Genomic DNA, 72089 nt, shown 5'->3' with positions numbered 1-72089 from the left:
GAGGTTATAAGGAAGAAATTGAAAAAACTATTAAGGAACTCCTGGAGATTGGATTCATAAGGCCTAGCTCTAGTCCATTTGCATCATCTATGGTACTTGTCAAGAAAAAGTATGGTACAATGAGAATGTGTATAGACTACAGGGCTCTAAACAAGAAGACCATAAAAAATAGGTATCCCATACCACGCATAGATGAACTCATTGATGAGTTGCATGGTGTTGTATACTTCTCAAAAATTGACTTAAGATTAGGGTACCATCAAATCCGAATGAGGAGTGAAGATGTGGAAAAGACTACTTTCAGATGTCACTATGGGCACTTTGAATTTCTTGTTATGCCATTTTGCCTCACTAATGCACCTGCAACATTCCAATCTTGTATGAATAAGGTATTCAACCAGCATCTTTGAAAATTTGTTTTGGTATTTTTTGATGATATCTTGATTTATAGTAAAACATGGGAAGAGCATCTAAAGCACATAGACACTGTTCTGGGAATCTTGGAGTAGCAATATTTCTATGCTAAGCTATCTAAATGTGAGTTTGGTTTGACAGAGATCCTATATTTGCAACATATTATAAGTTCTAAAGGAGTACAGGTTGATCAAAAAAAAATTTAGGCAATTTTGGATTGGCCTCCACCTACTAATCTTACACAGTTGAGAGGTTTCTTTGGGTTGTGTAGCTACTATAGGAGATTTGCAAAATGATTTTCTCAGCTTGCTGCCCCCTTAACTAATTTGACAAAGAAAGGAGCTTTTTTTTGGACAGAAGAGGCACAAAAAAAATTTGATAAGCTTAAGGAGGTAATGAGTTCATGCCCTGTGCTTGTAATTCAAGATTTCTCTTTACCTTTTGTTGTTGAATGTGATGCTTCTGGAGAAGGTATAGGGGCTGTCCTAACCCAAAGGGGATATCCAATAGCATTTAAGAGTAGAAAACTAAATCAATCAAAGAAAGGTTACTCCATCTATGATAAGGAAATATTGGCAATCATGCATGCACTTCATAAGTTTAGACAATATTTGGTATGTGGGAGATTCATTGTAAAGACAAACCATAATAGCCTCAGGTTCTTCTTGAGCCAAAGGGATTTTAATCATCGTCAACAAAAATGGGTAAACAAATTGCAAGCTTATGATTTTGATATTGAATATATGAAAGGAAATAATAATGTGGTTGCCGATGCTCTCTCAAGAAAGCCCACTCTATGTTCCTTAACATCTATCTCTGCTGATTGCAAAGTCTCCATAATTTTAGAGTATGCTAAAGATTCCTTTGCCACCAAGATTTTGGATAAGTTAGTGGATGATAATAGGTACAAGGTTGTTGATGAATTGGTTTATCACAAGAACAAGATCTTCGTAGTGCCAAGATAAAAAACTAAGGAGAGGATATTGAGGGCCTTTCATGACACACCTTTGGCTAGTCACCAGGGCTACTTCAAGACATATAGGAAAATTTGAGAGTTGTTTTCATGGAAGGGTATGAAGGAGGATGTCCTTAAACACATTAAGGAATGTATGGTATGCAAACAAAGCAAGAGTGAGCAAAATTTTCCTGCAGGGTTGTTGCAGCCACTTCCTATTCCTGAACAAAAATGGGAAAGTATTTCCATGGAATTCATCACCGAGTTGCCCAAGGTTCAAGGTAAGGATTGCATATATGTGGTGGTAGATAGACTAACTAAGAATGCACATTTATTTCCTATCACATCTAATTTCAAGGCATAACAAGTGGCCGAATCATTTTTCAAGGAAATTTTTTGATTACATGGCTTGCCTAGAAACATTGTCAGTGACCAGGACAGTAGATTCCTCAGCTCTTTTTGGAAGGAGCTCTTTCATTTGGTAGGAACTGAACTCACTCTCATTACTAGCTATCACCCTCAAATAGATGGACAAACAAAGATAGTTAATAAATGGATAGAAGGATATTTGAGGAACTATGTTTCAAATAAACAACATGCTTGGGTGAAATGGTTGCACCTAGGGGAGTATTGTTACAATACATCTCATCACATGTCTATTGGTATGCCTCCTTTTCATGCTCTTTATAGTTATGATGCCCTTTCCTTTGTTGATTTAGTACTTTCATATAGCAGGGTACCTACAGCAAGTGATTTCATCAAGCAAAGCCAAGACATAATAAGGTCCCTCAAGGATAATCTACAACATGCACAGAACCAACAAAATTTGCATGCTGATACGAAAAGGACTAAAAGATCTTTTGAGGTGGGAGATTTGGTATTTTTTAGGTTGCAACCATATAAGCAAAGCACCTTGAAGAGGAGTGGGGCAGAGAAACTCAAGCCAAGGTTCTATGGGCCTTATAAGATCACTAAGAAGGTAGGAGAGGTAGCTTATGAATTGGAGCTCCCACCAAACAACAAAATACATAATGTTTTCCATGTATCTTTCCTGAAGAAGGTTCTAGGCCAGCATACCATAGTATCTATAGAATTACCACCTCTTGATGATGAAGGGAAATTAGTTTTGATACCAAAAGAGATTTTGGATACAAGAGAGAAAAGATTGAGAAACAGGAGCGTCATAGAGCGTTCAGTCAAATGGAAAGGATTACCACTAGATGATGCAACTAGGGAAGGAGCACATATTCTTGAGAATTCCAAACTTCATTTCTTGAGGATGAGAAATATTTGGGAGGGGAGGACTTGTCATGTCCCCTTTTCAAATAATTAAAAATAATAAACTTTGCTAAGGCAGGCAGGCTCCAAAAAGGTGAAGTTTCAGAAAAAGGGGCTAATATTTGGAAACCAATGGACTAATAAATAAAAATTATTATGAAAATATTTTTTATTAACCCCTCTTGGATGTGAGTTAGGGTTATGCCCTATTTTAAGGGATTTGGAGGCATTTTGGGCTCATTCCAGAACTTGTTTTTAACTCATTGCTTTGTTGTTCTTCAGAGGCTGCCAAACCTGTGGACAAAGAGACCCAAAGATGGGATTTTTTAGGTTTTTAAGAAGGCTAAGGATGGGATTTTAAATCCATTTCATGTGCAAGCTCATGCAGAGTTTTCCCTTGTGCTGAACAGTGCAGATTTGTGGGTTTCAGGGTGTGTTTTTTTGTAAGAGTTTGGTGTTTCCAGTTGAGTATTTCATATCAGTTTGGGTTGCTGCTATATTTCAGACTTTTAAATGTTAAAATAGAGCTGAATATATTTATTGTATCATGGTTAAACTTCTGTGATATATTATTAGTGTTTTGTGGTGATTTCGAGCTATTTTGTGTTATTTTCGGGAGCCTGATGAGCATTATTTTTGTCCTCCATTTGGGAGCTGTTGTGTAAATGTTATACAGATCTAGAAATGTCATTTTTTTTGTCTTTTATGCTGCTGAAATTTCTATAAAAATTTCCACTTTCAGATTTATTAATAATATGTGAAGTTGTGAAGTTTTTGGCACTGTTTCTGGCATACCCGATTTGGGGTTTATTGAGAAATATGTGGATCTTTGTAATATTCGTGGTCTGATTTTTAAAATATGATTAGAGGCTTGAAATATTATATAAAATAAGAAAAGGGACATTTCAAAGGCAAGGTAGAGAATTTTTTTTGTCATTATTCTTTGTTGATGCATATGTTTTTTTTTAAGGGAGTAACATATTTTGGGAAGGAGATGAAATTAAATAGAGAAAAATATGCAAAAGCATGACCAATTTAGTTATGGATTGCAAGTATGACATGTGATGTAGAAAAAGATAGTTTTGTTATATTTTATAGGTAATTTGCTTCAAAATTAAGGTGCCTTTTATTAAGTGACAATCCCAGAGTGCCTAAGGCAATAGTAAGTCATATAAGGCCCATGGATAATCCTATTGGTTTGAAAGTATCACATAATTGGGGGGACATTATCCCATAATCTATTCCAAATATTGTTAGGATTTATGGTTTGTGAGGATCTCCACATGTATTGCCCTACTAGGTGCCATTAAAGGTGGGGATAGCTGAGTTGTTGTGGCAACTAGGAGGATTGGAGGAAACTTATTTGGTGAAAAGGAAAAGAGTGACAATTTTCCACACTTGTACTATAGCTCACCAATTTGTGATCACAAAAGGTGGTTTGCTATCCCTCTATAAAATACTAGGTTAGTATAAGATGGTTGTGTCTCATTCCCATTTTTGTGATACTGAGGGATTCTATGACTTGGCTTTTAGGAATATATCCAAGCTTGGTAAAATAAAGCATGAGCCATATTACGCTAAAGACATAATAAGAAACGAGTTCTCCTTGTAGGAGCAAGAAACCAAGAAAGAAAACTGGAGGCTTTTCTCTATGGTTTTGGAGTTTATAAATTTTTTTGGTGAAGATTATAGTCCTTTGGATAATGCCAACATAGAGGTAGATAGGATCAATAAACTCATGATTACACTTCATAAAATAATGGAAACTATGAATGAGAAAAATATTTTTTTATTAATATTTATCTAGATAAGGCCAAAGAAGTTATGAGGAGATTGGCATTCACTCCTAATGTAGGGGTAGTACAATTGATTATTTAGAAAAGGTCAGGATGTACTCTAATAAAAAATAAGAAGGCCACTGTGGATAAGGGTAAACAAGTCATAGAATCCACTAGTGTTGTCCTAGAAGAGAGACGTGATGAAACCTCCCCTAAGAGGAAAAAAATAATAAAAGATCAAGGTCCTCACATTGAGGAATATTTAACTACACAATCTCATTTGGGAATTGAAGAGGAACAACTTACTGGAGAGCAAGTTGAATAGCTAGGGTCCCAAGGAGGATTTTTTATTACCCAGGTAGAATTAGATGAGGGAAACCCCCAAGAGCCTTCTATGCCAAACCTAGAGTTAAAAATAGCATTTTTTAAAGGAAGGTAATTACACCCTATGATAGAGTAAGCTAGTTAACAATTTTTATCAGGTGATAGTTTTGTTAAGTCCAGATCTTTCCACTAGTTTGCATGGGGGACAAACATAGGAATGTATGAAGAAAGATGTAATAAGTTACGAATAGAGCATCTAGAACTAGAGAATGTAGCCTTGATAAATTAGGTAAAAGAAGAGATGATTTAGGAATTCCAATGTATAACCCCTAAAGAGGGGAGACATATAGTGAAAGCATCAAATATTTTATTGCTACCCAATTGGGATATAGTAGATGCTCTATGTTTCAATTCTGTTTCAAATAAATTGGAGCTATAGGATCAAAAGAAGAAATAATTCTAAGGTACTAAATTTAGTGAGGACTAGGCCACTTTGGTTATTTGGTCATTAAGGAAAGGATCAAGAACTTTTTCATCACAGCCAAATGACTCTAGATTAATGGGGAATATCATTGTAAAAAGAGTATAAGATACCACCCATGTAGAGGCAGCACACATGAATGTTGGAACATCTCACTTTGTCCTAGCTACTACAAAGAAAGAAGAGAAAGCAATATTTTAACTGTAGAGTAAGTATGAGAGAGTTTTGGAGGCTTATAATAAAAAAGTCTAGAAAAGAATTGAACTTGAAAATAAGGTGATAGGGAGATCTTCCAGGCCAAGGATTACATATCCTTGCCCTCTAGTGGAACCTTTTAAATCCACTCCTCTCATAGAAATGCTAGATACTTGACAAAGCCCACAATATTACACATCTGAAGATTTTGAAGAAGAAAAGAGAAAATTGTGGGCTTTACATATAAAGCTAAATGTGTAATATGAAGACAAATTGAGAAAGGCTCTCATGTATCTAGTTGATAAAATTGAATGTCCATTGTTTTATGATCAATTAGAAAAATTAATAAACATGTGGGATGAAATAAAATCAAGTGATGCAGCCTTAAAACCTATTGTTAATAAGTGGAGTAAGAGGAGAAAGGAAATTGCATTCTTGTGCTACTCTGTTATAAGGTCTTCGCTTGATTAGATTGAAATAATTTATGATCTTGCCCATGACCTCATAGAATTTGATTATAGGAGAGTGGAGCTACAAAGAAGAATTGTTAGCTATTTAGATAAGCATAAGAATAAGAAAACTATATTATTCCCACTTGCTTGGGATAAGAAAAATAAACTAAAAAGTAAGGATGAATGGGCTAAAGAATTATATGATCTATTATGTTTAAGAATGAATGAAGTCATAAATGAAAGAGGACATGGATGGTGGGCAGCCATAATAGAATAAATAATGAAAATCCAATTATTCTCTGATTCTTTAAAGAAATATTTTGTTAGTATTCATAAAGAAGTAGAATATGTGATAAAAAAGAAAAGATATATTCTATAGTTTAACTAGCCAGATGACACTCTCTATGACAAATGGATGGTTGATGTTGCTTCTAATGAGTAGTTGGAAAAAATTGATAGTGATGATGATGAAATGAATCCATATGAAGTACATATTACTAATACAGCCTCAGACGATCAGAAGAGAGAAGAAGACAAAGAAAGGAAACCATCTCATGTGGAATGTACCTTGGGCCATGTTATTTTTTGAAAATGCTATAGGTTTCAAAATATACTAATGAGAATATGACACATCTTGGGGTTGCTAACTCCCATCTTTAACATATCATTTTAGACACTGGGCCAACTGTAAGGCTTGATCCTTCTTCTACTTTAGGCTTTGGAAAACCTAGGTGGGTGGACCTTAGATTCAATCAATATGGTGCTAGTGCAAAAACATACTCTTGAATCTATCAAAGCATATTTAACCCTTATATCTCCTAATAACTTATGCAATAACATAGATCAACAATAGCTAAATGCAAATCTATGAAATTCATAAGCTGAGTGAGGGTTATACTTTTTAGCTCTTCAACATTAAAGGGGGGAAAACATTTGATTAATAATGTTGAATTTAGCAACACCCCAAATGTGAAACAGTAAGAAATAATCATCCTATAATTGATCAATGCCTTATCTATTGGGAAATTTCATGAATCAATCACATACATATGGATACTTGAGACATATTCATATATTTCGATATTTGATCTATCTATTTACATTGCAAATACACATTTGTGTTCAATCTAAATCTCATTCTTACCTAAAATCCTCATCAATAAAATTGCAACCCTGTTGATTTACCTGAACCATTTACATAACTCCTTGAATTATAAGTAGAAATGAAAAAACATATAGCCTTAAGGAACTACAACTATGAAATAGGCTCTTTGTTCAAAGATCATAAAACATTGAAGATTAATAATAAAGGAGAAAAGATTTAAGATGAAACTCAACACCTGTTGTTATTTGTATTGATTTTGTTGAAATAATACATTCATATGCATGAAATAAAAACATAGAAATACCTAATAAATCTAAACTTTCTATATTATCTTTCCTACTATTGTTCATACAAGAGAAATTGTTGAATAAAACTAGAACCAAAACACGGTATCACAGCAATGAGTAGTTTTTCTCCAAAACACTAGAACTCCTACAAAGGATGAGAGAAAGAAAGATATAGAAGAGGATGAATTCTAGGATCTAATCTAAAGAAGACATGTGTCCACTTGAATTTCCATCCCTTGCAATTGCAAAAATTCTTTCATCTCTCTACCCATTTGATCTAATATGATTTTCAACATTATTCTGTAATTGATTTGAAAATATCACTTCTTAAATGATAAAAACTTTTGTGTCACCAAAAATCTAAACTACATCATGAAATGTTGGTAAAAATTTGGGTTTAAATTGAATAATTATGACTAAAATCGACCCCAACTACATTCTTACCATGTTTTACGAACATTTAGCTCATTACCATGCTAGAAAATAGTTTTGAACTTTGATAGATCAAATACGGTTGCAAATTGGGAATCCAGAAGAAAAGCTTGACTAACCTGAATAAATTGGTTCCTATGCAAAAAAAAACTCTAGAATCAAAAAGTTTGTCTTCTCTTGATTCTAGTGATATATAATATTCCTATATTCACGTCTCAGAAACCCACTAAAAATTAGTTTGAAAAAAGTACCCCTGATGAAACTATCACATTTACACTTTTTAAATTTTTCAAAAATTTAAAAATTCTAAAATGTAAACAATAGAAAAAAATAGTTTTCAATTTAAAACTTGCACGTACCCCTTTTTTACTTGAAAAATTCTATATGTTCCCCCATTTTTGAAAAAAAACATTTTTAAAATTACAATTCAAATATTTTATTTTTTACCCACCCCTTCGGACCTAATGTGTGCAGTGTGGCACCATATTATTGGCCGCCCAACTACTCCATCACCACCTCACCATGAATCCCAAACCTATTGTCACATGGTGCTTGGGTGCATTCACACATTCTTTAATGGTCAAGCAACTTTCACAAGCGAGGAAACACCCACCATAGGATGCACCATGTGGCATGATCATGTGCATCCTACCTTTGCCACATCATCACATGTGCATATTTGTTTGAAATTAAGATGGTTGGATCTAGTTGTTAGTCTGTAGGCCCTACGTGCATGAGCACTACCTTTTCAAAAGGCATTGCCTTAACACACCATGCTATTAGAGTGGATTAGTATTTAAAGATTAAAAACTTTAACCCATAGTGAATGTGGGATTTATCCTATGAACTAACTTTCACTTGTGCTTTCATCTTTCTACACCACCTCTTCTTTCTTTCAATTTTGGTTTGGCATGAATGCTCCATTTAATGTGCCATGGCCTCCTTTCTATGCTTGATGACTAACATTTTCCTTCATAGTTTGATTGGCATTGTTTGTTGCAGGAGTCTAAGTTGCAACCTTAGCTTCAAGCCCAGTTTCTTAGGGGTCATCAATTCATTTTTTTCTTTTGACCCACCTTTTTTGGAGGTTACTATTGGGAAGATTAGGTATAAATTTTTCACTATTTTCACCTGTAGCAATCAAATTCATCACCACTCTTGGAAAAAGCCCATTGAAGTGTGCTCTTTATAAACATGTTTATCTTCCCCAAATTGTTAGCTGAGTCGAGCATTTCAATCTATTCATTGTACTCCCTTGGATGATGGTTGAAACAACACTATACACAGAGGTACATTTTTGGGAGAAAGGTCCATAGCCCATGGAAACAACTTTCCTGTGAAAGGATGTGATGTCATCAAGCCCGCTCTCTTCCTTTAGCTTTACCTTCAAGCTATACATGTCATTTCCCTTGAAGATGAAAGAAGGCCACTCATACCCATCTTTTATGTTTCCATTATCCTTACCAACAATATAATAGATAACACTTCCACTCTTGCTTTAACTCTGGCTTGTTAAACTCAAACTACTAGATAGTGATGTTCATGGAGATGGGTTTGACTCTACCAAAGAATCACTCTAAGAGATTGTGTGTATATATGTTACTTCAACCTCCCATAAAACTCAATACTATGTAATTGTTTTGTGAGGAACATCATGGGTTACTCTATTCTTCCAAGGATTAGTGAACCCATTTACATGTAAATAACTCCCATATTTTGTTCTAAGAAGTTTATGAGAATTTTTTTTATTGATCAGTTCCCATTGAATAGAAGAATCCAAGCTTGAGGCAAGCATAGTATATAAAACCTTCTTTCCCGTCCATCCCAGCAGAAATGATATCTTTGTTGCAGTCAAGTAATGGTTATAAGAGTTCTTCAATCTAATTTTAGATAGCCCTTCAACAAATTCAACCTCCCAATTTGCATTTCTGTCAGCTCCATTTCTGCTTTGATTTACAATGTTTTGATCATCTCCTGCACAGAGATATTTGTCATGATGGCTCTGAAGTCTCACATACTTTGCCCCATGAAATGAATCCATTACTACTTTCTACTTCAAAATAGGATTAAAACACATTGGCCTGTTGGTTATATGTGATTTAATAGAAGAATTAAGGTGAGAGTGAATAGAAGATTCTTTGCACAACATAATCATCATTAAAACTTTTTCTGAGATGCTCGACTGATATCTTTAATTGCGATAATATTTTTATGATCCATTTGGCATAAGAGCCTTTTTTTATGGAGAACCATTTTTTCATCTACTCTATTATCAACTGCATTTTAAAATGCTCTTGAAAGAAGCTTCCTCATTTTTAGGATCCATTATTTGGCAATTTACTTTTCATCTTATCAATTTGGCAGAATCAGTTGGGCCCCAAAGTGGGTCTGGCTAAAAAAAATTTGCATTTCAAATGACCAACTTCTTAAAATGCCCTGATGAATATCCAATAATGATCAATTATTTTTTAACTCAATTTACGACTTTCTTTTTTGCAAGTTGCCAACTTAGTGTGAGGAGGTCCTTTGACTAACTTTGAAAATTGATAAAACAACCTAACTAAGCTTTGAAATCAGACATGTTGATTCTTTGTTCTGTATACTCTTATCTTGTCAAATCTTTTCTCATGATGAATTCTTGGTCAAAAGATATTAACTGTCAAAGTTACCCTTTTAGAACTACCTGTAAGAAAACATGTTAAAAAACAACAAAATGCATTTGGAATTGGCCTAGAAAATTAGGTAAACTGACACTTGGGGAAACAAGAATAGGGGTATTGAGTCTATGTCATGAGGAAAATATAAATCTAGGATTTTGGATCATGACAAATAACTAGGTGCAAATGGTGAGTTGTCAAAGTGGGCTACTCAAGTTTGCAAATGGAATGGACTTGAGAAAATGTGTAGATGGATTCATCAAGATTTGAAATTTGGCACACTTGAAGTATTTTTAGAGTATAACATAGTGGTATAATCCATTCAATCTCACCTATCACATTTTTTAGGATATTACATCACCAATAGGGGTTCTAAGAAAATTGCATCCCATGACACTAGTAAAAAGTTAGAAATTGCATTGGGAATCGCATTTGAAAACTAATCAAAAAAATTCTTCATAAGATTAAAATTGACACATAGCAAGTCTTTGACCTATAAAATTCAATGCAAAAATAATTTCATCATTTTGGTCAACTGGTTCAATGTTATAACAAATCAAACAGGGCCTTCTAGAATTTCAAACATTTTGCATCAGCTTGACAACAATTAATGACCAACTTTAAGGGACTCAAAACCTAGCCAAAAAGATTCAAAACAACTCAAAATTTGAAACATAGGCTCTTTGCTATGGATGCTAAATACTCCCAAAGTGGTGAGTTGGTAATCATTACTATGTGTGAGATATTTAGTTGCAAACATAGGCTCCTGTCATTGTTTAACATAGGTGAAAATGCAAATCTGATAAATGCTCAAAACAAGACTTCACATGATAGCTTGAAATGTCAATTTAACTTCATGAAATGAGTGAATAGGTTGAATGGAAGGTGTTATAAATATTAAATACCTCTTAGGCCTCACAAGAATAGCCAGGTACAGATGCATTTAAAAGCATTTTTAGGGCTTCATTTTTCCAATGGTACTCAAAATCAAGGCTACAATTTCGAACGCCAAAAATGGCTCTATCTAGGGATGCATGTCCCTTGCAGGAATCACAAGGATTTAGATCTCTGGAAGAAGCAAACCACACACCTATGACATCAAAAACTTCTCTCTTGAACAAAATTATTGAAAGCAAAACAGTTAAAACTCCTATGTACAAATGATGACCTCGGGCCACCAAACTTCAACAAATATTTTTACCTCTATCATAAATCTGATTTTCATCTAAACTTTCATGAGGTAAACTGAAAATATTTCTTCTATTAGTTTCACCAGTCAAATTGACCTCTTGAATCAACTCACTTAGCAAAACTAAATCTACAACTTCACTTTAATAATGCATATAAAAACTAGATTCACTTTCGACAACTTGCTTGAATTATGAAAATTCTGATCAACATGCTCATAACTATCAATCTCAAACTAAAATTCCACTTCATTAAATGAATATTGCATACTATCAGTCTTGAATACAAAAGCTTCATATTCAACAATAGGAAAGGGATCATGCATACCTTGAAATTGTGTATTGTTATGCATAACCAAATGATACTCAAATGAGTAATTAGATTTGTACTCACATATATCATCAATGTCAGAACCTAAAACTAATCTAGAGTCCTTCAATGATTCTTCACAATTAGAAAATGGATTAGTCATCATATTAGAATATCCATCATAAAACTCACTACAAGGTGCACGTTGATCTTCAATAATTACTTGGTCAAACACCCTATCATCCATCTCATGAAATACAACATTATAATCTTCACTATAATACTTGCAACAAAAGTAATTTGACCTCTTATATTAGTAGGATAATGTATCATTATTAAAATAATTCTCAACTAAATCTGAATATTCAATGTCTTCTTCAAACAATGGATTGATAACTCCATGTAATGATCCTCTTTGAACAGCCTAGCAAAAAATGGAATGATCATCATCAGGATCTTCATCATATAAAGCATTAATATATACTATAAAACCATTACCCATTTTATCTTCATGGAGACTGTTAGGATGTGGAGAAGAATTAGAACTATCACCCAAAGACACACCATTAACTCCATCAACAAAGCATGTAGAATATAAATCAAAGTTACTTCCATTGTCTTCATGTGGATGATTAAAATGTCTTGCAAACTTATCATTATTTATCTTACCAATAGATGTTGATGCATTAACCTTAGAATCATTTGTCTAATGATTATCACTATACACATCCTCAAGACATTCATCTACACATTTAGGTAGTCCATCTTTATAAACAAACCCTTTATCTTCATATTGTGTAGACAACTCTTCTTCAAAACTTTCAACCTCAAGTTGATTTGCATAATTGTAAAATAGAACTTCACATTTAGATTTAGAAAAATAACTCATACTTCTACTAGCATAAGAGTATTCACTTCCATCATTACTTTATTCTTCCCAATCTGCACCTAATTCACATGAAGATGAACATATACTAGCACTTTCCTCTTCTTGAATCAAGTAACAACCCTCACCATTGTGTTCACATGATACTTCTTCACAATACATTGGATCAGCAAGTTCACCTTCATCACTTGATGCATAACTTTTAGCTTCTTTGTCCTCATATTGAGATGAATACCTTTCCTCTTCATGACTCATTATGTTTTCAACATAATGCTAATCATTAATGGGAGAAAGAATGATTGAACTTACATCTTACATGTATAATTTATCAAGTGGACTAACTTGATGTTATGTTGTTGTAATACTACAAACATGCACATTCAATTTAGAAAGAATGGAATCAATTTTTCTTTGCAACAAAGAGATTTTATCTTCAAATGTCTTTAATTCTAAATTTTCAACCAAATCATTGACAACAATAGTAGTATCTATTTTTTGATCTAAAATCAAATACTCTTTATGACATTGGCTTGTGCTTTGCACCTCATCTTGCCAACAAACATTCCTAGAGAAGTGACTCTGGGTTATTCGATACTTTATGTTATTCTTAATCTCTATTGCCATCATGAATGATTGATGCAAAGTCTTGGGCTCTTTATCTCTTAATAGGTAACTCGTCTTCTTATCAAATGCATCGAGATAAACCACTAGACGCACTTGATCATCTAGCTTATATATTTTAGGAATATGATTTAAAACCTTTGCAAATTTGATATTGAATTGGGGGACTAACTCACCATTCCTTATTTGGATTTTCAAGAACTTATCAAAATAATCAAAGATGCTTACTCTTTTCCCAAACTACTTCATGAAGGCTGCAAGTAATTCATCCCAAGATGAAATTAAGCATGCTCATAGAAAGGAAAACCAATCCTTAGCACCCCCTTCTAAAGTCTAAACAAACAACTTCATATAAATGTCTTCATCAGAAATTTCAAAATCACCAATCAAATCACTAAACAACTAAACATGATGACTAGCTGAATTTTCATGGTTCCCACTAAACTTAGGTAAATACTTTCTAAGATTATATAATACAAAGTTTTGTAGAAATAGATCTATAAATTTAATGACATGTATCTTTTGGTAGAAATAGATCTATAAATTTTATCAATGGACAACAAACTAGGTGAATGAAAATTTTCCACTTCTAAAAAACTTATAATTCATTCACCAAAGTTACCTTCAAAATTCATTACTTGCAGAAAATCTAAAATTCTTTCTACCAATTTCAACTCTAAACATACTTCAAAATATGAAAACACTTGATGAACCTATTCTTCACAAAGTCTACTAAAATGAATTAAACCTTTCTCCTACTTAGTGCTGAAATTACCACTTGATAGAGAAACTTTTGTGGAACTTTCTTTCATTGAAATGAAATCACATGAAAGTGGAAAATACCTTTAGTGTTCCTACATGAAAACATTGATCTACTGATTGGTATAGGTGCTAACCTCAATTCTTTCACACCACTAATCAAATCCTTATAGAGCTTCCATCTCCTTGAGGAGAACCAAAATGAAATCACTGTTGTGATTCATTCTTACATTCAAATTTCATATGACAACAGATCAACACAACGCTTTAAAACTCATCAGTCAAGAACTCATAGATTCTCTCTTCTTGCTTACAACTTATCAAAACTTTTGGATCTACACAACTCATTTGAAACCTCTTGAATAGAACCAATTTGCACTAGCATAAAGATCTTTTAGAAAGTCACCACTCACAATTGTCAAAAAATATTTAAAACATAATTTGTAGCATAAGAAATTCGAATTGGATTTTCAACTTGTAGAACTTTGCAAATCTTTAAACACTTAGAAGAGAGAAACCATCTTTATACAATTCTGACTCTAAATTTATAGTAGTACTATGAAAACAACATTAGGTTGAAATAATTGAAAAATGAAACTTAGTAGCAACACAATTTACATTTAACCTTGAAAGATACTACTGTCCTAAACAAAGCATTACTATGGTGCATGATATTTGAGTAAGAAAACTATAAAACACATTAGATAACTTAAAGCTGCATTTTTTTACACACTTCTCCTACTGTACTGAATCTCCTTTTTGTTAAATTCTCAAGGTTTTTCTACCATTTAGATTCAATACAGTCCCCAGTAGAGTCACCATTTTGTCAGTGTTTGAAAATGTTACAGGTTTCAAAATACACTGATGAGAATATGACACATCTAGGGGCTACTAACTCCCATATTTAACATATCATTTTAGACACTGGGCCAACTATAAGGCTTGACCCTTCTTCTACTCTAGGCTCTACAAAACCTAGGTGTGTGGACCTTAGATTCAATCAACATGGTTACCAATGCAAAAACATACTCTTGAATCTATCAAAGTAGATTTAACCCTTATATCTCCTAATAACTCATGTAATAACATAGATGTACAATAGCTAGATCCGTGTCTTATCTAGTTGGCAATTCCATTAATCAATCACATACATATGGATACCTGAGACATATTCATATCTTCAGATATTTGATCTGTGCATTGACCTTGTAAATAGACATATGTATTCAGTCTAAATCTCATCCTTACCTAATATCCTCATCAATAAACTTGCAACCCTATTGATTTCCCTGAAAAATTTACATAACTCCTTGAATTATAAGCAATAATGACACAACACACAGCCTTAAGGGACTATAACTATAACCTTGGCTATTTTCTCAAAGATAGTAAAATGTTGAAGATTACTGATAAAGGAGACAAGATTTAAGATGAAACTCAACATCTATTGTTCTTTGTATTGATTTCCTTGAAATAATACATTCATATGCATGAAATCAAAACATAGAAACACCTAATAAATCTGAACTTGCTATATTATCTTTCCTACTATTGTTCATACAAGAGAAATAGCTAAAGAAAATGTGGTATCACAGTATTGGGAATACATCAAAACTAGATGCAAAACATGGTATCAAAGTAGTAAGTAGTTTTTGTCCAAAAAACTAGAACCCCTACAATGGATGAGAGAAACAAAGATATGAAAGAGGATGAATTTTAGGATCTAATCTGAAGATGACATGTGTCCACTTGAAATTCCATCCCTTGTAGTTGCAAAACGTCTTTCATCTATCTACCCATTTGATCTAATATAATTTTCATCATTATTCTATAACTGATTTGAAAATATCTCTATTAAAATGATGAAAAATTTTGTGTCACCAAAAATTTGAACTACATCATGAAGTGCCAATAAAATTTGGGTTTAAATTAAATAATGGTGAACAAAATTCACCCCAACTACATTCTTACCATGTTTTACTAACATTTAGCTCATTACTATGCTAGAAAATAGTTTTGAACTTTGACACCTGAATATGGTTGTAAATTGGGAATTTAGAAGAAAACCTTGAATAACTTGAACAAACTACTTCTTGTGCAAAAACAAACACCGAAATCAAAAAGTTCATCTTCTCCTGATTCTGGCGATATATAATATTCCTATATTTACCTCTTAGAAACACCCTAAAAATTGGTTTGAAAAAGGTACCCTGGTTGAAACTATCTAGTTTGTACTTTTTAAAATTTTCAAAAATTAAAAAATTCTAAAGTGTAAACTTTAGAATGAACCAATTTTCAATTTAAAAATTGTAAGTACCCCTTTTTCACATAAATTTTTTTGTGTGTGCACCCATTTTTGAAAAAACATTTTTAAAATGACAATTAAAATATTTTATTTTTTACCCACTCCTTTGGCCCTGACAAGTGCCACATGGCACCATATTATTGGCTACCCAACTACTCCATCACCACTTACCTACTCTGACTTGATCACCACTTCACCATGCATCCTAGACCCATTGTCATGTGGCACCTAGGTGCATTCCCACATTCTCTAATGGTCAAGTAACTTCCCCAAGCAGGGAAGTGCCCACCATAGTATGTGCCACGTGGTGTGGTTGTGTGCATCCTACCTTTGATCTTTCCACATCATCACATGTGCATATTTGTTCAAAATTAAGCATGGTTGAATCTAGCTCTCAATTTGTAGGCCCCACGCACATGAGCCCTGCCTTTTCAAAAGTCATTTCCTTAACACACCATGCTATTAGAGTGGAGTAGTATTTAAAGATTAAAAACTTCAACCCACAGTGAATGTGGGATATATCCTATGAACTAACTTTCACCTGTGCTTTCATATTTCTATGCCACCTCTTCTTGCTTTCATTCTAGGTTTGGTGTGAGTGCTCCATTTCATGTGCCATGCCTTCCTCTCTATGGTTGATTAGTAGCATTTTTCTTCATATTTTGATTGGCATTATTTGTTGCAGGTGCCTCGACTACAGCCTTAGCTTTAGGCTTAGGGTCTTAGGAATCATCTATTCATTTTTTTGCTTTTGGCCCACCTTTTTTGGGCGTTACTACCAGGAAGATTAGGTACAAATTTTTCAGTATTTTCACCTATAGAAATCAAATTAATCATCACTCTTGGAAGAATCCCATTGAAATGTGTTCTTTATAAACATGTCTATCTTCCTAAATTTTTAGCTGAGACAAGAATTTTAATCTATTTCTTGTAGTCCCTCGGATGATGGTTGAAGCAACACTAGATGTAGAGGTACATTGTTGGGAGGAATGTCCAAAGCCAATGGAAACAACTTTCCTATGAAAGGATGATATGCACACATACAATATTGTCATCAAGCCCACTCACTTCCTCTAGCTTTACTTTCAAGCTATACATGTCATTTCCCTTGAAGATGAAACAAGGCTACTCATACCCATCTTTTATTTTTCCATTATCCTCACCAACTATATAATAGATAACTCTTCCACTCCTGCTTCCACTCTAGCTTGTTAAACTTGGCCTACTAGATAGTGATGTTAATGGAGATGGGCTTGACTCTACCAAAGAACCACTTTGAGAGATTGTGTGTATATATGTTACTTTAACCTACCAAAAAACACAATATTGTGTAATTGTTTTTCAAGCAACATCATGGGTTACTCTATTCTTCCAAGGACTAGTGAATCCATTTCCATGCAGATAACTACCATATTTTAGTTTAAGAAGTTTATGAGAATTATGTTCCTTGATCAGTTCCTATTCAATGAAAGAATCTGAGCTTGAGGTAGGTAGAGTCTATAAAACCCTCTTTCCCATCCATCCCAATATAAATGGCATCGTTGTTACCATCAATTAATGTTTATAGGAGCTCTTCAATCTGATCTTAGACTACCCTTTGATGAATTTGACCTCACAATTTGCATTTTTGTCAGCTCCATTTCTGGTATGATTTACAATGTTTTGATCATCTCCCGCACAAAGATATTTGTCATGGTGGCTTCGAAGTCTCACATACGTTGCTCTCTAAAATGAGTCCATTACTACTTTCTACTTCAAAACAGGAATAAAACATATTGGGCTACTAGTTATCTATGATTTAAAAGAAGAATTGAGATGGGAGTGAATAGAATATTCTCCACATAGCATAATCATCATTAAAACTTCTTCTGAGATGTTCAACTAATATCTTTAATTGTGACAATATTTTTATGATCCATGTGGCATAGGAGCTTTGTTTTCTGGAGAATAATTTTTACATCTACTCTATTATCAAGTGCATTTAAAAATTCTCTTGAAAGAAGCTTCCTCATTTTTAGGATCCATTATTTTACCATTTACTTTTCATCTTATCAATGTGGCAAAATTAGTTGGGCCCCAAAGTGTGTCTAGCTAAAAAAAAATTGCATTTCAAATGACTAACTTCTTAAAATGTCCTGATAAATATCCAATACTGATCAATTCTAAACTTAATCACTAAGCCATTATTTTTTAACTCAAGTTACAACTTTTTTTTTTGAAACCTCCCAACTTAGTGTCAAAAGGTCCTTTGACTGACTTTGAAAATTGACAAAAAAACTTGATCGGGCTCTAAAATCAGACACACTGATTCTTTTTTCCATATACTCTTACACTATTATATCTTGTCTCATGAAGAATTCTTAGTAAAAAGATATTGACTATTGAAGTTTCCCTTTCAGAACTGCCTGTAAGAAAACATGTCATAAAAGAACAAAATGCGTTCAGAATTGGCTTCAAAAACTAGGTAAATTGACACTTGGGGAAACAAAAATTGGGGCATTGATTCTCTATCATGAGGACAATATAAATTTGGTATTTGGGCTCATTATTAATAACTATGTGCAAATGGTGAGCGCTCAAAGTGGGCTACTCAAATTTGCAGATTGGAAACAATGGCAGAAATGTGGTTTCTACAAATGGATGGACCTAGGAAAGTGTGTAGATGGAATCCTCAAGATTTGAAAATTGGCACACTTTAAGTAGCTTTTAGAGTAAAACATAGTGGTACAATCCATTCAATCTCACCAATCATGGATTTCAAGATATGACATCACAAACAAGGGTTTTGACAAAATTGCATCTTATGACACTAGTAAAAAGTTAGAAATTGCGTTTGGAATCACATTTGAAAACTAATTAAACAGTCTTTTCATAAGCTCAAAGTTGAAACATAGCAAGTCTCTAACCTCCCAAATGCAACACAAAAGGAATTTCATCATTTGGGTCAACTAGGTCAAAGTTATAATAAGTCAAATAGGGCCTTCTAGAATTTTGAACATTTTGCATCAGGATGAAACAATTAATGACCAACTTTGAGGGATTCAAAACCTAGTCAAATAGATTTAAAATGACTTGGAATATGAAAAATAGGATCTTTGGTGTGGACACTAAACACTCCCAAATTGGTGAGTCGGGAAACATTATTGGGTGTGAGATATTCAATTGCAAACATAGGCTCCTATTGTTTGACATGGTGAAATGTAGATCTGATAAATGCTCAAAACAAGACTTCACAAGATAGCTCAGAATGTCAATTTATCTTCATGAAATGAGTGGTTAGGCTGAATGTAAGGGTTTAGAAACATTAAACACCTCTTAGGCTGCACAAGAATAGCGAGGTACATATGCATTTAAAAGTGTTTATAGGGCTTGATTTTTCCAATGGTACTCAAAATTAGGGCTACAATTTTGATTGCCATTAGGCCAAATGGATGATGTGGTAGAAATGAAAATAGATATAACTATCACCTTGGTAGTATGTGATGATGCAAGTGGAGATACTAGAGTAGAGGTGAATTTTTAGGAACCATAGCTTGACACACCATTGGAAAACTTGATAGCTACATATGTCGAAGACTCAGAATAACTAAAGACCAATCATGGGACTTGTAGCATTTACAAATGTAACAAAAGAGGGGCCTACCAAAAGAATAATTTGATTTATAAGTTTTTCTATTGGATAGTTTCTTGTCTTTTTGTGATAGCTAAATGTAAATATATTTTGTGTAAGTTGACACCTGTAAGTTTTCTATGCCTGAAGTTTGTTGCATCCCACTCTGTTTAAGTGAGATTCCAAGGCTAGTGAAGGGCCCAATTTCATTGTTGATTTTGGTCTATATTTAATATGGTTCATTCCAATTTATTAGTACAAAACTTATAATGTATTTTTTTTGCAAAATAATTGGGAATATATTGATGTTGTAGGGGTTTAATGCTTTTTCTAGAGTCATTCACAAGTCTATTACAACTATATACAATTTTCAAAGAAGATGAATACAAAGTTGAACTCTCCCCATATCTGTTCTTGCTGAATTTTGTCTCCATTGTTATTACGTAGTTATTCTAATATTTTTGAGCAAAGCTTCTCCAAGTGAATGGAATTCACTTAGATTGTATGCCAATTCATTATTGCTATTGATTTAATGAATTAAGTAAATGCTCTAGTGAATTAGATAGGGTTGCTAAGGTAATAGGAAGGATGTCTATAAGTATGAATTCCAATAATAATTTCTGATAGTATTGGATGTAATGTTATCAATCAGATCTATAAATTGAAGTAGACTCCAAATGCCAATGGATAAAGAACTGATCTAGTTAATTCAGTATGCAGATAGAGAAATCATGAAGAAGCTACAATTATAAATCCTAAATAAATTTTATTTTAGCATTTGTAGACTTTCAAAGAGGGTCAGCATTCATTTGCATTTGATTTTTGAGTCTTAGATAGTTACTTTGTTCAAAAATATTGGTAAACCTAAGAAGAATTGTAACCATATCTCCTTATAAAGGATGTATATCATTTGACAATGTCAAGAAATGTATAAACTATGTATATGCTAGAGATAGGAGATGAGAATTAGAATGAAACTAAAAGGATTCTTATACAATAGTATTCATTTGAATTATCCCCTAGGTATACCCACCTTGGTTTTGCAAAGCCTAGAGAGTAGAAAACTAGACTTGTTTTTGTTGAAGTTGGATCCAAATAATATGCATACATAATTTTTAATGGGAAGTAGCTAGTCCCTAGATTTGTGAGTATTATTATCTTGGTATTTAACTTTTGTTGTTTAGTAGTTTCAAAACACCAACAAAATAGTGGCTCTACTGGCAAGTTCTTCAACACATGTGTGACAAGTACTGTAGTTTCTTTTTTTGTGTTGTGTACATTTTTATCAGATTGTTTCAATATTGTTTTTGGTTATGGTGGACTTGCTTTAGAGACAAGCCTTGAGAACTTTTTTAAAAAAGGAAACCCAAATGCCACATGTGTACATTGTCGTATACAATGCTTTCAAGTGTCTTATCTATCAATCTAGTGTTGCAATCTTATGATTTTAGTGATTGGTTCCTTAGTGTGTCATATATATTTATATTATCTTGTGTTCTTTCCCCAAAGCCAAGAGTTATTTTATTGATAAATAGTAAATATGGTTGACAAAATGAAAAACACAAGAGCATACACAAGAGCCAATCCTAATGTACCAATGTATATTGACTTGCCTCAAGGTGGTAGGAAGAACCTGAATAAGAAAAAGTCAGACCCAACCACCACCTAGAAACCAAGGGGTAGTGTATCAATTAATTCTCAATGCTAGCTAGTATTAGGGAGAGAGTCTTCTACACTTAGCTTAAATCAGAAACCACAAGACTCTTAGGTGGAATATTTAGTACGCCAGTATCAGATTAAAGAATCTATCAGGACAAGAATATGTCACTAGTAGGGAATGCATCCCTAGGCTAGATCTGATAGTTGAGATGAATCAAAGGCTTGGATTCAGGAGTTCATTTCAAGATTCTTTTAATCTTAGAGCCATCCCATACATGGTAAGTAATCTTATAGATTTGGATGATCCTACTAATTCAAAAGCCACTTCTACATATCGTGAAGAAGTATGATTAGAAATAGGAGTTTTGAAGAAATGGGTTACTGAGGAAGAAGCTAAACGTGACCATTTAGAAAAGGAAAGAGAGAAGCCACACTAGATGCCATATTTGAAAGAGATAATCTACTTAGGAGGATGGCTGCCTTAAAAGAACAAAACATGAATTTTTAATAAAGAACTTCAATCCTTCATTTCAATGTCTTTGAAGATATGGACAGTTTATGAACCAAAGTTTAGGAACAAGAAAAGATTCTAAGATAAAGACAAGAACTTGTCATTTTCCAAGTTCAACCCTACAAACCTATCCAAAATAACCTAGTAGAACCTATTGTCAAATAGATAGATAAAGGAAAAGGCAAATTGTAGGAATCAAAATAAATGATCCTCAAATAGTAGCAAGTAAATCTGTAAATCACCCTATGTTAAAATTGGATCTAGATCTAGAAAAGGCCATGAAAGAGAAATAAAATCTTGCAAAAGATCTTTAAAAGGTTGAGAATGAAGCTCAAGCTGTAGAAACTAGAGAAAAATCTAGTTCATAAATTCTAATTCTGCATTGGCTTCATGGCCAAACTTGTCCACCCTCGCTGCAACTTCTGTAGGTTCTTGTGGACTAGTAATTTCAAATCAAGAAATATCTTAATTTTCCCCTGCATCCACCATTAGTACTCAAGTCCTTGTCATCCAGCCTCAACAATCTCAAAGTGTTATTCTCAACCAAGCCAATGTAGCAAGCACCTCAAATGTAGTTGGTTTTTAGAAGAAGCCCATCTACATGAAAAAATATAGACAAATATCATTTGTAGGTATTCCTAGATCTCCACACCTTATATCTTTTGATTTAAGAGACAAAGTTGTCAAGTTCTCTGAAAAATAATGCTATTACTGGTGAAGAGCACTTGAGAATTTTCATAGATATGCTAAATGACTTTGAAGTTGGACATGAAGATATTGTGATGACGTTAATTGTTCATTAACTAACTAAAGATGCAAGGGATTGTTTCAAAAGATTACCCGATGATAGCATTAGTTCATGGAGTGATTTGGAGAAATTGTTTAAAGAACAATATGTTGATAAAACTAATGCTAGGTTTATGTTGAATGATTCAAATAACATAAAGAAGATCCCTAATGCATCTAAATTTGATTTCAATGTGAGATTCCAAAAGGGGATGTCCAAATTGTTATAGGTTATGAGATTAAATGAGGATGTTTGTCTTACAACCTATTTTAATGCTTTTGATAGCAAGATGTCTTACTAGTTGAGGGATACGGATCTTAAAACTTTGAAAGATGCTTATAAGATTTGCAGTAAATATTGAAAATAATAGGAAAGCATCAAGCAATCTTGGTAGGAGAGATGACCCAAAGTTGTTCAATCTTAAGAATAACAATAAGAAGGAAGTTGATTAAACTCTTGTAGGTAAGAAACCTAAAGAACCCACTATAGGTCGGGTATTTGATTTGTTGAAAAAGATGAAGCCCACTACTTTAAATAAACATAAGCCTAATTTTGGTGAGAAAGTCCTAGTTAACAACAATAGTTTCAATAAACAACCTAGAATGGAGAACAATCCTTATACCACTCAATTGAAGGATGGTAAACCAATTCTTAACTAGGCCCAAAATGTTAAAGATAAAGTTACACCAGATCCTTTACAAAGAAGTTCTATCAATATGAATGATGATGTGCCATGGTGTATTATATGTGAATCACCTAACTCTTCAAATTATTGTGTAGTTTCTTAATCATTTTCTTCAGGTCAAAATGCACAAAATGAGAAGGAAGAAGACAAAGGACAATTGTATGGATTTTGATTTGGAAGGAACTAAAAGTGATCTTGCAAATAAGAAAGTTGCCTATTAGTTACATCATCAACAAGTGTTCTCAGATGATGAAGGTTGTTATGAAGATTAGGTATGTGTTACATCTTTTGAAAATCACCATGTAAAGTTGAGAATGCCATCTAAAGAGGAGATTGATAGGATTAGGGCATAGCAATTACAATTTGAGAATCAAACAATTAATAATGATGTTGGGAATCCTTCTGGTATATTCATAAAGGATATATTACACACAAGATGAAACATAAAAACAAGAATGCTAATGTAGAGATAGTTGAAGTTAAAGACATCAAAACCAAGAAGTGGGTACCCAAGAAGAAGGCTCAATTCCAAGCAAATGAGATAGCGAAAGAAATTGTGCAAGAAAAGAAATTAGGATCTGATATTGTCAAGAAAATAATATTGCCTTCTATTCAAAAGGCTTTAGCTTCAGGCATTCTTTTGAAACCCACTATATTTGAACCTATTGATATGATATCTATGTTGTCCCAAATAATGGTAAAGGTGCCTTCATCTAAACTATTTAGAATTGAAGAGCATAAAAGAAAAGCCTTCTCATGGTTGGGAGGGATAGGAATTAATGACAATATTATAGAACAAAATGTCATTCAACAAACTTGATTAGTGGTAGAAGATAGTGGTATTATGTCTCAAATTCCCCAAATGTTCTTGGATGATTCATTAGTAGCATATATAGAAGATATTGACCCCTTCTTTATCAGTCTAACTATAAAGGGAAAAACCCTAAAAAATTGCATGATAGACTCAGGAGCCTCTAGCACCATCATGCCCTTCAAAGTAATGGAAGCCTTATGGTTGAAAGTAGACATTGAGCAAGCTAGATGTAGAGGTATGGATGCTAGAAAATTTTTGGTTATAGGTACTATCAATGGTTTACCATTTAAGCTAGCTGCATACCTTGAGGTAGAATTGACTATATCAGTCCTTGTAGTTGATATTCCTCGACATTATGGAATTTTGCTCTCTAGAAAATGGAGTGCTGCTATCGGAGGTAGCATACAATGTGACCTAACTTATGCAACTTTTCACATAGGAGATAAGGTTGTTAAAGTAGATAGAGAGCCAAGGGTTAGTCATATTTTGGGAAAAGAAATTGACAAAGATTCTACTTGTTTCTTATACATGGGTGTGAATGCATTTAGAGCTAAGTTAATTATTCAAGAAGTTGAGAAGTTGCTTACTGTGATTGAGCATGAAGTTGAGTGTTGTATGGATTCACTAGTATTATGGACCATGTATTTTGATGGGGCCAGCTGTAAGGAAGGTTTGGGGGTAGGGGTGGTTTTTGATTCTCCTGAAAAGAATACTTTTAGATACTCCTTCACCCTAAATTTTTCATGCACTAACAATATAGTTGAATATGAATCTCTGGTATTAGGATTGAAAGTTGCTACCCACCATGGAATTAAAAAGTTGCATGCTATAGGTGATTCTAGATTGGCTATCTCATAGATAAGGGAAACATATGCCTCTAAAAATAAAAGATTGAAATAGTATAGAAATGTTGTCTAGGATCAAATATAATTCTTTGATGCATTTGGTATTTCATGGAGAGACAGAACTCAGAATAAGATGGACAACTTATTAGCAAACATAGCAATTAAACCAAAGGATGTATCATTTGTAGGAATTTCACAAATTGAGGTCCATAATAGACCCTCAATACCTGAAAATATTGAACATTGGCATCTATTTGAATATGACAAAGACATTGCAAATTTCTTGTTGAATGAAGATAAATACCATGGTCAAGAATTGGACTGTAGTGATTTAGATGAAACTATAAATGGTAAGGAAACAATTTTTAGTCAAGAGATCATATAATTAAAAACTAATAAAATACCTAAGGATTTGGTTGTTTTAGAAAACAAGTTTGAAAACCAAGTTAGGGTAAGACCTGGGGCTGTAGATTATAAACCTCAAGAGCTAGAAGAAATAAACCTTGGAACTAATGAGGCCCCCAAGAAGGTTTATATTGGTTAGAATTTGTTAGCTAAAATTAGAAATCCTTTAATTGATTTACTAAGGAAATATAGACATGTTTTTGCATAGTAGTATAATGATGTAAAGGATTATAAAGAAGATCTATTTCAATATGTCATACCATTAAAGGATTATGTAAAAGCTTTCAAACAGAAGTAGAAACTAGCAAATCCCCCTCTAGCCCCTAAAACGCAAGAAGAATTGATGAAACTAATAGATGGAGGGATAATTAAACCTATTAGACATTCCACTTGGGTCTCAAATCTAGTACCTATAAAAAAAGGAATGAAGATATCAAACTCTGTGTGGATTTTAGAAATCTATACATTGCTTCTCTAAAAGACAATTATGGGTTGCCAAATATGGAGGCTATGCTACAATAGGTAACTAGTTCTGAACTTATGTCCATGATGGATGGGTTCTTAGAGTATAACTAGGACTTGGTGAAAGAAGAAGAGCAGTTTAAGACAACATTTATAACTCCATGGGGAACTTATTTATATGTGAGAATGCCATTTGGATTGATTAATGCTAGTGCCACTTTTCAAAGGTCTATAGATGTAGTTTTCCATGAGTACATCTATAAGTTTATCATTATATACCAAGATGACCTTATAGCTTATTCCAAAATGGTTGAAGACCATTGTAGACATTTGGAGAAGATTATTATCAAAGCCTTGGAATATGGAGTGTCATTAAACCCAAAGAAATCCACATTTGGGGTAACTAAAGGAAAACTATTGGCACATATAGTATCAAAGGATGGAGTGAAAATAGATCTTGGAAGAGTGGCAGCTATTGATAAGGTGCTTAGGCAAAAAAAAGTAAAAGAGATACAATCTTTCCTTGGGAAAGTAAACTTCATAAGGAGACTTGTTACAAATTTTGTTGAGATTAGTAGGCTTATTTCAAAAATACTTAAGAAAGGAGCTACTATCAATTGGGATGGTGAACCTCCACAAGCATTTTAGGACATTAAGATCACCATAAAAATGCTCCAGTCCTTAGGACTCCTGACTACACAAAACCCATGCTCATATTTTCTTTTGCATCCTTTCATGTTGTAGCTACAGTTTTGTTATAGAGGAATGAGGAAGGGCATGAACAACCTATTTCCTTCTTTAGGAAATCATTGCAACCTACTGAACTAAAGTATGACATAAATGAGAAGCAAGCTTATACTTTGGTTAATGTTGTTAAGGTTTTTAGGTATTATTTGGTAGGAGCCACTATCATTGCATTTATACCTAGTGTAGCTATTAAGGATATATTTTCTTAGCAAGAGGTCTTAGGTAGGAGATGTAGGTGTATCAATAGGATCCAAGAGTTCAACATTGAAATTTAGATTATAAAATTGGTTAGAGGTCAAGGAGTAGCTAAGCTTATGGCTCAAACTAAATTAGATGCTAATCAAATTAATACAATGATAGATGACTTGAAATCAGATTTATGTGATATGGATCATTGTAAATGGTACACCAATGTCATTCATTATCTACAACATATGAAAAACCCTCCCTATTTGAATGAGAATTTAAAAAGAGGTACGAAGCTTCAAGCCATCAAATATATTATTATCCAAAATGATTTAAGCTTGATGAACTTTGAGGGAGTGCTGCTAAAATGTGTTGATTGAGAAAGATTAGGAGAAAGAATGAAAGAAATGTATTTTGGAGTCTGTAGAGGACATTACATGACCAAGATCACAGCACACAAGGTGATGAGAATTAGATTCTGGTGGCCATCCATTTTTAAAGATGCTCAAGTAATGGTTAGAAAGTGTTATGCCTATCAAAGGTTTGCAGGTAAATTAAAAAAATTTAGGGAATACTCCATTAAAATAGTGGAAGTTCAAGCACCATTCCAACAATGGGGAATGGATTTTATAGGTGAGATTTCTCCCAAGTCTAGTACTAGTTATTCCTGGATACTAGTTGCAACTGATTGCTTTACAAAATGGGTGGAGGCAATCCATACCATAAGTTCAACTAGTAAAGTTGTCAATAATTTCTTGCTAAACAACATTATTTCCAGATTTTGTTGTCCTTAGAAAATTATAATAGATAATGCAATGTGCTTTACATCTAAGGAATTCATAAAATTTTGTGATAAGTATGGGATAATAAGAGAAACATCCTCTCCTTACCATCCACAAGGAAATGGATAGGTTGAGTCCATAAATAAGAGTTTATTGAAAATAATAAAGAGAACACTGGATGATAATAAGAAAGCCTAGGATTCTAGACTATAATTAGCAATATGGGCTGACAAGGTGACTATGAAGAAAGCCATTAGTGTAGCACCCTTTGATATTGTTTATAGAATTTAGGCAAGGATGCCTTAGAATAACCTAGTAGGACTTTATAATTACATCTTGTTGTATGATGAAGATATTATTGATGATATGCAAGAAAGGTTGGATGAGCTTGTAGGACTAGTAGAAACTAGGAGTGAAGCATCTCTTAGGAACTAGAAGTTGCAATTACTATTCAAGACATTATATGACAAAAGAACAGTGAATAAGAAGTTTGAATTTGAAGATTTGGTCCTCATGTAGAATGCAAGAATTGAAGAAAAATGAAAACATGGTAAATTTAACCCTATATGGTTGTGTCCTTATCTAATTGAAGCTTCATGGGGAGAAGATTCTTATTTGCTAAAAGATTTATCAAGAAATATTCTTGAGCTACGAGTTCATGGATAGTTCTTGAAGAAGTATTTTTGCTTAAATGCTTATTTTATGCATGAACAATAGTTTTAGGTTTTCTGTACATTTTTATATCCTTTGATCTTTGTATAGTTTCCTATGCATAGTTTTGTCCTTGTTGTTGTTGCTCTCTTAGATTTGTCAGGTTTTAAGAAAAGTCAAGTATGTGGTCTACTTCTCCTAGGGATTCTAAGCTCTCATTTGAATGCAATATTTTCAATGTCCCTAGAAAGAGCCACTATTGGTCTAACTTTTACAAAATAAAATTTTCTTAGTTCTAGGTATAAAAAATTAGAATAATTTCTATGTCTTGTGTTCTAGGGTTTTGGTTTTCTATTGTTGCAATTTTAAATCATTAAAACTTATGAGAACCCTATTAAACCCTAAGCCTTGTGCCCAGTTGCACATGTTAGGTCTTTTACTTTTTAAATTTTATTAGGCACGAAGCTATTTAAATTTTGAATATTCCTTCAACATCCATATGAATTACTACTTTTCCAAGTATTGGTTACCGAAGTGGTTCACATCGTCTAATCTTTATCGGATCTTTGATAGTCATTATGTCGCATAGAGGAAATGCAAGATTTTTAATGCATGTGACATAGTGACTACCATGAAATGGAATGTTGATGTTGAAAAGTGGAGGGTTAGTGATGAAAATCTTCATTGTTTTGAAGCTTTGGAGACATGATTGATGTTTGAGTTGTCAGTGTTAGAGAAGGGACCAGTTGGAATGAGTTAAAAGTGGCATCACCGAAGTTTGTTTTTCCCAATGGGTCACTATGTTGTGACCAGAAAATCCTTGTGCCTTGCCAGTAGTGACATAGCACCTTACTATAGAATAAAAAGGATGAAATTTTTTGAAAATCAATGGTGACCATAAAGTTCTCAATTATTAATATGGATGTGTGCCTTTATTTCTTTGTCATAGGTATTAATTATGGTAATTATGACTAAAAAGTGGATATATTCCTAGTGCTAAATTCTCAAATAGTATTCATGAGGTCACTATGTCATGACTAGAAAAATAATGAATCCTAGCGAATTGATAGAAATTGGGTTTACAACAATGATTTAAAAGGTGGGTCCCAATAATCTTCTTATTAAAAAATGAGCCATATAATATTCATTAACATGTTGGCATCCTACAAAAAAATGTGCATGTACCAAAAAATTTTAAGAACATGGGAGGTTGTTATGTCAAAACTAAAAAATCCTTACACCTTGGTGGTAGCTACACAGTGACTTGCCTGAAAATATGGAACACAGTGGGGCCAAATCCTATGATACCACAAAAAGGATTAAAATATTGAATTCCTTGCCAACTTGTCAAGACATTTCCAAGTCATACATGACATGGACCCACACTTGAAAGGAAAGGGTAGATGTAAGTTTGTAATCGTCAGATCAAACTCAGATCAATGATCATCACTTCATCACTATGGAGAATTGCTTTCTTTTTACTCAACAAAACATGGCAACTAAGGTAAAGGACATGGAGACCCACCAAATTTAAATGAAAATTTATGCAAATTCCACACCATTAGATGAAGCTCAAATCAATGGTTTTTACTTCATCACTATCAGGAGTTTCTCACTCTTTAAGGGTAGTGACATAGCAACCAAAGGGAGCAAAGGAGGGACTCACCATAGTTTTATTGAACCATAAATAAAATGCTCATCATTAGATTGAAATTAAATTAGGGGATGTAGCTATGTCACATAGAAAACATGCTCACTTTTTATGCATAGAAAAGTAGCAACTGGGTGACACGTATCCTCAAGAACTAGAAGGTCTAGTTTATAGTGCTAGTAGTGAAGGAAAAGCTCATGTGGAGGATTTTTGTTAGATTGACTTCTAGCATGGTGAGTGGAAAATGGGTCTTTCCTATTTTCACTCCTAGATTGTTGAATCTTTTAGGATCGGTGATGTAGTTATAAAATCTAAATGTGGTGCGGCTTTGTTTCCCTTACAGTTCATTAATGAGGAATGAAAGCTTCTCATGTGAGTAGAAAAAAAAGTATATTGTAAAATGATTTGCCATTTTTCATTTTACATGAACAAAATTTCAAGTTTGCAAGGAAGAAGTCATTGAGAATTTGTGTTCTGCGTGATCAAATGTGAAACAATTTTCCTTTGTTCAAAAGATATTGCAAAATTATAGAGAAAGATAATCAGAGAGTCAAGTAAGTTCCTATGCACCATACTCTTTGAAGTAGTCTAGTTCTCTATAAATTGTATTTAATATGCCTCCAAAGATGGTTTTCTCTAGTTAGGAAGAATATTTTCCTAGGAATATCCATGATGATCTTCCTGAGTTACTACCCAAATCCACAAATGATATTTCCAAAGTGAAAAAGTTAATATCATTAAACCCTAGACTTAAAATTGCAAATGGGTTATATGATAAGGGGAATTGGGTTAGGGATGCCAAAAATTCCCAAAATGGATTTTCTATGTTAAAAAAATGGTTTTTGGAAAGGAACTTATTTTTGCCTCATGCATATATCTGGAACTTTAATTTGGTAAAGCTAGTGGTTCCTAGTATCTTTATGGATTATGACCTCTTAGAGGCAGCTGCAAACAATTATGATCCCACAATTATAGTTGTGAGAAGAATCAATGGCAAGATTCTCATCACAATCAGCCCAGAGAAATTTGAGAGGTATTTGGCCTAGAGACATTGATAGAATATCATGTACCCATTGACCTACAATAGTTAGGAAAAGAATATTTATCAAAGAAGGATGAAATTAGGTAGGGTGCACTGAGGGCATATATAGACACAATTGGAACTTTGCTAACAAATACAATAGCCTTAAGGTAACCTTTCAAAAATGGGTATTTCAATATCTGGGTTGTGGAGACATACAGGACTCTGTGTAGAGTTTTTGGTGAAGATGAACAGGATTTTAAGCCCATAAGATTTATGTATATGATTTTTTAGATTTCTTCTTTTGGTGTTGATGTTATTTTTTATTTTGCCTCCTACTTAGTAGAAAAAATTCATACAAGCCTAGTTGGGATTGCAAAAGGCAAGGTAGAGAAAACTTTTTGTCATTATTCTTTCTTGATGCATATGTTTTTTTTTAAGGGAGTAACATATTTTGGTAAGGAGATGAATTTGAATAGAGAACAATATGGAGAAGCACTTCCAGTTTAGTTATAGAATGTAGATATGAAATGGGATGTAGGAAAAGCTAGTTTTGTCAGATTTGATAGGTACTTCACTTAAAACTTGAGGACCCTTTTATTAAGTTACAATCCTAGAGTGCCTAAGGAACTGGTAAGTCTTATCAGGCCCATGGATAATCGTATTGGTTTGAAAGTATCACATAATTATGGGGACATTATCCCATACTCTATTTTAACTATTTTTAAGATTTATGGTTCAAAAGGAACTCCACATGTATTGCCCTACCAAGTACCATTAAAGGTAGGGGTAGCTAAGTTTTTGTGTCAACTAAGAGGATTGGAGGAAACTTATTTGGTGAAAAGGAAAGGCGGGTCAATTTTCCCAAATTGTACCATAGCTCACCAATTTGTGATCACAAAAGGTGGTTGCCTATCCCTCTATAAAATACTAGATCAATATAAGATGGTTTTGTCTCATTCCCATTTTTGTGACACTGAGGGATTCTATGACTTTGCTTTTAGGCATAGAGCCAAGCTTGGTAAAATAAAGCATGAGCCATATTACCCTAAAGATATAATAAGAAATGAGTTCTCATTGGAAGAGCAAGAAACCAAGAAAGAAAAGCAGAGGGTTTTCTCTAGGGTTTTGGAGTTTATAAATTATTTTGATTAAGATTATAGTCCTCTGGATAATGTTAGCATAGAGGCAAATAGGATCAATAAACTCATGATTACTTTTCCTTAAATAAAAAAAACTATGAATAAGAATTTTTTTAAAATTATTAATACTTATCTAGGTAAGGCCAAAGTAGTTATGAGGAGATTGGCATTCATTCCTAATGTAGGGGCGGGACAATTGATTATTCAGAAAAGGTTAGGATATACTCTAATATAAAATAAGAAGGCCATTGTGGATAAAGATAAACACGTAATAGAATCTAGTAGTGTTGTCCTAGAAGAGAGGCCTAATGAACCCTCCCCTAAAAGGAAAAAAATAATAAAAGATCAAGGTCCTCACATTGAGGAATATTCACCTACACAATCCTCTTTGAGCATTGAGGAGGAACAACTTACCAGAGATCAAGTTGAACAATTGGGGTCTCAAGGAGGAGTTTTTATTACCTAGGTAGAATTAGATGAGGGAAACTACTAGGAGCCTCCTATGCCAAGCCTAAAGTTGATAGTAGTAGATTTTAAAGGAAGGTAACTAGACCCTATGATAGAGAAAGCTAGTCAACAATTTTTGTTAGATGATAGTTTTTTTAAGTCTAGAGCTTTCAACTAGTTTGCATGGAGGAAAAACATAGGAAAGTATGAAGAAAGATGTAATAAGTTAAGAGTAGAGCATCTAGAACTAGAGGAGGTAGCCTTGCTAAATCAAGTAAAAGAAGAGATGATGTAGGAATTCTAAAGTATAATCACTGAATAGGGGAGGCAGATGGTGAAAGCATCAAATATTTTACTACTACCCAATTGGGATATAACAGATGCTATCATTTTTAATTATGTTCTTAATAAATTGGATGTATAGGATCAAAACAAGAAAGAATTCCAAGATACTACATTCAATGAGGACTAGGCCACTTTGGTTGTTTGGTCATTAACAAAAGGATCAAGGGCTTTTTCATCACAACTAGATGACTCTGGATTAATGAGGAATATCATTGTAAAAAGAGTAGCAGATACCACCCATGTAGAGGCAACACACATGAATGTTGGGACATCTCACTTCATCCTATCTATTGCAGAGAAAGAAAAGAAGGTAATGTTTTAACTGTAGAGTAAGTATGAGAGAGTTTTGGAGGCTTATTATAAAGTAGTTTAGAAAAGAATTGAACTTGAAAATAAGGTAATGGGGAGATCTTCCAAGTGAAGGATGACATATCCTTGCCCTCCAGTGGAACCTTTTAAATTCACTCCTCTCATAGAAATGCCAGATACTCCACAAAGGCAACAATATTACACAACTAAATATTTTGAAGAAGAAAAGAGAAAATTGTGGGATTTACATGTATAGCTAAATGCGCAATATGAAAACAATTTGAGAAATGCTCTCATGTATCTGGTTGATAAAATTGAATGGCCATTGTTTTATGATCAATTAGTAAAAGTAATAAACATGTGGGATGAAATAAAAGAAAGTGATGAAGCCTTAAGACCTATTGTTAATAAGTGGAGTAAGAGGAGAAAAGAAATTACATTCTTGTGCTACTTTTTTATAAGGTCTTTGCATGATTAGATTGAATTAACTTATGATCTTGCTCATGATCTCACATAATTTGATGATAGGAGAGTGGAGCTACAAAGAAGAATTTTTATCTATTTGGATAATTACAAGAGTAAGAAAAATAAAAAATATTCCCGCTTTCTTTGGATAAGAAAAATAAATTGAAAAGTATAGATGAATGGGCTAAAGAATTAGATGATCTATTATATTTAAGAAAGAATGAAGTCATAAATGAAAGAGGAAATGCATGGTGGGAAGCAAAAATAGAAGAAATAGTGAAAGCCCAATTATTCTTTGAATCTTTAAAGCAAGATTTTGTTAGTATTGATAAAGAGGAAAAATATGTGATGAAAAGAAAAGGGATATTTTGTAGTTTAACTAGCCAAATGACACTGTCTTTGACAAATGGATGGCTGATGTTACTTCTGATGAGTAGTTGGAAGAAGTTGAGGGTGATGATGATGAAATGAATTGAGATGAAGTATAGATTATTGATACACCCTCAAAAAATTAGAAGAGAGAAGAAGAAAAAAAAGGGCAACCATCTCTTGTGGAAAGTACCTTGGGTCAGATGGATGATGTGGTAGAAATGAGAACAAATATAAATGTCACCTTGGTAGTACATGATGATGCAAGTGGAGATGCAAGAGTAGAGGTGAATTTGCAGCAATCAGTGCTTGACACGTCATTGGAAATCTTGATAGCTACATATTCTAAAGACTTAGGATAACTAAAGGCCAATCATGGGACTTGTAGCATTTAAAAATGTAACAGAAGAGGGTCCTACCAAAAGAATAATTTTATGTATAAGTTTTTTTGTTGCATAGTTTGTTGTCTTTTTGTGACAACTAAATTTAGATATCTTTTGTGGAAGTTGACACTTATCAGTTCTCTATGCTTGAAGCTTGTTGCATCTCATTCTATTTAAGTGAGATTCCAAGTCTAGAGTAGGGCCTAATTTCATTGGTTATTTTTGTCTATATTGAATATGGTTTAGTCCAATTTATTAGCGCAAAACTTATAATGTATTTTTTTTGCAAAATACTTGGAAATTTATTGATGTTATAGGGGTCTAATGTGTTTTCTAGAGTCATTCTAAAGTCTATTACAATTGTATACATTTTCAAAGAAGATGAATCTAAAGTTGAACTATCCCCATATCTGTTCTTGCTCAATTTTCTCTCCATTGTTATTACTTGGTTATTCTGATGTTGTGTGAGAAAACGTTGTCCAATTGTATGCAATTCACTTAGATTGTATGTCAATTCATTATTGCTATTGATTCAATGAATTAAGTAAATTCTCTAGTGAATTATATAGGGTTACTAAGGTAATAGGAAGGATGTCTATAAGTATGAATTCCAATAAGAATTGTTGATAGTATTGATTTTAATGCGATCAATTAGATCTATAAATTGAAGTAGACTCTGAATCCCAATGGATAAAGCACTAATCTTGTTAATCCAATTTCAAAATACAGAAATCATGAAGAAGCACCAATTTTAAAATCAAAATCAAATTTATTTTACCATTTAAAGAGTTTCAAAGAGGGTTAGCACTCATTTACATTTGAATTTTGAGTCTTAGATAGCTACTTTGTTCAAAAATATTTGTAAACCTAAGGAGAATTGTGACCAGACCTACTTATAAGGGATGTATATCATCTAAAAATTTCAAGAATTGAATAAACTATGTATATGCTAGAGATAGGAGATGAGAATCAAAATGGAACTAAAATGATTCATATACAACAAAATTCATTTGAATCATCCCCTAGGTATACCCACCTTAGTTCTGTAGAGCCTATAAAGTAGAAAATAAGACTTGGTTTTGTTGAAGGTGGATCCAAATAATATGCATACATAATTGCCAATGGGAAGTAGCTAGTCCCTAGATTTGTGAGTATTATTATCTTGGTATTGAACTTTTGTTGTTCAGTAGTTTCAAAACACCAACATATAGAACTTGTGTGATATAACCCTTACGAAAAACTCTATCAGAGGATCAGCGATTGTATCTATTGTCATGCCTCTCTTCTTCTAGAAAGCTCTAGTATTCTTTTCAATTACTTCCTTCAAATCACTTCTCAGTGTCTTAGGCTAATTTAGGGTTGGATAACTAGTAACCTTATCAATTATTCTTCTATTAATTTTGATAGGTCCATTGTCCAACCAAAATGAACCATCATGGATTTAGGTAAGAACTATCCTAATCCATTCCATCTTAAATACATTTGGAAAATCTAGGGCTCATGTCAACCCTTTCCTCTCAACAATTTTGAATTCTTGATTCAACATGCCATTATCATATTGTTTTTCATATGCTTCCCTAATATGTATATCACTAATGCTACCAATCTTATAGTTATTTCATTTTCTCACATCTTGCACCATTAACACATTCTGTCAAATCATCGACAATGCACCAAAAGAGTCTTGCTTATATGCAATATCAAGAATAGCTTTGAAAATGGGTTTTTTGACCTCACTACTTACTAAATAAACATTCAAAACTTCCTTCCCTTCTACTTTCTTCAAACTAGATGCCATTATGTGAAGCTAGCATTTATGGAAATTTAAACTACATACCTTGGCTCTTGATAAATACCTTATGAAATCTAAAAAACTAGTGTGAGATCATTGCTAGAATCTTCTACAACTACTTTGGATGGATTTCCAAATTGCTGCCTTCTCTTCTTGCACTTTATCAAATTTGAGATTATGAAAAATGAGTTAAAATTGATCAAATACCCTTTGAAAACCTTACAATAAATGTTGAGTTCTTACACAACACTAAGCTTGGCATTAACCAATTTTAGACTCACTTGGCATCCATTAAGATTTCAACCACTCCGCAACCATTATGAGCTTGATGTCAACTATCTATTTTGTTAGCTTGACATCTTCTAGCATTTTACTTGGCACACATAAGAAACATTTCGTGCTCAACAAGAACATAAAAAACTCAAAGATTTATCTTGGATTTCTAATAATATCTTGCATCTTTATTCATGCTAATGTAATCCTTTTAGTACTAACTTCTTTTTGGAACTGATGTATGATATTACCTTCAAATATCAGCCCCACATACCTCTTGATTGCCTAGTTTGATGAGGTGTGATCACCTAACCCATTGGCTGAAGTGATCCCTTCTCCATTTGATGTGATGTAATCATATTTCCTCTTCCATGTCTTGTTCATTTCATTTCTGACATTTTCAACATTTGTCATGCCTTTGTGTCTATCAAATTCACAATTTGGTGCCTTTGACCTTGTTGGAAAATACCTACTAATGTGACAAGTCTTCAAACAACTAAAACATGTGTTTGACTCAACCACCTTTTGTAGTTATCTATGAAGTGTGTCCTAATACAATTCTTAGGAACATGTCCATATTCTTGACAATAATGATAGCTATATCTTGTATTATAATCTTAGTTGTAAGAGTTGCCATTGTTACTTACTTTTGTTTCTCATTTTGATGACCATATGGGTTTGGATCTACATTCAAAATCTCTATGTCCATATTTCTGATAGTTGTAGAAATATCCTTCAAATATTTGTGTGTGCAAGGTCTTGGTTCTACATTCATGTGCTTGATGACCTTGTTTGTTGCACTTTTGACAGCATGAACCATGCTCTTATGATTGATATTCTAATTTGTAATCTTGCTTCTACACACATTAGTAGTATGTACTTTCTCACCACAATTATGACAAGTGGGTTTGAAGTTTTTACCTTTATTACTCCTTGCTTCATCACTTTTGGATAATTCTCCTTCTTCAGTACTTGTGTATCTCAGTACTGATGTGTCATTGTTAGATTTATGAGATTTGAATAGTTACTTGAAGTATTTGAAGGCTTCATCTAGTGTGTTGAAACCTTTAGCAAATTACTTTTCTCTATTTAGGTCACTCTTTAATTGTTCATTCTACAACTTCAATGTTGTTATCTCAATGTCCTTGACATTCAAATCATACTCCGCTTTTATCATTTGACTTAGAGTATTCAATTGCACGTTGGAAATCTTGGTTAGCTTTGATGATTTATCTTCCAATATATTTGTCAAAACACCTTTTTCTTCTTCAATCATGCCTTTATTCTTCTATTCAATCACCTCACATAGCCTTATGACTTGTGATTCTTTCTCTAACTTGAGATTTTTGTTTTCCTCAACTTAGACTCTATTCTTTTACATTAGATCTACAACTACTACATCAAATTCATTGAGTTTCCATCTACAAGTAGCTTAGTAGTGCCTATCTCTCTGTATTATGTGTCATTCTCAATAGCAATTTCCTTTCTTCTCTTCAATAATTTCTTTAAGGGTTGTCTTTCTTTGTTTAATTAATGTAGAATGAGATGTATTTCAATCTTCTAATTCTCAATAGTTTTTCTTAACTTGTAGTTCTTTCAAAGAACAAGACTCTAATACTAATCGTTGGAATTAAAATAAGAAAGGTAAAATTTTGAGGAGGGGGGATGTGGGGGGGAATGGAATCAATAGTTAAACCTTAGACCCATAAAACTTTCACCACACATCCATCTCATAGATTCAATGTATAAACTGAAATAACATGTAAAGCACATACATCTAAATCATGTAAGTAAACATTCACACACATAACACTAGATATGAATACCCACAAACCCTCCAAGTAAGAAGGTAAAAATAGGGTGGGGATAAAACCCAAAAATCTTCATTATTGCAGTAATAAAGTGTATCCAATTAAGGTTACAATGTTTTGATCATGAGTCATCATCTACCTTGTGAAAGGTGTACCCTTTTAAAGGCTTACAAAGACTATTAGGTACCACCTTATTAGATGATTTCAACACCTTATTAGAAGTGTGCCTTGCTAAAGGACTTTAACTCATAACTAAGTAAGAACCCTATTAAAGGATTTCATATAGCCTATTATGAGTACTCTATTAAGAGATTTTGACTAAACTCACCTGTTAAAATGTCCCATCTTTGATCTTGCAATTCGAAATTCATTTTTTGATAATAGATCACCTTTAAAAAAATTCTTCTTGATCCTTCTTGATCATATGTCTCTTTGCTATATACTCTTCTCTTTGCTCTGTTATGATGTAACCGGTTTTACAATGTAATCTCACTTCATAACTTCTAAGTCACCATGAATGCTCTATTTGCGCATCAAAACTTCTGTCTTTTCTCCTTCAATTCCTTACATACTCATAGAGAGTTTAGTGTTTCATCCTCTTTAAGAAGACTTGCTAACTTAGGATTAGTTATGAATCTATAGCTGAGATTCATCCATTTTGCCACTTAAACCTTCCCATTTTTTGATTGGATGCATGTAATTGCTTTAGGAATCCAACTTATGATTCATCCTTATCTCCAAAATATCATAATTTATCCGTAAGTCTTCTAAAAAATGGCTTATATAGTGATTTTTTCGATTACAAATAAATATGTCAAAACTATCTTACTCTGTACTTGAAGTCTCTAATGTTGAACACTTGAATCACTTGACATTCACTATTCACTTGACATCCACTACTCACTCAACATGCTCTATGTTTTTCTTGGCATATGTTACTTGTTCGATATGAACTAAGTGAATAACTTAAGTGTGTTGAAACTCACTTGTCAAAACCAATCTAAGATCAACACACACAACTTTGTGTACAGAGAAAATGTATTCTCTAAAAAATTATTCACTTCTTCCATTTTTATTCCAAGCTCAACCTATCTTAGTGCAATGGTACTATAAATATTTTCATTGACCTTTGATTGGAACTTCTTCTCAGACTAGTCTAGCAATTTTGTATTTGTATCTAGGTCTACATCACTTATCTTGTCAACAATAGTTACCTGTTGCTTAGTAATATTTTTTTCCTCATTAGGTTCTAGATGACTAAATTCATGAAGAAATATGTCTTTGATGTCATGTAGAACTTGTCTTTTCTTATGCTCACTTTAGAGTAACTCTTGGTGCTTCTTCCTTGCTAGAGAATCCTGCAATATGCTCGTTTCCTTTATGGTGATTGTTGTAAGATCAAAATTTTGAAGTTCAATCACCTCATCTAGGTTGACATCTCCATAATATGTTCCTTCTCCAACCTTAGATGTATTAGGAATAGGCTTTGATGATTGTAATGGTGTAGCATGTACACTTGTCTTGTGAAGAGTTTGACTAGAAATAGGGGATATAGAGATAGGTAGAGTAAATCATGTTTGAATTCCTATTTGTTCCTTTGGTTTCTTAATCAACACTTTCTCTTCTATCCTATTAGATTCCTTCTCCTTTTCTTCACCTTGTGCATATGATATAGGCATAAGACTGACTTCTTGACCTGTATCAACTTGTGTCCCATCTTGCTCAACTATCAATATTGCTAGCATTGAGGCATTCAATACTATTGTGATAACATTAATTTCATTGTTTCCTCTCTTTAATTAACCATAATGGAAATTGAAACACATGTGTCAATGGTGAAACTATGTATTCCTTCTATACCTTTTGTTTTTGTAGATGTAGGGGGTACATTAGATGTGTTAGTTTTCTTCTCCCTTATTGATGCTTCATCAAACTTAACTATGCTTACTAATGTAGGATTAGTGCATAATTGTGTAGCTAAAGTAGAATCCTATATTATAACATTTAAATCATCCTCTATCAAAGGATTTATGGTCTACACCATGTTATCATATATATATCCTTTATCCATATTGTTTCTTGTTGACTTTCTTGATCCACACGAGAGGGATTAGCACTTGGTATATGTACCTTAGGAGCATTCTAATCTTATTGTTGCTCTTCTTAAGTTGTAGCCACATCATCTATTTTCTTTTATATGCCTCCCTCATTTCCATCTTTGAAAGATACAATTATAATATCAACTATCTCTCGGTCATCTTTATCCTCACCTACCTCCTTAGGTGCCTATTCAATTTCCTTTTCTATTGTCAACCCATAGATAACTTTCCATATTTGGGTGCTCTATTTAACAACCTCCTTAATTATTTTTTGTAAAATGTTGAAAGATCTATATTTTGAAGAAAATATCCCCTTATACTTGTTTATGGACTCAGTCATTGATGAATTATCCAAATCTGGCATTACTCTGGCTAGAGTTGTCTCCCTGATATTTCTTTCAGTTGTGAAACTATATTGCAACCTCGATAAGCAACTTTTTCATATAGACTTTTGGGTAAAGAGTTGGCAACCTCAATAGGAGTGGTCTTAAATGTAGTCATCATCTTATATATAGACTCTTCCAATTTATTCATTTCTAACTTTCCAAGTTTTATCAAAATCATTATGTGTGAACCCAAATAAATTTGAATTATCCTTCCTATTATCATACAAGTTACCTAAATTAAAGGACAGATTGTGGCTTATAACTTGGAATTTATTTTTGTAATCTGATTTTTTCCTTTGCTTGTTTGATTTAGATGGAGCTACAAAATTTCTCCTCTTTCTCTTCTCAAGATCATCCTCCTTTGTATCTTCAATAGATCATTTTCCTTTAGGCTTCTCAAATTCTTTAGTCTTCTTTGTTGTAGCCCTTATTCAAGCCCTAGTAAAAAGTATTATTGGATTTTTTTGTGTAGGTTTCACAACTTTTTTTGGTGTACTCACTGCTTGCTTCTTAGGTTTCCTCTTCTTCTTTTCTATTGGCTTAGGTTTGTCATTGGCTTCTTCTTACTTAGTACCTTCATCATATTCTACTTCTTCTTCTTGGTCTTCTTGTTATCCTTGTGTAAGTGCAAGTGGGGCTTGAGCTGGTTGATCTTCTTCTTCATTCTCATCATCATCATCTTCTTCATCTTCTCCTTCCTCTACACCAAATATTTCCTTTAGCTTGTTCACAAGCTTGTTTTTCTTTCTAACCCTTGTTTTCCTTTCTAACCATAGAAGATATCTTCAAACCTATAGTGATTCTTGATTTGGCTTCATTATAATTGCCAAAAGATGTTGCACTCTTGTCAATGTCCTCTACTAATAAATTCAAGATGACTATAAAGGCCTCATCAACATTGATTTCATAGGGAAGTGGTCTTAGCCATCTAACCCTTGGAACAACTACTTGTAGATATGTATGATCAACATCAACTAGAATAAAACATCATTATAATGCTTCTCCACTAGTGATAATGGAATCCTCAGTCTTTGTTTCAAAAAATTCTTAAAGTCATTAAAGTAACTTGTCATGACTGACTCAAAGTTGTCTCCAAGTTTTTGTATGAATTCTATAATTTTAATTGCAATATACATGTTGCTCCTCCAAGAAAATTTTCCAAAAGAAGGAAATGTGTTATGCACATAGAAAAAAAATGCAAATAAGTAATCAACCAAATTCACATTATGCACTCTTTGTATTTCTTATGGCCACTAAGTTTTCTAATAAGTGTTTGAGTTGCAACTCAACAAGGTGAAAAGAGTGGTCCTTCTTCCCTATCTTGTAGCCTAATTCCATAACCACATAAGACACACTATTCAATGTACTAGATTGAAAGATCTTGTGATGAATTATTCTCACTACAAATGAAATTAGGGGTCCTAAAATTGTGTCAATAGTCATTCCTCTTTTATTCCATACAACCCCTATATTACTCTCAATTACCTCCTTAGCATCACTTTGCATGGTCTTGAGTCTATCTAGGGTAAGATACCAAATTACTCATTCAACGGTCCTCTTTGTGATCTTGGTAGGGTTATTTTCCAACCATATGGAGTGATCATGTATTTTTCTGAGTACTATCATAATCCATTCTATTTTGAATACATCTATAAAATCTAGGGTATGGGTTAACCCTTTTCTCTCTAAAATTGTATGCTCCTCCTTCAATACTCCATAAACACATAATTTTCTCTACAAATCCTTGATTTCCATGTCTCCAATATTTCCAAACTTACAAGTGTAACAACATCTTGTTGGAAGATTAGTTGGAAGTATGAATGTTGATGATATGCTTATGGGGGAGTACTACTGAGATGATATGTTACATTCATGATAGAGTTTTTGATTGATTTTAGTGTAACATGTTTGATGTCAACATAGCAAGTCTTCTGTAGTTTCTAACAAAAGAACAATGAAAAGATCAAGTTGGTATGGATGGCTAGTTAAGAATTGTAACCACTCAAGGTTATGGGAGATACTTTGTATATCTAGTATATGTAGTTAACACTAGAAGAAGAAAGGATAAGTCTAGAAGAAGTTATGTAGGTTTTAGTTATGACTATAGTGAGATAGAGTTTACAAAGGCATGTTATGGTAAACTTCTCATATCTCTTAGAAAAATTTATATCTTGAGGATCAAGGTTGAGGACACGAAGAAGACATATTCAAGATGATGTGGCTAAGCTCACTCATCATAATATTGTAATTACAAAAAGTTATTCAAGTTGCAAGATAGAAGGTTAAGATTATCACTAAGTGTAACATGTTCTTAGTGTGGTCCTATAATAATTAATTGAGAAGGTCTAACAACTAACTCAAGAATTTTCTTATGGACTTGCTATAAAGGAAGGATATTTTACTTTATCATGTGAGTGATGATATGACTTTATGATTGATTATAAGTAGCAGAGAGTGTGGAATGTGAAGTTGAGTAGAGCAGTGCAGAAGTGAAGGAAACTTCATTACCGAGGTTTTGCTAAGTGATCTAAGGTTTTTTATTTGGATCTAAGGTTCATGACCTAGTCTAAAAGGTCTAAAATTGATTGGTCCAATTGAAAAGATAGAGGAGAGAGGAAGATAAAATTAAATTAATTTTTTTAGTAGTGATCTCTTCTTGTAGTTGAAATTGCATGTTTGGGTAGTTGACTCTTCTTGCACACATTGTACCACAACTCCTAGTAGGGTTGGAATCTCCTAATAGGGAGTCATTGTACTAAATGTTGTAATAGACTCCTAATAGGGTCTATCCTTTAACAAGAAATATTTATATTAGTACATCATCTTGTAGGCATCATTCCCACTAGGGTTTTCCCTCTGATCAAGGGTTTCCCTAGTAAACATATCTGGTGTATTTGTCTATGTGCATTTTATTATGGTTGTTGTTTACATTGGTTGAATGGTTTAGTTTGCTTAAAGAAGATAAATTTTTTAACTATTGGATAACTAATTCACCCACTCCCCCCTCCCCTTCTTAGTTATCTTAGTGGACTATTGTTTCTAACAATTGGTATCAGAGCATAAAGTCCTTGAAGAAAAATTTTAATAGATTTGGGAGATCCATGGAGAACATGTTCATGAAAGATATTCTAAAGTTTGATGGAACAAATTATGAGAACTAGAAAGAAGATGAATACAAATTTGTTTTGTATGGGTCTAGGATATTGGATCTTGACAAAATTAGCAAAGAAAATAATTGAAGAAAAGGATTTAGAAATTTTTATTGAGGTAGAAAGAGATCTTTTCATGTGTGACATGAGAGCTAGGGAAGCACTATTGACTGCACTTCCTAAAATTGAGTATAATGAGGTAAAATCACTTGCTACTTCACATTTGATTTGGAAAGCTTTCAAATTTTTTTTTGAAGGTGATGCACATTCTAAGAAGTTGAGACTAAAAAGTTGGATTTGTGCATCTCAAGATGCTAAAATGATGGAAGATGAATCTATAAGAACATACATAGGTAGGATATTAGAAATTACTACAAGTATTAAAGCTCAAGGAGGAACCAAAGAAGATGATTTAGTTATATGGAAGATATTGAAGACTCTAACACCACCATTTCAGTTAGTAGTTCAGATGATACAATTATTGATATCATGTACCAAATATTTCACAAAGTAGACATTTCTTGGAAGACTTGAAGCAGTTTAGAATGAACTTAGATAGTTTGGAGAATTCACCTTAATAAAGACAAATTTTAGTGACTTAATTATTGTGCCTAACTTATAAAGGAGCACAAGTTCTAGAGGAGATTTTGCTAGCAGTAGCAAATCTAAAGAAGACTAAAAAATTGAAGGAGTAGCCCTTCTCATAATTAGAGAAAAAGGAGGTAAGAAATTCTTTAAATGTTGAACTTGTGATGAATATGGTCATTAGGCATCCAAGTGTCTTAAGAGAGAAAAATATAAGCGAACTCATAAGCCTAGAAGAGATGGACAATGTTTGTATGCTAATGAAGAAAAAGATTCTAATGAACAAGCATTAAGTGCTAGTGATGATGAAATTGGATCTATGGAAATTAAAGAAGAAAGTCCAAAGAAGGTAGCTTTGGTATCACAGGTTGAGAAGAAATCTAATTAGATAATTGATAGTGGTTGTTCACATCATATAACTAGTGATATGAACAAGTTTGTTGACTTCAAAAGTTAGGATGGAGGAATTGTCAAAATTGTAAACAATGCAACATGCCAAGTAAAGGGTATTGGATCTATAAATCTTGATGGTAAAACTAACACTGAAGATGTATACTTTGTTGATGGTTTAAAGCACAATCTTTTGAGAGGTGGACAACTAGTAGACAAAGGTTATCAATTGTAGTTCATAGAAAAGACATGCATGATCAAAGATAAGGATGGAAAGGCAATTGGAATAGGAACTATATCTAGAGATAATGTATTTTAGTTGAATCCTACTAAAATAAGATGTTTGGTTGCAAAGGTATATGATAGTTGGTTCTTGCATAAGAGATTTTGTCATATAGACTTTGATAGTATTGTGAAGACTAGTAGAATGTTTGAAGTTAGAGATTTTCCAAAGATTGTACTAAATATTATAACAGACTCCGAATAGGGTCTATACTTTAACAAGGAATATTTATATTAGTACATCATCTTGTGGGCATCATTCCCACCAAGGTTTTCCCTTTGATCAAGTGTTTCCCTAGTCAACATATCTGGTGTATATGTCTATGTTCATTTTATTATGGTTGTTGTTTACATTGGTTGAATGACTAAGTTTTTTTAAAGAAGATAAATGTTTTAATTGTTGGATAACTGATTCACCTCCCCCCCCCCCCCCCCCAGCTCTTAGTTATCTTGGTGGACTATTTTTTCTAACACATCTAACATCTTGTATCATCAAAACTTCTGGTCTTATCATAGATAATGCAATAGACAGATCTGCCTTGTATTTTATCTCAAGAATAGCTTAGAAGGGTGGTTTTTTGATCTCATTACTTATTAATTAAAAATTTAAAAACTCTTTTCCTTCATTCCTAACAATATTAGATGAACTAGACACCCTTTTAAATAAGTAGGGTTTGTAATAATTCGGTTTCCCTAGCTCAAGACATGATAAATACCTTAGGAATATAATGATTGGTGATGAGTAGTAGCTGAATCTAGTATATAGAAGCTTGAATATTTCTCCTCTATTTGCCTAATGATCACTATTCTCTCTTTGATCTTGAATGAATGCAAATGAGTCGAAAATTGACCATACATCCCTTAAAAATTAGCAATAAATGGTGAGTTCTTAAACAGATGTAAGCTTGGATATCATAACAATTTCAACTTACTTATCTTACAAATAATTTTTGCTATTCTTGGAAACCACAATGAGCTCGGCCAATACTATCACGTTTAATAGCTCAAAAAAAACTATGTAACTTCTCATGCTTAGTAGCAACATGAAAACTAATAAAACTTATAGATTTCTTCTAGGTTCTAACCAATGCATTACATATTGCTTCATGCATATATAATATTTTGAGAACTTATATTCTTGAAATTATTATATAGTATTTCAATGAAAATATCAGTACCACATACCTTTTGATTGCCTAGTTGTGTATATGTCAAATGTGGGCCTTTGATCCTCACATACACTTCAACATGGTCTTTACATGAGAGATCATCCTCTAATAAACATTGAAATTTTCATCTAAGAAATCCAATAGAGCAACCTATTGCCTTCTAACTAGAAGAAATTTTCCTTTGCTCTCAGACTAAGAAGTAGGCAACTAGACCTTTTAGTACAAAGGATTTTATGCCACTAAATGATCATACAATTAATCTAGATGAGAGATGCAATTTAATCTAGCAATAAGAAAAATAATTTAATCTATATGTATGCACTATATTAAGCTAAATGATATTTAAAATGCTAGAAAGTAAGAAAGCTATGATAATATTGAGTATGCAATTTGACACTAATTTGATGCAATTCAATTCCAATCCCTAAAATGAGGAATTAGAAGCATATTAAATAGAATTCCTAAAACCAATCAATGGTTGAGATCAACTTAGATCAATAGTAAGGATTGAAGCTAAGATCTAGTCAAGATGGAAGATTCTCAGTTTAGGTGAGATTAAGTAACTCAAGTCCTGAGTGTAATGAAAAGTTAACTGAAATTCACCTATGTGAGAATAAGTGGATTAATTCAATTCCAATTCAAGAGATAGATCACTTGGAATTCCCATTACTGGACTGAAGAGAAGAAATTGGAAGGTTACTTAATTTAATAAAAATGAGATATGACCTCATAAATGCATATTTCAATTAATTGAATAATCACATTCAATAATTAAAATGAGAGCATTACTAAATTAAATACATTTAATTCCCTAGTACATTAGCTATAGGAGATAATTAAATTAAATTAAAGTATATACACTTCAAATTAAATTAAATCTAATCAATAGGTTTAATGTAGCTAATTTGAGTGGATACTTTAGGAATTAAATAAATAGTGTGATTAATGTAGAATAGGGTTTTCTACATCTGACAATTAAGTCAAGTAGCGAGAATCAAAATGAGAATTTCTTAGTGAAATAGGACTTCAGGGTTGATCAAATAGACCAAAATTGGTTAACATGGCAATGTGCCAATTTTGGCATATTACATTTACCCCTCTTTGAATGAATGTGCGAGCAGCACATTCAATTCAAAGAAATCAAAAGTATGATGCATAGATCAAGAAATGAGATTGGTTATGAAATTGATGACACGAAGACCAATTGATAAGCTTTTAAAGATTATCTCTAGAATGGAGCTTAACATTAAGGGACCTAGATAAAACACCTATATCCCTAAATTGATAAGCTTTTAAAGATTATCTCTAGAATAGAGCTTAACCTTAAGGGATCTGGATAAAACACCTAGATACCTGAATTGATAAGCTTTTAAATATTATCTCTAGAATGGAGCTTAATCTTAAGGGATCCAAATAGAACACCTAGATACCTAGAGTTGATAAGCTTTTAAAGATTATCTCCACAACATAGCTTGATCTTAAGGGATCCGGACAGAATACATAGATACGTAGAGTTGATAAGCTTTTAAAGATTATCTCCAAAATAAAGCTTAATCTTAAGGAATCTAGATAGAACACCTAGATACCTAGAGTTGATAAGATTTTCAAGGTTATCTCTAGAATGGAGTTTAATTGTAAGGAATCCAAATAGAAGACCTAGATACCTAGAGTTCATAAGATTATAAAGATTATCTCAATAATGGAGCTTAATCTTAAGGAATCTAGATAGAACACCTAGATACCTAGCCATGAAAGATAACAAGATCCAATCATGAGTTGTAGAATCATCCCCAAAAAGAGGCTTGATCCTCAAGAGTTAGGGTTTAGAATGTCCTAATACCTATCCGTTGAACTTTGATAAAGACTACTATAAGGTGTAATCAATTGATGAAAAGATAAGATACACGAGATAAAAATTATTAGAAGAAAAGTTTGAGTCAATTTGAATTGATATTAAGGTCCAAAAGACCAAGTTTGACCAAAAGTTGACCAAAGTTGATCATAGTTGACTTTTTCTAGAACTGTTGAAAAATTTGAAAAGAATTGTGATGTGAAAAGCTTCCAAGATTTACGAAGTATCAAAAAAATTAGACTGCACAAGCATTGGATCACGTCAATCCCAAAATTTTAAAAAGTGATTTTGAGGTGTTTAAGTGTGTCAAATTTTGAATTTGATTGCAAAAATGGATTAAGAGTGGTCAAATTAGCCCAAGGGGTAATATTCATGCCAATCAGAGCATTTTTGAAAAAAAAGAAAAATGTCAAAACATATATAAGGGCCCACAAGGTCATTTTCAAGTCATTTGCACTTTTTTCTTTAGTGAAGAAGAGAGCTCTAAGGTGAAGTTGGTGATCCTATTGTCTACAAATCATTTCAAGTAGTCCCAACAACACAACCAATTGGCAGAGTATGAGCATCTAGTGAGTAGTTGATAACCTTGCCCCACATTTAACTTTTCATGCTTTATAATGTATTTTTAGCATTTTTTAGGTGTTTTCTAAAATGTATTGTTAGTTCTTGCACAAGGATGTTTCTCCTCATGTGAAGCCAATCTCTTCTCAGCCAAAGATGCACTAATCTTGTATTTCTTCACCCAATGTGGTGAGTTTTCTCACATTGGAGATGGCAATGTGTCATGTGAGAAACCGTAGTTTTTAGGTGTTTTTCTCTTAGGGTTCAATCATTCCTTGCACAAGGTGTTGCATCCTCACACAAAGATGTGCAATCTTGAGTGAGAATCTAGTGCTAATTGTAAAATTAAAAGTTGAATTTTTAATTTTTCATTATAGTTTTTGTGTTCTTTTTCATCTGTCAAGTAGAGACTAATTGTTTGTATGTTGTATTTGTTTGTGTGTGCAAGTCACCTTTGATGATATTGGAGTTAAATCCCATTACTTTCTATATCAAGCTTTGTTGTGGGGCCTCGATGATGTTGATATGGTGCATATAGATAGATTAAGGTTGTCATATCAATGCCAAATTTTACCAATGTTGGTGAATCATTACCGGCTTGCAACACTAGTGGAGTGTTTCCATTTGGAGAAGAACACATTCCACTTGCCATAGGGGGAGATGAAAGTCACTCCTAAGGACATATATAGGATCCTTTACATACCTTTCCATGGGCTGAGAGTGGTTTATGACATAGTTCTAAGAGTAGGCACAGAGACACTACAGACCATTTTCCAACAGGCCATGATTATGGATAGAGTGATCACATGGGATGATCTTGTGCATACATATGGTCCCACTCATAGGTTGGCATCAGTATTGGGGATATTCATCAGCTAATTCTTGATGTTTGATAAAGGGTAGCATGGACTAGAGTGTGGATGGGACAAGATGCTTTGGATTATGCTAGAGACCCCAAAGAGATATCAGCGGGGTCATCACATGCTTGTACATATATTTCATGAGATGCATGAGATCGTGTATCATGAGAGGAAGATCATGGCCGTTAGGGTCTATGTTCTCCAAATCTAGGCATGGGAGCATCTACCAATTATAAGGTCCATTTTTAAGGATGAAAGGTAGTTGATGGAGCCTTGTATTTGTAGGTACAGAGGCTAGCTTACCCATACAACTCTAGGGAAGATTGAGTAGTGAAGGCCATGTCTTGATGACTTGGTGTTTATAGTATGGTGGCCCTAGAGAGAGACCAAGGATTGGGATGATGCTCCTTGGGATTTGAATCAAATGTTTGCTTCATGACCATTGAAAGGTCAATTAGTATAGATAGTTGAGTGATCCCACTAACTCATGTGTGAAATTAGTATGGATGGTAGTAGGATATCCTAGAGGAGTACTACTCCTATGCATGATTTGCGAGAGATGTAGACTGTGGGTGGTCATAGGGGTTAGATCCTAGGAGGTCTATGAGCGATATGCACAAATTGGTTGTGGCATAGTGGGACTACCTATCAACAATAGTGGATGGAGGGATGATGCCATCTTACCAAGCATATTTTGTGTGTCATCTTCCCATGATTTATAGATCAAGTGGTGATGGTGGCTCCCAAATAGCTAGTGTAGGCTCCCTAGGCACCACCATAGTAGCCAAAATAGTTGTTGTAGGTTAGACATCAGACCAAATAGGTTCAAACTCTAGGAAGAGATAGATGCGATTAGACTTAGATGTTGGTGGGAGTGGGACAGGCTAGAGGTGACGACAAAGAGCATGCACAAACGAGGAGCATCCAACTAAGTAACTAGTCAAGTAGTCAGATGGGGAGATGCAAGATTAGCTTATTGTGGGAGCCTAGGGAGGAGATCTCCTTTTAAATATGCAAGATGCTTTGAGGATAGTTAGAGAGAGGATATTGGTCACACAATGACAACTTGGGAAGCTATAGATCTAGGTAGCTGTTAATATAAATATGACGTGATGCATGAATGTAAATTTAATTTGATGCATGAATGTAGTGTAAATGAGATGAAATGATGAGATTATGTATGAAATCCAAATTGGGAACGAACTAACATCTCATGTAGTGTTCCATGTTTTTTTGATAGTGACAAGTATCCCTAGAGGAGTGAGAGGATGAACCAAAGAACCAACTTCTTTTATAGTAATGAAGAAACAAGATACTTTGAAGAAGCCAACAATCTGTCATCACAAAGGATTTAAGTGAATAAAACATCAAACCATACACTTATGCAATGCAAGCCTATACTAGATGCCAACCCTAGGCTAGATGTAACCCTAGGTCTAGTTACCAAGCTTTGACAATTGTCATCACTAAGCATAGAGTGGAAATCTAGATGTCATACAATTCCCACTGACATTTCAATAATAGGAATATGTATAGGACATCTATTCTATTTTTTAAGGATTAAGTGTAAGCATTCAAGGCACAAGAAGCCAAAATGACCAGAATATTTGTTCATTTTAATGTAGCAAGTTAACATAAGTATCATAGCATAAATGTTAGGATGACTAGAATGTTTCTTGCATGCAGAAAAACTAGACACATGAGACACCCTTCTTATTCTAAGTAATTAGTAAGTATTCTATCTGCAATGACCCTTGCATTCATAACCTAAGACAAAAGTGTGCTAGATATACTCACAGTGACCCATACATTCACTTAGCAGGATGAGTATCATTATTTACTATACCATGAAGAGTTCACTCCAACAAGCAAGGACAAGAACCAACCTCACTAATTTATCCATATAAAAGGAGTTGAGGTACACACGGCCATCCAATATGAGATAGATGCTCTTATACTAGACACCCCTTTTATATGGATGCTTTAGATCATTGGAACTAAACCAAAAACATAAAGCAAAGAAAAGATCATGCTCTCAGTCCTCACTTATTTAGTTAAAAGAGACATCATTGAGTTACTTGAAGAAACATGATAAAGAAAATGGAAAAAAAGAGAGGAAAAGCTCAACATATTCCAAACAAGTTCACCATTTTGGGTTTAGTTTCATTGTCATAGAATTGGTGTCAAGTGTCAATGTCAAAAACATGGATGAAAGAAATCTCTTCAATAGGGAGACAATAGTAGATAGACATAGTTAGAAAAACTCGTGACTATCACAAGAGATATTCCATGAGGGGGATCTTGAAAAGTGACACAAACATCAATAGGTAGATGTAATTAGAATAATTAGTGACTTTCATGAAAGAGATTGTCCATGAGAGGAATCTTGAAAAAAAGTGACACTAGAGATAGTAGGTAGATGGAGTTAGAACAACTGGTAACTATCACTTCAGTGATTCCTATGACATGGTAGGGTTTTGCCGCTAAGTTATGACAAGATTCAATCTATGGATACATGAATGAAAGTAGGAAACAAAAGTAGGAAATGAAATTAGGAAAGCAATTGTATAAGAAGCTAGAAGATGCATTGCAAGATATAGCATTGGGAACAATAGGCACCTATTTACCAAGTTTTCACCTTCTTGGAAAATATTTTTTTTTTGGCTAGCATAATGCCTATTTCCCAAGTTTTCATGAATGAGAATTATTTGTTTTTCAATTTTCTTGTATTTTTCTCTTTTTTATTTTTTTCATATTTTTCTCTTTTTCCAATTTTTTGGTATTACCAAGGAACCTATTGGTAGGTTCTCACAAAAATAATAGATTTTTTCAAGATTTTTTGTAGGATATTTAGATATATATAGAGAGCTTTTGAAATTAGATCAGCTATAAAACTGCTTTAGGTAGAGAGTGTTAATGGGCTCCTTCAGCACCTCTCCCTCAGCTATAGAAAGTTGGTAAGCACGAGATCCAAAAATTGTAGTAACTATGTAAGGACCAAGTCTGTTTGGTTCAAACTTCCCTTATTTTACCCATTTTTGTTGATTCTTAGGTTTTTCTCTCAAAACAAGATCACCCAGTTGGAAGTCAAATGGATTAACTTTCCTATTGTAAATTCTAGACATATGTTGTTGATAAGCTTGAAGATGATCATATGCCACTTGCCAATGTTTATCTAACAATACTAACTATTGAAGCTAAGATATTCTTTAGTCATCATCAATAATAAGGCCCTTCATGGAGATTCTTAGAGTAGGAATCTCAACTTGAATTGGAAGCACAACATCCTCTCTATAGACCAAAGCAAAAGCCATTGTATCCATTGGAGTTCTAATACTTTTTCTGTATGCCCATAAATATAGATTAATCTAAAGGTACCAGTCCCTTCTAGATTTGCTAACTGTGCGATGCAAGATCTTAAGGATCATCTTGTTGGATGCCTCTAGTTGGCCATTACCCTAAGGGTAATAGATAGAAGACCAATGTTATGTGGTTCTAAACTTTTTGCATAACTCCTTAAGATCCTTGTTTTTAAATTCTTCCCTGTTGTTAGTAATAATGGAGGAAGGTACGCCATACCTGCATATGATGTAATTCATGATAAATAGAGCTATAGTTTTTCCATTCTCTATTGAAGGAGGGATTGTCTCTACCCACTTAGTGAAATAATCTATAGATGTAATAATGAACTTATGTCCATTAGAAGAAGACAGGTGAATCTGACCCACAAGATCAAATGCCCATTGTTCGAATGGCCATAGTGTGATAGATAGAATTAGTTCCATGGCTAGACCATGAATCAAATTCCCATGGAATTTGCATTGTTTGTAGGACTTAGCATATGTGATTTCCTCTTGCTCCATATTTGTCCAATAGTAACCAACTCTAGTAAGTTTATGAGCTAGTGTCAAGCTGTTTGAGTGAGATCCACAAATGCCCTTATGGACATCGATTAATTCATGTTTGGATGCATTAGATTCTAGACACCTAAGAGTATTTTGTTGAGACTTCTCCTAAAAAATTCATTAGCAATAATGACATACCATGAAGCATTATGGATACTGTGATGTTTTTCATTACAGGTTAGACCATCTAGAAGGGTTTGGTCATGCAGATAGGAGTATATATGGTGCTAGTGAGATGAATCCTATCCTACAATAGAATAGATCATCTAATATTCAGGGGTATCATAGGCAAGGTAGAGTAATGTTTCTACTAGGAACTCATGTCAGAGATCATTCTCTAGCATCTGTAGCAAGGAAGCTAGAGTAGCCATAGCATTAGCCACATTTTTGTTTGCTTGAGGAATTTGATGGAAAGTTATATGAGAAAACTATTTCTTCATGTCATCCACCATGCATTTTTAAGGGATCAATTTATTACCCTTTGTTTTATAGACATCATGGACTTGGTTAATTATGAGCTGGGAGTCCCCAAAAATGTTCAATTGATTGACTCTCCATTCAGCTACAATCTTCATGCCATTAATTAGAGCCTCATATTCTACAATGTTTTTGGTATAAGGAAATAAAATTTTGTATGCCTTAGGTAGTGAATACCTCTTTGGTGTTATGAAGAGTAACCCAACACTAGATCTTTGTTGTGCAAAGGAACCATCAAAGAGCATCACCCAAGTTTGGTGTGTGAGCATTAGAATTGATTCATCAGGAAAATCAATGTTCAGTGGGAGAATACTTTGCATCGGTGCATTTTCTAGCTGATTAGCAATCACTTGTCCCTTGATAGCCTTCTTTTTAACATATTGAATGTCAAACTTGCTTATTACCATGGCCCATTTAGCCAACCTCCCTACTAGAGCTGCCTTGATAAGTAAGTACATTAGTGGATCAATTTTAGCCACCAATCATGTAGTATGAGCAAGCATGTAGTGTCTCAACTTTTGGGAAGAAAAGAAAAATTCCAAGGAATCTTTCTCAATGATACTATAATTCATTTCATAGGAGATCAGCATGTGACCCAAATAGAAAATAGATCTTTCCTTGTTATCATCATCTTCTTGAGCTAGTAAGATACCTAGAGATGGCTCTATTGCTGAGATGTGCAAAATCAGAACCTTCTCATAGATAGGAGGCATCAAGATTGGTGGATTAGAAAGGTAGTTTTTAATCTATGTTAAGCTTTCATCACAATCTTGACTCTAGTTTTATTTCACACCTTTAAGTAGAGTCTTGGTAAAAGTTTGTGATCTATCCACCAATTGTGAGATGAATCTACAAATAGATTGAAGTCTTCCTTGTAAGCCCCTCATCTGATAGATATTATGGGGTGGAGGCATATCCATGATTGCTTGAACTTTCTTTGGATCAACCTCAATTCCTTTTACAGAGACAATGTATCCCAATAGTTTACTTGATGTTATGCCAAATAAGCATTTCTTGGGGTTGAGACTGAGACTAAATTTTTCCATGCAATCCAAGATGGGTCCCAAATGTTGAAGGTGAGTGTTGCATTTTGACTAGTGTATCATCCACTTAGTCCTCCATGGTCTTATGCATCATATCATGGAAAGTTGTAGTGACTACTCTCTGAGATGTAGCACCAGTATTTTTCAAGCCAAATGGCATCACATTCCAATAGAAAGTTCCCCATGCACAAGTGAAAGTAGCATTTTTGTCATCTTCTTGTACAATTTTGATCTAATTATAACTAGAAAATCCATACATGAGTGAGTACATCTTATATCTTGTTGTCATGTCCACTATCATATAAATGTTAGGATGTGGAAAATCATCTTTAGGACATGCTAAGTTCAAATCTCGAAAGTCTATACAAAGTCTAATAGATTTGTCGTGCTCTAAGATTGGAATAGTGTTTGATATACATTTAACATAATTAGTAGCATAGATGAAACCAACTTTCAAAAGTTTCTCCAATTTAGCTTTGACAAGAAATGCAACATGAGGATGCATTTTCCTAAGTTTCTACTTGACTAGTTTAATGCCTAGTGTAATGTACAAGTGATGCATAATGAGATCAAGATCTAATCCTCGCATGTCTTAGTATGTCGACAAAATTTTTATCTTTTTCTCTTGGAAGAAAATAATGAATTCCTCTTTTTCTTATAGAGAAAGTGATTGAACAGAAGATGTATCATGTGGGGTTGTTCCTCCATTCCCAAGTTGATTGGTTGTGTTGGCTCTATCAACATTGATGATCTTCCTTGAAAATTATGGGAAGTGCATCAATCATCTCATCTATAGGTGCCTTAGAGAGGTTTTCACCCTTAGATACATATTTTATTTTTACTTTTTTGAGGTTCTGACACTAGCACAATGTGGTTTTCACAATTGGACCTTCTATTTTTTTTTCCTTTTTTATTTTATAACTGAGATATTTGATGTTAGCTTTAGTCATGTTTATGCTTTTTTTGCTAGTGGAAGATGTTATTGGTTTGATAGTGTTTAATTAGCTAGTAAGAGCAAAGTCATTCTGAAATGTGAGGACTTCACTAGATGCATTGGAATTCTAGTCTATAAGCTCAGGATAAGTGAGTGAAAGAGATGTGGTGGGTTCAATTATGTTCATGGTATACTCATTAAATGCTTGGACAAGAAATTCGAGATCTAGAGTGGCTCCATCCATAAGTTTTTTAGAATGCCTCTGAGCACTAATGTCATCAATCAAAAACTTAAGGACACTAGTTGGATAGGAATCATTCAACCTAACCCTAGATGATTCACCTACTTCAACAAGGTTTTTATAGACATGAACTTTATCTACATCTTTGTCTATAGTTGCTTCAGAGAGAGATTCAAATTGATAATCTCAAGAATATGTACTACACAAAGACAAGCCATAGAATTCCCCAATAGTGATGGGAACAAACTATCCTTCATCATTTGGATTTTTGTAAAGGTACTCAATGTGTAAAGCATGACTAGACTCTCCCTATTCTAGCTGAGTGTGATGTGAATTAGTAGTATCATCAAAAGAATCACTATCACCATCCATGGTGCTAATACATGGTACAAAGTTATCTAGTTCTACAAAGAATTTATCTAGATCATTAGGAATTCGATAAGGATAAGGATTCTCATCATTAGTATTATCTTCATGGTCATCAGACTTAGCTTATGACTCATGTTCAAATGAACTCTTAGCTCATAGTATGAATTTTTTAATCCCTAGATGGAAGGGAATATTCTTGAAGCCTAGATCAGATGTATCTCTATTCTCTTAAGCTATTCCTTTGATAGGATCAATTAGACCATTTTTGTTGCATACAATAATACTAGCCCCCTTGTAGCCAACATGTTTCATGAGTCTAAGACTGGGACCATACTTCTCAAGAGTGGTCTCACAAGCCTATTTCATGAGGTCAACTAGAGTTTCTTCTTTGTAAAGCCACATAGGAATGGCTCTTTTTTCACTTTCATCTTCTAGAGGGATTGTAGCCTTGACTAAAGTAACATAATACTTGGTTTGAGGTGTCACCACAAATGGTATCTTATCTTTAGATGGTCTTCCATAATGATGAGGAGACTCACAAAGAGATGTCAATGATAGTACTATTTCTATTTTATATTCACCCTTTCCATATTTTTTTCAACTGGAGTGATTGCTCGACTTGCTTCAACTTGTTGTCATGATAATCAATAGATTCTCTATTAGTAGGTACAAAGTTTTCAGCAACTTTTAACATATTGTAGGTATAGCTAGTATTGGTAGGGATAGTGAATTTAGAGCCATGAAATGTAAATTCTACGCATTGATGATAAGTGCATGGCACACCATACATCTCATGTATCAATGGTCTTCCTAGCAAAATATTGTAAGCCAAGGGAATGTCAAGGACCTAACAAGTGACATCCCTTTCTAGAGGACCAATGTAGAGAGGCAACACCACAAGACCTAAAGACATTCACTCAACTTCATCATATGATTTGATAGTGATCTTGTGACAAGGATCAATGGACTCCTTAGAATAGTCCAATTATCTGAGTAGAGTAGTAGAGACAATGTTTAAACTAGCTCCATTATCAATGAGCATATGATGGACACATTTCTAATGTATCATGACCTCAATGTGTAGAGGTTGGTTGTGTAGGTGAATCAGTGAATTTTTATCCTCCTTAGAGAAGGACATATAGTAAGGTGAGGTTAGATGACCTACCATAGATTGGAACTACTCAAGATTAAGATCTTGAGAGATTTTTTCCTTAGTGAGGGCTTTATCTAGAATCTGCCTATGAGAAGGTGATATTTTCAGCACCTCAAAGATTGTGATTTGAATGTTAGTTCATTATAATTGATCAAGAATACTATAGCTAATAGCTACAGAATTTGTCATAACTTTTACACCTTTTCTAGATGGACTAGCAAGGGTTTTGTCTTTGTGTTGTTCTAACTTAGGAGCAAAAGGAATAGGGCCTTTGAGAACCAACTTAGCATGACAATATGTAACAATGTTAGCATAGGATAGTGATGGTTCACATTTAGATGTATTAGAAGCACAACCCCTTAAGAAAAATGGTGTCTTAGGTTTAGTGTTATCTTATTTGTCCTTGATGGTAATAATGTCACAATGCTCAAAATCCATAGGTTCAACCATGTTAATCACATTGTCATCATTAGAGTATGTATAGTTGACCTTTTTGTTAGGTTTTGGTTTTAAGCTCTCTCCTTTTTGGCGATCTGATTTCTTGTTATATCCATCAACAACACCATCATCGATTAAGTCTTAGATTTTTTGATAAAGGTTAATGCAGTTACTAGTTTTGTGAGCTTTGTTTTGGTGGTATTCACATAATGCATTTTTGTTCCACTATGATGGTTATGGTTGTGTATCATAATGATGAGAGTTATCCAATGGAGAAATGAGTTTGTTTTGCAACAAGGTCTTATAGACCACATCCAAGGGTTCACCTAAAGGTGTGTATTCTCATTTTGGATGTGAGACCCAAGATGAGTTCTTTATTTTGTTTCCAAATGTCTTATTGTTAGGAGGATATTTCTAAGCATTCTTGCAAGCTTTGAGGTTTTCTATAAGATTGAACAATGCCTTAGCCTGTTTAGGAGTGACATTATCAATAACTACATCATGCACAACCTCTCAGACTTTGTTCGCATACTTGGATTTGTCCTTGTTAGAGGTGGATCCTTTTTTTTGTCCTTTTGAAGAGTGATTTCACCCTTTTTGACCATGAATTCATCTATGTGAATATCTTGTGTGACCATGTCTTTGAAGGTGTATGGACCTTGAAGTTGGACTCTGTACACAAAATTAGATAGGAGATTATTAGTGAAGATGTTAAGCTTTTCTGCTTTAGGAATTTTGCATGAATATTTGGTGTAAAGTTGTCTCCATCTCTAAAGAAATGTGAGGAAAGGTTCTCCAACTCTCTATTTAAGGTTACACAAGTCTTGAATGTTCACTAGGTGTTGAATGTTGTGAGAGTATTGTTGGAGAAACAAGTTGACAATCTCATCAAACATTTTGATACTAGTAGGCAAGTATGAAAACCACTCCATAGCCTAACCACCTAGACTTCTTAGGAATAGATGCATGAGATATGTGTGATTATGCATAAATTCAATAGAGAAGGCACCGAATTCCTACAAATGATCTTGGGGATTAGTAGTTCCAAAGTATTTATCGTATTTATGTAACTCAACTCCTATTGGAAAAGGAGGCATGCCTATACTCTTTTCAAATGGGAATAGACAAAGAGCATCTAAGGTGTATGTTTTTGTAGGTTTTTCTTTATCACGGATCATTTGATCCAGTTGGTCTTCCATGATTTTTAGTTGTTTTTGGAGTTTGGAATTTTTAGTTTCCTCTTCAAGTGATGATAGTTTCAACATTAAAGTGATGAGGTAGCTTAATTCCCTCTTGGGCAAGTTTGAGAAAGTATTTCTCTTTCTCTGCACTAAGTAGGATTTTGATGACCTTTTGGAACTTTTTATCCTTATGACATTTTTCAATGTATTCAGGGATGATTTTCACCTCTTTCTCATTGTCATATGTGAAGGGGTCTTTCTGTTTATCATTCCTAGGTTGTTCTTGGTCTCTACTATGTTCAATATGTTCAAGTTCATGATCAGCCATTATAGGAATGTAAATAGTTTTAGTACATTTTGATTGGAAAGGTCCTCTAAATAAGAATTCAACTATGTTGTTTGGAAATGTAAGACCATTGCTAGTTTCAGGATCATCTTGATACAAGGGGTTCCTAGTTTGTTGTAAGTTTATAGAGAACATTCTCTACTAACGAGGTGATCTAATAGGTGAAGGTAATTGTGAAGAATCCTCACTAGATGAACTAGACATAGACCATGTATAAACTAGAAACTAACCTCTACTACAATTATGACCCCTAGCTCTACCTAGTTTAAGCCTAAGGGGATAAAACATGTTTCTACTTCTTGTTGTCATAGTCATAGACAAGGACAAGAAGAAAAAAACAAGACAAGGACCACACTAGAATGTAGTCTCAAAAAGAAAGATAAGAGTATCATGACATGAAGTATAATAAGCACTAAAGGACAAGAACAAGAGAACTAAAGGATGAGACTAGTTTGAGCATAGGTCACAAGTCATTAGCTAAGACAGATGACATTGTTTGAGACTATTGGCAAACAAAAAGGAGGTAAAATATTGTAGGAAACAAATGAGACTTAGAGCACATATAACTCTATCAAAGTAGATGAATAGTTTTAGGACAAGACTGTGTGTGAAGGTTCTTAGAGAACCACATGAGAAAGTGCACTAAAGCAAGCAAATACTCTAAACAACAATTTTACGACCTAGATTAGCGCATGAGGACTTGTATATAGTCATGCAAGGAAGTGCTAAACTGATAAGAAAACAAGATTCTGACAAAAAGGATAGACTTGCAAGATCTCACATAGAGATTTTCATAGGGTCACATGAAAACCTAGATAGGGTCATGTGAAGAAATACTGACTCAAAAGTTACTTGCATGAAATCTCACAAAACTAGGCACAAAATCTCAACCACACTAACAATTGAGGCTAGATTTTGAAGAGACTTTGAAGGTTTTAGACTATTATTGATAGATTGTTGGTTGCTTTGATATATTTTAGATAGATAGCAATGTTGGTTTTCAAGTTGTTAAACAACATTTGGATTTGAACAAGACAAGTATTTTCAAAAAGACATGGGAAGCAAGCAATAGTTGAATACAATCCAACTGAGGACAAAGCAACCTAGAGGGATGGGGGAGTCTTGACTTTCAATTTGTTTAGATAGGTTTGGACTAGTTTAAGACTCGATAACAAACACACTTTATCCCTATAACCAAAAATGGCAGAGGAAGCAAAACCTTTGTCCCAAACTTATGTGCATGTGTTCACCTCACATGGCCATGTCACCCCACTAGAGGGCGCTCATTATTTTAGTGTATTCCAAAGGCTCAATAACATATATGCTAAAGGAACATGCTTTTGGTAGGGGTCAAGCACCTATACTACCTTCCAATGCCTAGGTACATGCTTATGGTGAGCTCTATAGGAGAGATTCTTCCCCCTCCTTGCACAAAGATTATGCCCCCTTTTAAAGGTGAATTGGGTAGAAACTAACCAAAAGGTTTTTACTTGGCTTCCATTCATATTAACCATTAGTGACTTTACAAGTGAAATTGAGGCTAGTAGCCAAGATCAGCATCTGAAAGTACACACACTTGACTAGAAAGACTGGGGCCAACACCAACCAGTGCAATAAAAAAAGCCTCTTCTTAATATGTGATATCATAATGAAGAAGAGGAAATTAATATGGCTTTGGAGTCTTTCACTCTAAAAGGCTTCTTTATTAGAGTGAGTTGGAATCTTTGGTGAAAGAAGTCTGCTCACTTGAGTCATTCTCAGAGGTTAGATCACTCTAATAAACCCACTAAGGGTTGACCTAGACTAGTGGTTTAGATCTAAGGGTCTGATTTTATGATTTCCCTCAAGGGGAAAGAGCATACTCCTCTACCTCATCACCTTGCCCAAACATGCAAGACATTTTAATCACCAAGTTAGCTTAATTGATCTAGACTTATCCTATTCTCAAGATTTTGATTCCCTAAAAGGAAATCATCATCTCTTCATAGAAGAGGACTCCTACTAGAGAACCACTAACTTGCTTTCATCCCTTGGATGTCATCTTTCAGAGGCTTCTATGTTTTTGATTTACCCTTGCTCATGACCTTTAAGTGGTAAACTGCATACTCCCCTATGCCCCTATCTTGCAACCTATGAAGTTCACAAGCCCTAATTATACTATGTGTGGAAACCAATAAAAAGACATGATATTTAATGTGGGTTTAAAAGTGGTCTTTGACACTCATATCTTTGACAACATCCTGCAATCACACAATTAGTTCATGTTTGAAGTGTTTAAATAAAAGGTGTCTTCATCGAAATGTCTTAAAAACCACTATTAGGCTATAGAAAATTTAGAAAATTTAAAGAAGTTGCATCAGAGAAAATATTTTAGTCAAATAAAATGCTAAACTAAATTTTAGAAAAACTACATTTTGCATGTGCTATTGCAAAATTTTACATGAAATGTTGTAGAGGTTGACATGAGAAAATGAGGTGCCACACTAGAAACCACGCAATTAGACACTTTTTCACACAAGGAAATGAAAAGAAAGGGGCAAAATCTTTAGATCTTTGTGCAAAAATGAGATTTCTCATGCGAAAATCTAGAAATTTGTAGGAACGGATATGATAGAATCATAAGAATAACAGAAAATAAAGCATATGAGGCTCAAAATTTTGATTTTATTTTCCCCACAGTGGGCACTAGAAATTTATATGTAAAATGAAGGTGTTTGATCCTCACATATACTTCAACATGGTCTCTACTTGAGAGATCATCCTAGATCAAACATTGAATTGTTCATTTGAGAAATCCAACAGGGAAACCTATTGCCTTCTAACTAGAACAATTTTTCCTTTTCTCTCAAACCAAGAAGTAGGAAACTAGACCTTTTAGTAAAAAGTATTTTATGCAACTAAATGATCATGCAATTAATCTAGATGAGAGATACAGTTCAATCTAGGAATAAGAAAAAGCATTTAATCTATGTGTATCCACTATATGAAGCTAAATAATATTTAAAATGCTAGAAAGTAAGAAAGCTATGATAATATTGAGTATGCAATTTGATAGTGATTTGATGAAATTCAATTCTAAGCCCTAAAATGAGGAATTAGAAGCCTCTTAAATAGAATTCCTAAAATCAATCAACAGTTGAGATCAACTTAAATCAATGGTCAGGATTGAAGCTAAGATCCAGTCAGGATGGAAGTTTTCTAGTGTAGGTGAGGTTAACTAACTCAAATTCACCAAAGTGTGAAAATAAGTGGATTAAGTCAATTCTAATTTGAGAGATAGATAACTTGGAATTCCCACTCCTAAACTAAATAGAACAAATTGGAAGCTGATATAATTGAATAAAAATGAGATATGACCTCATAAATGCATATTTCAATTAATTGAATAATCACATTCAATAAGTAAAATGAGAGCATTATTAAATTAAATACATTTAATTCCCTAGTACATTAGCTTTAGGAGATAATTTAATTTAATTAAAGTATAAACACTTCAAATTAAATTAAATCTAATCAATAGGTTTAATGTAGCTAATTTGAGTCAATACTTTAGTAATTAAATAAATAGTGTGATTAATGAAAATTAGGGTTTTCTACATCTGACAATTAAGTCAAGTAGCGAGAATCAAAATGATAATTTCATAGTGAAATATGACTTTAGGGTTGATCAAATAGACCAGAATTGGTTAACATGGCAATGTGCCAATTTTGGGGTATTACAGGTTGAAGGTGATGTGATCACCTGATCCATTGGATGACATTTAAACTTGATGTATTGAAATCTTCCTTTTTCTTCCATGTGTTGTTCATTTGCACTTTGACTTTCTCAACACCAACCTTCTCTATACCTTTGTTGAATTCATTGCTTGGTGCTTTTGACCTTATTGTACATTTTTTGCTAATGTGACCAATCTTCAAACAACTAAAGCATGTAGTTTGAGTCAGCCATCTACAGTAGTAACTTTTGAAATGTGTTCTAATGCAATTCTCACAAAAATGTCCATTCTCTTGAAAATGGTGACAACTATACCTTGTATTGTAATGCCCATTATAAGATTTTTTAGTATGGTTTACCTTTTCTTGCTTGTTTGATGACCAATTAAGTGTGGATTTGCACTCATATGCTCCATGTCCATACTTCTTACTATTGCAGTAGTAACCTTCAAATCTTTGTGTGCTTGAATTCTTAGTCTTGCATTCATGTACCTAATGTCCTTGCTTGTTTCATGCATGACAATTAACCATAAATTTCTTCTTAGGGTTCTAACTTTCAATGTTTCTCCTACAAATATATTTTGTATGACCTAGGTTTCCATAAGTATGAGAAGTGGGTTTATATTTATTTCCTTTTTTGTTTCTTTGTTCACCACTCTTAGATGATCATCCTTCCTCAGCACTAGTGTATCTTAGTCTAGTAGTATCATCATTAGATCTAGGAGATCTCATCAGTTTCTCAAAGTGCTTGATGGCTTCAGTAGGTTTTTTGAAACTTTTAGAAAATTTATTTTCTCTCTTTAGTTCATTCTTCACTTGTTCATTTTGTAACTTCAAGGTTGTGATCTCAATATCCCTTCCATTTAGTTCATGATTCGCAATCATTAGTTGATTCATTGTGTTCAATTGCATGCTAGCAATCCTTCATACCTCTAATGTCTTCTCTTCTATTCTATTCGTCAATATGATTTTGTCATCCTCAAATTTATTTTTATGCTCGGTCACCTCATATAGCAATACTGATTGGACTTTTTATTCTATCTTAAGATTTTTGACCTCTTCAGTTAGCAAACAATTCTTTTACATCAAATCTACAACTGCTACATCAAACTCACTTGAGTTTCCATCTGCAAACAATTTGATAGTGTGTTTCCTCTTGGTGATATGTGTCATATTCTTCAATAGCTATCTCTTTCTTTCTCTTTCATGAGCACTTAAACTCATCTCTTGCTTCATTCAACTAATGCAAGGAAAGATGGATTTCAATCTTCTGGTTCTCAATAGATTTTCCCAACTTATAAACTTCCATCTTCAAGATGTTTCCTCAAAGCTGCAAATATTTCCTTTCCATAGAACTAATCTCTAATACCAATTATTGGAATTTTACAATGGGAAAGTAAACTTTAAGAGGGGCAAGTTGAATTGGTCCTTCTATACTTAAATAATAAAAACATTCACCACACATCCATTTCACAATTTTCACGTAGTTGAAATATCTAGCTAAACATATTCATCCATAGCATGAAAGAAAATAACACATATGATACAAGATTTTTGGCTATCGAGAAAAGCTCCAATGAAAAAGTAAAATTGGGGTAGGGATGACACCCACAAATCTTCACAATTGCAGTTGTAAAGTTTAGCCAATTAAGGTTACGATAAGTTTGATCATAAGCTATGATCTACCATGTGAAAGGTCTACCATATTATTACAAAGACTATTAGGTCTCACCCTACTAAAATATGTCAACACCCTACTAAAAGTGTGTCTAGTTAAAGAGCTTTAACCTACAATAAAGTAAGCACTTGGTTAAGAGATTTATGTAAATGTTTTCTTTAAATTGAAGCCTAATAGGGATACTTTGTTAAGAGATATTACTAATTCACATGTTAGAATGTCTCAGGCTTGATCCTTTGGTTAACACTGGTCTACTAGATATCAGATCTTCTCTTTATTGGTGTATACTAGATCCTCCTACTCAAATGTATCACTTCTATCCTCTTCTCTACTTTAGTCTATTCTCTCTAACAAATTCTGCAATAAAAGCTTTTCACATTTCCTTAGTCACCATGAATGCTTAATATATGCATGCAAACCTTCTCCTTCATACTCTTTACTGTTTAGGGTTTTCCTCTTTTTAAAATATTTAGGTGACCTAAGGTTAGGTAGGAGTCAATGATTGTGATTCACTCATTTTTTCACTTAGAACATCCCTCAATATGATTGGATGAATTTACTACATAGTGATCAATAATATACCTTAGTATATATCTTCTAGAATCACAAAAAAATCCTTAAGTCACCCAAAAAAATATTTACATGGGAGTTTGTGCCAATACAAACAACTATGTCCAAAACTATTTACTCATCACTTGAAGCCTTTGATGCTCGACATTCTCTATATCTTCAATGTTGTAACTCATCCTCTGAATGAATCACTATCTACTATTCACTCAACATCTAAATCACTCAGTATTCATTAGCTTGCTTGTCACTAGAGCAACTCGACACTATTTTTTTGCTCAACACATACTTGTGCTCAACACATACTATCTATTATCCTTATAATGCATTATCTAACAACTTAGGCTTGGAATATGCTACTTTCTTGGCATGTATTTTATAAATATGACTAAACATGTAGTTAGTCATATGTCAAAACCAATATGAGATAAACATATTCGAGTTAAAAAGGACTCACTCCTAAAATGATAAGTCTGGTTTTATTTTGAATGTTGGTTGTGGAGAGTGCAAGATAGAGGTTCAAGAGGTTTAAAAGAGATAATTAACTAGAAGATCAAGGTAATTTTCTAAGATTTCTTATGGTCAAGTTCCTAGTTCTCAATAATTCTTCTTTGGGCTTGGTTAGGTGTTGTAATTTTTGCTCAAGAACTAGGGAAACATAAAGTCATTGTTAGAAATATGAATTACTAAGAAGGGGGGAGGGGTAAATTAGTAATTTTAAAATTTTAGTCACCAACTAAATATTATTTATTACTTTGAACCATATATAATAAATTAAACAAGTAATACTAAACAATAATAGTAACCATGCACGAAGATAACTCATAACACAATATTTTGTTAACTAGGGAAACCCTAGCCAAGGGAAAACCCTAGTGGGGATTATACCCACTAGATAATATATAGATATATGTGTTCCTTGTTAAAGGATGGACTCTGTTAGGATTCAATGATAAAATTTAGTATAGATAGTCCCTATTAGGAGACTTTGAATCCTTGTTCGGAGATTCTGACCCTATTAGGAGTTGTAGTATAGTAGATGCAAGATGAGTCCACTGCCCAAACATGCACTTCTAGTTACAATAAGAGCTCACTGCCCAAACAAGTAATTAGTCCTCTTGTATATAGGTGTTATAACTTCTTTCTTGACTAATCTTTGACCTTACCTAGATCTTAGATCACAAAATCAAGTTCTCAAAACTTCACATATATTGCTTCACAAATGTTTTCATATATCATTTATCACAATACAACTACTCAACACAACACAACACAACACATTTGAATTCATAAGATGTCCTTTGCATAAATACCATGCCTATTCACAAATTTTTTCTAATTCCACTAAGACTATAATATACTTTTCCAACTTAGAGTAAACATCTAGGGCGTCATCCCTAATTGGTCAAGTAATTAATTTGTAAATAAAATAATTCCTTTAGCTTTAATTCCACTATTCCATCTCACTAGTAAAATGTGAATATCTATTTTTTTTAGAGTTCTTATTGATGTTTGAGGTTATGTACTTCACCATCAACATGTATAATATCTCTATCTATATTTTCTAGTCATAATATGTCATTAGTAACAAGTTACATACAAAACAATACACTGTTGTAAACTAATTTCATACTTAAACAATTTTCTATGTACCAAAAGCTAAGTATTTTTATTTCCAAGGTTTTCTACAAGAATATACATCATGTGTTTCCCTAAATGAAAATAATTACATATATTCATTAGTTAATTGTCAACAATCTCCCCTTTTGCATTGATGACAACAAAATAGGGAAAATTGGCTAAGTATCAAAAATTTGTCAAAACATTATAGTATCAATACATTAATCAACTTTTACAACTTATCCATCTTACATATGCTCCCTCTTTTAGTATGACTTCATACCTTACCTTATAATTTTCTTATGCATCTTCTCCCCATTTGACATCAATGACAAAGGTTAGAATGTCAAAAACTATCAAAAATTGTTCATCTACTATGAAAAACTTTGTTCATTAACTGATAATATCTTCATTCACTCATCAAAACTTGCCTTGAGAACATTTAAACATTTTATCCATGTATTCTTGGTTGTTTTAGTAGAATTGAGAATTTCACATAGGGCATATGATGCAATCTAAACTACATTGAGATAGGAGTATAAGAAGTTTGAATAGATGTCCTTGGCTTTGACACACTCCTCCAACTGTCTCTCAATAGTAGATATGTTCAGAGCAATAGAGTCTCTAAATTCCAATAATCTCTTCAAAATTTGTTCTTTCTTACATTCCAAATTCTATATATCATTGTGAACACTAGCCACTTGTCCTTCAAAGTTATCAACTTTGTTGGAAGGTTGTTGTATTTGGTTTAATAGAGCTTATAACTCACTTGGATTTCCTTCAATCTTACTATCAAAATCAGTGGTCAACTTATGAGGCAAGGTACACTTAATGTACAATACCTTTCCATCTTGTTGACATCCTCAAAGTTCCTTGATACAAGTATCAATACTTAGCAAATCATTCTTGATATTCTAACAAATGGTGCTAAATAGATTAGCATCATGTGAAATTTTGGCCTTTGACTATGCAACATACAACAAATTTTTAAATTCTTCATCAAAATATTTTAACACTGCTTGTGCCCTCTATTCAGGATCTGCCTCTATATGCTTGACTGCTAGAGTACTATGTAATCTATTGGTTAGCTCCATTATGGTTCTTTGTAAGCTCTTTAATTCTCTATTCTTCTCAACAAGTCTTTTGAAAGATGAGATCAAGTTAGTTTGATCATCATCATCACTTGGTAGGCTAGCAAGTGAAAGTGGAGTAAATGAACTCAACGGTTTAGTTTCATCTTCCCTTTTCTTCTTCTCTGCTACCTCTTTAACTCTCCTCTCATCTTTCTCTTTCTCTTCCTTTTCTTTATTTTCCTCCTCTATTCTCTTCTTCTTTTCTTCCTCTACTTTCCTTGTCATTTCTTCTTCAAGTAATTTCTACTTGGCTTCTTCAATTTTTCTCTTTTCTACCCCTAATAATCTCTTTTCCTCTTCAATTAGTTTCAATTGATCTTGAATAACCTCGGCTTGAGATTTAGGATGTTCAGAACTCTCAAAAGATTTTTTTTCATCAATATTAGTAGTAACATTGGTCTAGTCAATTTGTATAGTGTCACTACATACTAATGCTTATGAAGCTTTAGATGCAAGTGTAGGTGCTACCTTTGACTCTATCATCATCTAACTAATAGTCGTAAGTGTTTCACTCCTTATTTTATCTTTCTTAGCCAACATACATAGAAATGGTCTTACCTTGTTCCTCAAGTAAGGTGCTAGATTTTTCAAAAATTTCTTTATTTCTTACTCATCATCTATCTTTCATATGGTCCTTATCATATAATTTTGAAGTTCTATATCCTCTTCTCTATAAGTCTTTTATAGACTTTCTAAGTTATTGTGCCTTCAATATACTTAAGTTTCAAATTGTTAGCAATTATATATCTCATAATAGAGATATAAATCTAATCTTTCTCAATATTATTATATAAATCATAAAAGTTGTTTATCTAAAAAAAGTTCCCTTTATTTACAATGACTGAGTTTATCTTCTCAGTTTTTGGCTTCCAAAGTTTCATTTCTTTTCCTATTGTTTGTTTAGAAATAGTAACCTTTTCTATCTATTTTTCTTCTTGTTTGTGTTCTTCTTCTTCACTAGATTCCACAATTGTCAACAATGACTTTTGTCTTTTCCCTAGTCCAGTAGCCTATTGCTTGACTCTTTTAGTCCTGGTGGTCATAGCTTCCACTAAGCTTTCTAATTTTTTATTCAACTCACATGGTTATTCAATTGATACTGTAGTATACAAAATGCTTTATTCTGAAGATATTTTTGTAATAAACACTTATAGTAGTTACACATAGATTATTCCTTGTTTCATTATTTGCCTAACTACCTGTGACTCACTTTTTGCATATTGGCCTTAGTTAGATCTTTCGTCATTATTGTCCCAATCTTCTTGGGAGATACTTTCTCTAAGGATACTTGATGAGATAATTGGGTAATCTCTTCATACGTCTCAAATCTATACTTAGCTTGGTCCTTCTTGGAGTTCAACAATAGATCAATATATCCAATTTCTACATCATCACTTAAATCATAACCTAAGAGATAAAGAAATGTTTCTCGAGGTTCTACTACTTGAATATGAGTTCAATCCATGTCAATCATAACATATATATCATCTTTGAATCTTTCTACAATTACAGGTGCAATTTGTAATCTTTGTCTCATCCCATTCTAAAATGTCTTTGTTAGCTCCTAATTTAACAAAGTTTGAATAACCAAGTATGCAAAGAAATGTTGCATCTATGGGAAGCTACCTCCAATAATGGACACAATTCACCAAGAACTCGAGCCAACTATAAGGCTACACTCCTTCTACACTTCAGGCTCTGCAAAACCTAGGTAGGTGAACTTCTTAGGATCCAATTATGTGACCAGTGCAATGAGCATAATTAGAATCAAGAATAATAGATACATCCCCTAATTCTTCTATACTTAACCAAGAAATCACAAGCATGAAATAGCTAAGAACATAACTCATGAAAATGGCAAGCTAATTGCGGGTTAAACATTGAATAGCTGTCAACATAAAAGGGAAAATTGATTTAATATATTGATAATAGCAAGACCTAGGTATGAGCAACAAAACCTAATGATCCTATCTCTGATTAGTGCCTTATCTATTGGGCAATTAAAAGAATTACAACCATGCATCTTCTTGAAATCTATGATGTATTTCTACATCAAGATCCCTCATCTATCTTTCACCTTGTGAATAGAAATTTGCATTAAAATGAATCTCATACTTAGACTATCCTCTCATGAAATCTAAAAACCTTGTGATAAATATCAAGTTATTACATGGCTCTTTGATCCACAAGCAAGATATTTCAAACACATGCACTTCTAAATGAAATGCAACCTAGTTTATGCTCTTTATTCACAAACTAGAAGAAATTATAGATCCACAAACAAGAGACATGATTCAAACTAAATTTAAATCCCCTTGTTGTTCTTTATTTGTTTTCCTTGAAACCAAATACATGAAAGATGTATAGAAACTAACTCAGAAATCACCTAAAAAATCTAAACTATCTGCATAAAACTTAAATGTTGCTCAATACAAGAAGAAAATGCAGGGTGTCTAGGTTTCATAGCCTAAGTAGAGCTCTTAGAACTAAGAATTGAAAACCAACCAAAAACCTTTTTCAGAGGAAAAGAAAGAACATATATGAAGAGGGCAATTCCTAGATTGAATTTGCAATTGACATCTATCTACATGAAATTCCCTCTCTTTTCCATGAAAAGACTCTCTCTAATCTCTCTCCTCAACTGCTAATCATATCCCAATTTGTTTTTCCTTTCCAATAGAAGAAAACCTCAGAAAAAGACAAAATTTTATAACTGATTATGGATCTGTCAATTTATCAAATTGAACCCAAAACATCACAAATACTCAAGATAGCTTGATACAAGAGTTACTAAATACTTTTATGATTTTTTCCACTGAATTCTGCAACTGGTAACTTGAAAAACCTGATAAAACATGTAGATCAATCTTTGAGAAAAAACCTCCTGTAGCATGAACTAGTTGCATTTTGTGCAAAAAAACTTCATATTCAGATAGTTTGTCTCTTCCCGATTCTAACAACATATAGCATCACTATATCAGCCTCTCAAAAACCCCCTGAAAGTTTGAAAATCACTCCCCAAGTATGAAACTTTGCTCTGCATACCTTTAAATTTTGAATTATGAAAAATTTAAATTAATCTAAACCCTTGTTTTATTTAAAAAACCTGACATGCATTCCTTTGAAAAAATAATAAAATATTATTTTTTATGATTTCCAAATTTTCCTCTATCCTTTGAATCTAGGGTCAAACTTTTGTTGACCAAGCAACACTTATCACTTTGTGATTGGTTGACTGTTGCAATGAGTTCCACTTGTCATTTGTTGATTGGCTCAAAACATTCATATGATGCATCATCATCTGAGCCGAGTCTATTGACATGTGTCAACATCTTTCTTACGCACTTTGCCTCACCATTGAGCTCTTCAATCTTGTGGG

This window comes from Cupressus sempervirens, chromosome 7, assembly GCF_028749045.1.
Source record: "Cupressus sempervirens isolate cs-2001-9-10 chromosome 7, ASM2874904v1, whole genome shotgun sequence".
Taxonomy (NCBI): Eukaryota; Viridiplantae; Streptophyta; class Pinopsida; order Cupressales; family Cupressaceae; genus Cupressus; species Cupressus sempervirens.
The sequence above is the reverse complement of the archived record's forward strand: the minus strand, read 5'-3'. Positions refer to the sequence as shown.